This window comes from Chiloscyllium punctatum, chromosome 5, assembly GCF_047496795.1.
Source record: "Chiloscyllium punctatum isolate Juve2018m chromosome 5, sChiPun1.3, whole genome shotgun sequence".
NCBI classification, from domain to species: domain Eukaryota; kingdom Metazoa; phylum Chordata; class Chondrichthyes; order Orectolobiformes; family Hemiscylliidae; genus Chiloscyllium; species Chiloscyllium punctatum.
The window spans coordinates 23,625,491-23,697,579 of NC_092743.1; positions in this window are offsets into that span (position 1 = coordinate 23,625,491).

The window sequence follows — 72,089 nt, forward strand, 5'->3', positions numbered from 1 at the left end:
ACATGTTAGTTATCAATGTGGGATGTTTGTGGCTAGCCCTGAGATATTGGTGCCTAGTGCCCAACATGGAAGTTATTGGAATTTGTAAAAAGCTCAAACTTCAAGGCACCTGTTTGATTGTGTTTTCCCAATATTTAGTTTGATGGGTGATTATTTGGATAAAAATAGTGTGCAAGGGTACAGGGATAAAGCATAGGATTGACCTTGGTTCCACCCTACGTTTCAGTTGTAATCAGTGAAACTTTGTAAAACCAAACTGATCAGTTTCAACTGAATCAAACAGTTTAAATCAGACAATTTAATCAAAATATTGCTGCTTTAATTTTTACGCTCTGTCCCTATCATCAGGGGACTTGCACCTAAAGCTGTTGTGAATATCTACAACAAAACCCAAACATTTTAGAGTATAACTTCTAGTTTTACAAAATAAAATTAATATGGTAGAAAATGGTAATAGTTGATTAAGAAATTGTTAGAAACAAGCCTGAAATAAAAGCAATTCAAATGTGCTTTGAATTTTTTACACTTAAAAAGTGGGAGCCATCTTCACTCAAAAGATTCACAGCTAGAAAGTTAATATCATAAAAAAGTAGGTGAGCTTCCTTATGAAAAGAAATGGCGACATTACTGTTGCAGTTATTCCACTTAAAGATATGTTATTTTTGCAGTTTTCCAAAGGTAAGGCAAGTTTTGGAATTAACAGGTACGTAATTTATGTTTTCACTGGGACCAGGCTATATCTGTTGCATTGTCATTAACGTGGGTGGTACTTAGTGAAGTTAATTGTTTTGAATTCATCCTGTGAATTCAGTTAGTGCACAGCCATCAGGCAAGGCTGATGAATGTTTAGAAACCATTAAATGCCTCAAGTTAGTTTGGGAATCTTAGAATTCCTTGGGATAAGAAATAAAGCCAGACTTTCATCTCGAGTAGGCTAAATGCTAGATCAGTTGTCTATAATGCAGCTTGTGATCGGGAGCTGATATTCCTTTGAAGATAAAATTGGAAAGAGGAAACAATCACTAGAAGATTGTTCAGCTAGAAGCAATGCAAAGACAGTAAATCTTGAAGTATAGGGAGTTGTTGAAGAAGTCAGATTGCATCCAGTTTGAAGCTATTGGAAACCAAAGGTGTTTTTCTGATGTTCTGAGTCACTGAGCGGGAGTTGCACAGAGATCAATGTGGGATGTTTGTGGCTAGCCCTGAGATATTGGTGCCTAGTGCCCAACATTGAAGTTATTGGAATTTGTGAAAAGCTCAAACTTCAAGGCACCTGTTTGATTGTGTTTTCCTAATATTTAGTTTGATGGGTGATTATTTGGATAAAAATAGTGTATAATAAAATAATAATAAAAATAAAAATAATGTAATTGATGGCCACTGCTGCCATCATTTTATATGTCCTGGAATCTAAAGTCTTGAGGTCAGCAAAGAAATTGGTGAGTGACTCATCTAAAGTTTAGTGTAAAGACCCTTATGCAATATTGTGACTTGTTAGAAGCTATATCAGAGACAATTCCATACAGCAGTGTGTTGATGTCAAGAAAAGTTAAGGTTTGTAAGATAATACAGAAGCTTTGGTTGGTAGGATGTAGAAGGTAGAATGTTCATAGCATAAGTCTTTCTACATGATAGCTTTAAATAAATAGTGCTTACTTTAATCCTTTTTTGTTGTGTAATAAAGTATGTTTTTTTTTAAATCGTTAAATTTCATGGCATTGTACCATTGGTTGATTGTTTGGATTACTTCTTTAAATGTTAACAATCCCTGACTATATCACAATAGCCTAAGTCTGCCATTCAGTTTTGAAATTTTATAGGAAAATCTGTATTCTAATCCTTTGAGACTTTTCAGTGTTAAAACAAAAAGTCAATATCTCAGCTCTCAAACCATATTGTCAAGTCTATGTTATTTTAATTGGATATCGTCTTAAAATAGGCTGTAAACATAGATTTCATTTCCTTTGTGATGTGACAGTCCTTTGAAACTTTGAAGAAAATTTCTTTTAACCCTCTTTTGTGTGTAAAAATATTATAGAGTAAACACATTAAGCAATATAGAGGATAGGATTTCACATCTCTTAAGGATACATATATAAAGGCATTACTGAAGAAAAGCACGTGCTAAAGTTGTAAATCAGGATCCTATCCAAATGGGTGGGATGGGCAAAAAGGGAATACTGCAAGGTCACTTTGGTCAGCACACTGACACTCAAAATTTTCATGAGGCCTGGAAATGGGCAAACAACCTGCCTAATTGAATCAGGCAGGAGGTTGTGGAAAAATAGTGAGTGAACTACAACATTTAATTGATACAAACAGGTAGCATGCGTATCAATATACGCTGTTTGTCTTTAACCAGGGACTGTGGGGTCTGACCAATGGTTTCTGAGAGGCAATCAAATGAGGCTGCTCGAAAAATTGGTCCAGAAAGATTCCATTTTGTTTTTGTTGGTTGCCTTAAATGGTACAGTTCCGTCACTGACCCAACTAGATCAGAGGACATGAAATAGAGGATCCATCGACTGTGGAATCAAGGGTTGTGGGGATAAGGCAGGAACAGGATACTGATTGAGGATGATCAGCCATGATCATAATGAATGATGGTGCTGGCTTGAAGGACAGAGTGGCTTAGTCCTGCACCTATTGTCTATTGTCTATTGTCTATTGACTGCACGTAGTTCACTTTGGTTCCAAGACTTCTTAGGACTGATGTCATGATCAGCAAGCAAGCAAGGAGCCAGCCCCTGGTCTTAACAGCTATTTTGGGTTCAACATTAACACTGACCCCATTCTTTAAAAGTACGTTTTTTTGTTTCAAACACAAGGGCTATAACTTTGTAGCAAATCATGATAATAAACAATGTCCATTCTTTTCCCAAATGAAACTTGGTTCCTGTAGCCATTATAATTTTGTCTCACCTGAGCCGTGGTTTAAAAAGATAGACCTCCCTTTTTTATTGTGGTCTCAATAATCTCTTTACACTGTTTTTTTTCTGTCAGAATCTGTTTGTTCAACGTTTTGAATTATCCCATTTTCTCCTTGATCCTGGTTTTGCAATGTTACTGGTGCTGTGAACACAGCTTTACTTATTACAATGTCCCTTGACTTTTTGACTGCAGCTGTGAATAGTGGCATCCAAATGTGATGGCAGCTGTATTCAGGGTTAGCTGTAAATATTCAAGTTTAATTTCTAGCCTTTTCTGTCATTTCTGCCTTATTGATTTAAAGGATTCCTCTTGTACATTAGATATTCCAACTTTACTCATGAACCTCTGATGCTGTTCATTTCTAAGCTAAACCTCTCATTGGGAATGCTCCTGAAATTCTTGCTTTCTAATGGAGTTCTGAAGTGTCCAAATATGACTTACTTCCAGTTCACACTTATTTTGCACTCCTCTCACCATGTCCAAAGTGATTTTGCTGTTTAATGTTGTTTCTCCATTTTTGATCTTCCTTTGTCTGATGGCTGTTTGATTGTTTAGCTGCTGACTATTTGTTGGGGTATTTATTAAAGTTACAAAAGTCTTTAAAGCTGTAAGTTTCCAATATTGTTACTTGTTCCACTGGAATTCTCTGCTCTTGGGTTCATTGGAAACTCGCACCATTGTTGCCTTATGGGATTAATTACTGATGGCACTGCTGCCACCATGTTGTATATCCTGCAATGCCAACCATTAACAGTTTGTGAACATGGTAGCTTTCTGTCAGCATTCACATTCCTTGATACATCTTAGGGTCTGCCTGATTTACAATGGAAGATGAAAACTAGAAAAATCATAATGAAAAGAAACTATTCTCTGAAATAACATTCAATTCGTTGCATGATTGCAATCCTTGTACAAGTTACATGAATAAGTTAGGCATTATTATTAAGACTTTGGGAAATCTGTAGATAAAAGTCTTCTCCCTGCAGGTTCCTTCGAAGTTCTGTGTTTCCCTGCTCAGCTCTTTATAACATTAGCAGATTGGATAGAGCTTAGTACAATCTCCAATACTAACTCTTTCAGACTAATACCATGTAAAACCCAGAGTTGTTAGTAAAGTGGCAGATGCTCGAGATACACAAGCTTCTGGAACTATGCTCATCCTGTCTTAGACTTCAAGGAGTTCCTCCAGGCCATGTGTGCTGGCCATTTCCCCTCTGCCTGTGGGTATTCTCTCCTTCATCATTTGTTTGATGGCCCACAATCCAAATGTTGGCCCAATCTGGTGATGCCTACAAACAATGACTCAATAAGTAACAAGATTCAGCAGGCCAATTGGTAGATATCAGAAATGTGGTCCGATCTGAGAAGCATAATTGAATCTGTAGGCCTGTACATCAATGGCTGGGACCAGCTCTTCATCGTTTTCAAGGTGATACAAGTGCACATTGAAAGAGGAGGAGCAGCTGCCTTCTGCCTCTGAGTCCTTTCTTAGATGCTGAGTTGTGGGCAGCAATACCTCAAGTCACTGTGATAACAGACAGGTTTCCTACAACTGTGAGGGAGACTCTCAGTATGTTGGATTTGTCAGGTGTCCAGGACCCAATAGAAGCTTATCATTTTGAGGTACACTGCTGGGTACTTTATGAAAGGGCTACTGTCTGCCTCTGCTTAATGTGAAATAAGGATGCACTATATTTTGATGATGTTTACTTTCCATTACTTGTTGGCTTCTACAACCTCAGGAATACAGTAGCTCAATCCAGAGACTGATTAGTCGAGGTACAACCACTGAGATCCTCACTTTTCCTTTGTGTTATATGGAAGTACTACTGGGGCAGAAAGAGAATGCTTTACTGGCATAAGCTATCAGTTACCAGGATTCATCTGAAATATTCCCAGAATGGCCTGTCCTCAGTCATCCTTGTCCTTATATCTTTACACCTCCCCTGTTGTTCTTGAGGTGCTATAAGCTGCACTAACAGGATGGCAGCATCCGCCATATACTCATCATCAGAGGAAGCAATATGTTGTCATTATTGTTCAATTCCCTCTCTTAGGGCCAGGTTGTGTACATGTTTTAAAAAAGATGAGTTAATGTTGACTGATCAGGGCATTATACTGAGAAATAAACCAGTGAATGGCTGTCATCTTTTTATTGGAGTGATGTCATTAAATATATCTGCCTCTTCTCCTAATGCTCTTGTCTTAAGATATGATTTGCTACGAAGCATAGAGAATAAAGAAATGTGTTCACTTTGCACTCTCTGGGTTTATTCTGCAATCATCAAGTAATTCTCTATTGCATGACTTATCTCTTTTATAAAGTCAAGTTTAATTTCTTGCCTGAACTCATTCGTACTTTAGATCTGATTGGAGGTGTAACACTGTCTCGAGTGTTAACAGATTTAATTGCTGTTGCTTCTGTTATTTAAATCATGTACTTGAAAGCTATTGCAGGACTTTATTTTGTAGATGTAGCTTGCTTTGCTGTTCATTGTTCTAACGTCCAGAAGAATTTCAGTTGCAGTAAATGTTGAGCTCTTCAGTGATGTTTTACTTATTTAATAAAGGTGAATTGCTAATTTTTGAAGAAGCTTTGTTGATTTAATAAAGATTTTTAACTTCTATGCTCTTATTTTCCTTTTCAAAATTTTGCTTAACTTCTGTGAATTAAAGTTGTAAATGTAATAAATGTTGAAGAATTATAATTTTATTTGTACTGAAAACGTTATCCTCAATTTTTAAAGATAATGAGGAGTAAGGATTTATATCGATTCTTTCATAAATGGAATCAGGTTCTCCACACGTATTTTGTCAAGAACACCTTATAATTTTGAATACCTCAATCACATCTCCTCTAAGCCATCTTTTCTCCAAGAAAAAAAATCATAACCTGTTCAATCAAGCTTTAAAACTAAAGCTTCTCAAGGGAAGGCGAAGGTCTAGGGATATAATCGCTTGACTGTTAACCCAGAAACCTGGAATAGTGTTCTGGGACGTGGGTTTGAATCCCACCACAGCCAGCTGGTGGAATTTGAATTCCATATTTTAAAAAAATCTGAAATTTAAGAGTTGACTGATGACCATGAAACCATTGTCAATTGTCAAAAAAACCATCTGGTTCACTAATGCCCTTTAGGGAAGGAAATCTGCCATCCTTACCTGGTCTGGCCTACATGTGACTCCAGAGCCACAGCAATGTGGTTGACTCTCAACTGCTCTCTGAAATGTATCAATCGCTACATTGACCATGGAACTGGAAAAGATAACAGCAAAAACACAAACAGCCCTTTTGACCATGCAAAGACCTCTCTACCAACATCTGGGGATTATTGCCAAAATTGAGAGAGCTGTCTCACAGACTTGTCAAACAACAGTCTGACAGTCATTCTTACGGAATCATACCTTACAGATAACACCTCAGACAGACCCAGCAGGTGTGGTAGCAGGGTGGTATACAGATGGGAGGGAGTTGCCCTGGGAGTCCTTGACATTGACTCCAGACTTCATGAAGTCTCACGGCTTCAGGTTAAACATGGGCAAAGAAACATCTTACTGGTTACTATGTACCATTCTTCTTCTGCTGATGAGTCATTACTCCTCCATGAACAACACTTGGAGGAACCACTCAAGGTGGCAAGGGTGCAAAATGTCCTCTGGGTGGGGGACTTCAATGTCCAAGAGTGGCTCAGCAGCAGCATTACTGATTAAACTGGTCAGGCTCTAAAGGATATAATTGCTAGACGGGTCTGTGGCAGGTAGTGAAGGAACCAAAAAGAGGAAAAATATACTTGACTTCATCTTTACTAATCTACAGGCTGCAGAAGCATCTGTCCATGACAGTATAGGCATAAGTGACCACTGCACTGTTCTTGTGGAGACAAAGTCCCGCCATCACATTGAAAATAACCTCCATCATGCTGTGTGGCACTATCACCGTGCTAAACAGGACAGACTTCGAACCAATCTAGTGACTCAAGACTGGACATCAATGTGGCACTGTGGGCCATCAACAGTAGCAGAACTGTACTCCAGCACAATCTGCAACCTCATGGCCTGACATATTCCCCACTCAGCCATTACGATCAAGCTAGGGGATTTACCTTGATTCAATGGAGAGTGTAGGATGGCTGCCAGGAGCAGCATCAGGCATACCTAAAAATGAGGCATCAACATGGTGAAGCTCCCAAACAGAACTACTTACATGTCAAGTGGCATAAACAGCAAGTGATAGACAGAGCTAAGTGATTCCATAACCAACAGATCAGTTCTAAGCTCTGCTGTCCTTCCACACCCAGTCGTGTATGGAGGTGGACAATTAAACAACTCACTGGAGGAGGAGGCTCCACAAATATTCCCATCCTCAATGACGGAGGAGCCCAGAACATCAGTGCATAAGATAAGCCTGATGCATAAGCAACAATCTTCAGTCAGAAGTGCCAAGTGGATGATCCATTTCAGGCTCCTCCAGTGGTCCCCAGCATTGCAGATACCAGCCTCCAGCCAATTCGATTCACTCAACATGATATCAAGAAACAGCTGGAGGCACTGGATACTGCAAAAGCATTGGGCCCTGATAACATGTCTGCAATATTACTGAAGACATGTGCTCCAGAAATTGCCACTCTCTAGAGCCTAGCCAAGCTCTTCCAGTACAGTTACAACTCTGGCATCTACCCGACAATGTGGAAAATTGTCCGGGTATGTCCTGTACACAAAAAGCAGGACAAATCCAACCCAGCCAATTACCGTTCAATCAGGCTACTCTCCGTCATTGGTAAAGTGATGGAAGGGATCGTCAACAGTGCTATCAAGCAACAACGTGCTCAGCGATGCCCAGTTTGGGTTTCGCCAGGGTCACTCAGCTCCTTATCTCACTACAACCTTGGTTCAAACATGGACAAAAGAGCTGAATTCCAGAGATGAGGTGAGAGTGACAGCCCTTGACATCAAGGCCACATTTGACCAAGTATGACATCAAGGAGCCCTGGCAAAACTGAACTCAAAGGGTATCGGGAGCAAACACTCTATTGGTTAGTCATTCTTGGCAGAAGGGAAAATGGTTGTGGTTGTGGATGGTCAGTCATCTCAGCTCCAGGGCATCTCTGCAGGAGTCCCTTAGGGTAGTGTCCGAGACCCAACAATCTTCAGCTGCTTCATCAATGACCTTCCCTCTGTCTTAAGATCAGAAGTGGGGATTTTTGCCAATGATTGCACAGTGTTCAGTACCATTCACATCTCCTCAGATACTGAAGCAGTCCATGCTCAAATGCAACAAGATCTGGACAATATCCAGGCTCGGGCTGACAAGTCGCAAGTAACATTTACGCAACACAAATGTCAGACAATAACCATCATTAATAAGAGACATTCGAACCACCGCCCCTTGACATTCAACAGTATTATCATCACTGAATCCCCACTATCAACATCTTTGAGGTTACCTTTGACCAGAAACTCAACTGGATTCACCATATAAACATAGTGGCTACAAGAGCAGGTCAGAGACTCGGCATACTGCGGCAAGTAACTCACCTCCTGGCACCCCAAAGTTTATTCACTATCTACAAGGCACAAGTCAGGGGTGTGATGGAATACTCCCCACTTGCCTGGATGGGTGCAGCTCCAACAACACTCAAGAAGTTTGACATCAGCCAGGACAAAGCAACCTGCTTGATTGGCACCACATCTACAAACATTCAATCCCTCCACCACAGGTGCTCAGCAGTAGCTGTGTGTACTACATACAAGATGCACTGCAGAAATTCACCAAAGATCCTTAGACAGCACCTTCTAAATTCACAATCACTTCCATGTAGAAGGACAAGGGCAGCAGGTACTTGGGAACACCACCACCTGCAAGTTCCCCTCCAAGCTACTCTGACCCTGACTTGAAAATATACCGCCATTCCTTCACAGTCGTTGGGTCACAATCCTGAATTCCCTCCCTATCGACATTGTGGGTCAACCCACAGCAAGTGGACTGCAGCGATTCAAGAAGGCAGCTCACCACCACCTTCTCAAGGGCAAATAGGGATGGGCTATCAATGCTGGCCAGCCAGTGATGCCCAAGTCCCACAGATGAATTTAAAAAAAGAACTATTTTCATGAATCTTTTCTGCACTCTCTCAAATACCTCCACAGTCTTTCTGAAGTGCGGCGCCACTGTTAAAACTGTATTGTTGAAACTGTGCTTTTCCAGGGAAGCCAACTTACCCAAAATAACATCAATCAATCAGCTTGATGGAGGTTTGAGGACTTCATGCTTTTTCATTGGTCTCAAAATGCCTCTTCACAATGCTTTAGAGATCAGTATAAAAAATGTTTTTATTGCTCGAAGTTCAGAAAGCCCTTATCGTGATGAATGTTTGGCATAATGAGTCCAGTGGGGTAACGGTGATAAAATATTTGGGATGTTCAACATACACTTGAATGCTATAATGTACGACTTAAGGTACTGGAGGGATGAAAGTCAATGGGCTAGAAAGATTTTTACAGAGCCTTAGCTTTTTTTCATTGTATACTAAGTCTTTCAATGAGGCTTCAGTCTCGATCCAAAGCAGCATTCTCTTTATCAGAAACTACATGTCTGCACAGTTAAAATTCACCAGCATTTCCAAACAACATTAACTGTTTTATCTCTAAAACACCAAATTTCTGCCTTTTTAACATTTACTCTGTTTAATTGGATGTCTTCATTTTTGAGGGGGAAAGGAAGAACAAATTTTTCAATCTCACTTTATTCACTTTGTTGCATCACAAGTTGAGAGATATTTGCTGGTTGTACAGTGAGAGGTGCGATCACTCTGGATTTAAGGGACCTTGACGGAGGAACTGGTTCTTGTCAGTAATCAAGTAAATGAAAGGGATGGGAGGACCGGGCATAATGTGGGAGAGGGTATATATGGTAGAACGGAAGCCTACAAGTCTGAAGAATCACTCCTGGTCCACCTGGTCACAAAGGGGTCTGAATAAAATGTTAAAATCTCTGGCCTGGATGTTCTTCAATCCTCAATCCACTTTCCTGTCAAGTCCAGCCTGACATCAGCTCTTCTGCTCAAGGCTCGAATTGAAATTGCTGATCATGTCTTGTTGGAGTCAGGGAGACCAAGATTCCCTCAAGTCACATACAGTCCTGACTTAAATGTGTATCACTGTTTGTTCAATCGAAAATTTAAACATAGAATCCCTACCATGCAGAAAGTGGCCATTCAGCCCATCAAGTCCTAATGATGATCCAGAGAGCATCCCACCCAGAGCCAGTTTGACCCCCGCCCTAATCCTGCAACCCTGCAGTTACCATAGTTAACCCAGCTAGTCTGCACATCCCTGGACACTGTTGGGAGGTCTAGCATGGCTAATCCACCTAACAAGCACAAATTTGAACTGTGGGAGGAAACTGGAGTACCAGGCAGAAATCCATGCAGACACAGGGAGAATGGCCGTCACTCAAAGCTGCAATTGAACCTGGGTCCCTGGCACTGTAAGACAGCAGTGCTACCCACCAAGCCACTGTGGCACCCATTTTGCTTCCAGAGAGCACTGTATGACAGGGTACTGTATCACTAATTAAAATTGAAGAATTCCTAAAATTACAGCATTATGGAAGCATCTTCACTCTAGTAGAGATAGTAGCATATTGTCACTGGGCTTGCAATTCAGTTGATGTCCTTGGGACACAGTATGAAATGCCACTGTGACTAAATCTGGATTATATGCCTGAAATGTTGACTCTTCTGCTCCTCAGATGCTGCCTGACCTGCTGTGCATTTCCAGCACCACACTTTTCGACTCTGATAAAATGTGAAAGCTAGTCTTGGTAATGGTGACAACAAAATTATCAGCCATTGTCTTAAAAACTCATCTGGTTTACAAATGTTCTTTAAAGAATGCAATCTGCCATTTTCTCCTGGTCTGGCCGACATTTGACTCCTCAGCATTGCAGTTGACATATTTACCCTGCAAAAATTACATTCACCAGCAATTAGTGATTCGCCTTCCCATCAATATCCGTTTTGTATGAAATGAATAAAGACAAAAATACCCACATAGACACCAAGAGGATCAAAAGGAAACCTGAAAATATTTTCTAAGACGCATAGTGCATGAGAAGGTCTACGGTATCTTAGATTGAGGCGCTATTGAGCAGAAAATCAAATCCTTATGCTTCTGTGCACAAATTGTAAATGAGCCAAATAGCCCTGGAAGGTTTGAACCATGCTCTGTGCTCAGTTGCCTTATCTTGAAACACAGAATGGGGGAGGAAAGAAGCAGCTAGAATAGCTGCCATTGATCCAAACCAGCAAATTCAACCAGAGACTGCGCATTCATTGGCATAGACAAAATTGAATGCACTTATGGTGTTCACATTGGTAAACCAGCTTGGAGGAAGCCTCCTGCTAGTGGGAAGCCTCATCTGTCTCCTGTGTACAGATACAACTTTCTAGCTCTTACAATCAACTTCCAGAAAAATTATGGGCACTTTACTCCAATGCTTGATTTTCTGTTGTTGGCCTCAGAATAAAGGGCAAGCCATTTAGGTTTAAGATGAGGAGGAATTTCTCCACACAGCTGTATTGTGAATCTTTACTGACCTCAGTGTAAGTTTATCTTCTCTCAGTAGCTGTGCTTTCACTTTTAGATTTCTTATTATTCCAACAATCCTGTCTCTCATTAGCTTATCCTTGAACTGCACAAATGCACAGGTTTCTGTAAGCTATCTTAATGAGATTACATAATGCTCGATCGGACTCTTTTTCACTTTGATCCTCAGTAATGAAAGCAGACCACTCATACATAATGTTCTCTTGGACCTCTATGCATGACTCCAAAGATTTTTAAATTTCTGCCATGTGTTTTCCTTTCTGCTGTTAGGAGAGATTGAGGGTGGAATATCCATTTTGAAACAGTTTATTCCTGACTGTGTGAAAATGTAGCAACTTGTGCTTGATCTGGCTTGTTCTGCAAATCTGCAGCTATTGCATAATTTTGCCACTTTTCATGGAAGGATTCTCAGTTTTGCCTCACATTCCCAGTAATTTGAAAAGGAGCTCATCAAGGATAAGGTACAGCCATGTTTTTAAATCAGTATTTTCACTGTGGTTTTCATTTATTTTTATTTTTCTTAGGGGCAGCTCTGTTACTGTACTTTGTTTTTTAACTATTTCACCTCTGGGCAATCATTTTTTCTGACACCATGTCTTGAAAGTGCGAACCAGCAAAATGTTTCACATAAGGGCATTATTGAAGATTAAGATGTCTGCCAACAGGATTTGTACATCATGGGAGAGGCCTACATGACTGTGACAGACTAGGACAGACATTTGTCCATGATTACATTTCAATGTAAACACACGGTAGGAAATTTAGGCAGAGGAGAGTGGTGAATCCTGGTTTCGATAGTTGGAGGCGAGTCCATATTTGCTTGGACTGCTCATCCTGCAGCTACTTAGAGTCATAAAGTCATAGAGATATACAGTATGGAAACAGACCCTTTGGCCCAACCTGTCCTTGCCGACCAGATATCCCAACACAATCTAGTCCCACCTGCCAGCACCCAGCCCATAACCCTCCAAACCCTTCCTATTTATATACCCATCCAAATGCCTCTTAAATGTTGCAATTGTACCAGCCTCCACCAATTCCTCTGGCAGCTCATTCCATACACGTACCACCCTCTGTGTGAAAAAGTTGCCTGATGGGTCTCTTTTATATCTTTTCCCTCTCACCCTAATCCTATGCGCTCTAGTTTTGGACTCCCCGACCCCAGGGAAAAGACTTTGTCTATTTATCCTATCCATGCCCCTCATAATTTTGTAAGCCTCTATGAGGTCACCCTCAGCCTCCGACGCTCCATAGAAAACAGCCCCAGCCTATTCAGCCTCTCCCTGTAACTCAAATCCTCCAACCCTGGCAACATTCCTGTAAATCTTTCCAAAAACAATTTCAAGTTTCACAACATCTTTTCGATAGGAAGGAGACCAGAATTTCACACAATATTCCAACAGTGGCCTAACCAATGTCCTGTATAGCCACAACATGACCTCCCGACTCCTGTACTCAATACTCTGACCAATACCGGAAAGCATACCAAACGCCTTCTTCACCAACCTATCTACCTGCGACTCCACTTTCAAGGAGCTATGAACGTGCCCTCCAAGGTCTCATTGTTCAGCAACACTCCCTAGGACCTTACCATGAAGTGTATAAGTCCTGCTAAGATTTGCTTTCCCAAAATGCAGCACCTCACATTGATCTGAATTAAACTCCATCTGCCACTTCTCAGCCCATTGGCCCATCTGGTCCAGATCCTGTTGTAATCTGCGGTAACCCTCTTCGTCATCCACTACACCTCCAATTTTGGTGTCATCTGCAAACTTACTAACTGTACCTCTTATGCTCGCATCCGAATCATTTATGTAAATGACAAAAAGTAGAGGGCCCAGCACCGATCCTTGTGGCACTCCACTGGTCACAGGTCTCCAGTCTGAAAACAACCCTCCACCACCACCCTCTGTCTTCTCCCTTTGAGCCAGTTCTGTATCCAAATGGCTAGTTCTCTCTGTATTCCATGAGATTCCTTGCTAATCAGTCTCCCATGGGGAACCTTGTCAAACGCCTTACTGAAATCCATATAGATCACAGCTACTGCTCTGCCCTCATCAATCTTCTTTGTTACTTCTTCAAAAAACTCAATCAAGTTTGTGAGACATGATTTCCCACGCATACAGCCATGTTGACTATCCCGAATCAGTCCTTGCTTTTCCAAATACATGTATATCCTGTCCCTCAGGATTCCCTTCAACAACTTGCTCACCACCAGTGTCAGGCTCACCGGACTATTGTTCCCTGGCTTGTCTTTACTGCCCTTCTCTCACAGTAGCACCACGTTTGCCAACCTCCAGTCTTCCAGCACCTCACCTGTGACTATCAATGATACAAATATCTCAGCAAGAGGCCCAGCAATCACTTCTCTAGCTTTCCACAGAGTTCTAGGGTACACCTGATCAGGTCCTGGGGATTTATCCACTTTTACCCATTTCAAGACATCTAGCACTTCCTCCTCTGTAATCTGGACATTTTGCAAGATGTCACCATCTATTTCCTTACAGTCTATATCTTCCATATCCTTTTCCACAGTAAATACTGATGCAAAATATTCATTTAGTATCTCCACCATTTTCTGTGGCTCCACACAAAGGCCACCTTGCTGATCTTTGAGGGGCCCTATTCTCTCCTTAGTTACCCTTTTGTCCTTAACATATTTGCAAAAACCCTTTGGATTCTCCTTAATTCTATTTGCCAAAGCTATCTCATGTCCCCGTTTTGCCCTCCTGATTTCCCTCTTAAGTATACTCCAACTTCCTTTATACTCTTCTAAGGATTCACTCGATCTATCCTGTCTATACCTGACATATGCTTCCTTCTTTTTCTTAACCAAACCCTCTATTTCTTTAGTCATCCAGCATTCCCTATACCTATCAGCCTTCCCTTTCATACTTTATGACCTTCTAGCTGTTAGTTAGTTTGTTAGAGACAGAAAAATACTGCAGATGCTGGACTCCAAAACAGACAAGTTAATCTGTGACAAGCTTTCTGCCCCCAGTGGAGAGGCAGCCCTATCTTTGCAAATTGCAATCGCAACTAGGATTAGAGATAATCCTTTAGAGGAGGGAATGATGATCAATGGGCTTTCAGGGATGTTAGGGGGCTCTCACTGAGGCAAAGTTGGCAGGGGAGTGGGAGATGAAATAAAGCTGAGGAGGAGAAGTATTAGGGCTGGTGATTGATGGACTCAGGGTGTCCAAGTAGCAGGTTACCTCCAACACTCTACCCCATCCCCTCTCAAACCTAACTATGATACCATTAGGCTTCACCTAGTGTCCTTGGCATTTAATGCTGGTTTCCCCCATTGTGGATTATAATAATGTGGAACCTAAGTGACTATTAACAATTTGTCTAAGTGGGTATATGCCCAGACCTGAGTGAGCCCAACACAGACCCGAGTGAACTGAGCGCAGACTCCGAGTGAGTCCAACATGGACCCGATTGATCCCAGCGCGAATATGAGTTAGTCCAGCGCAGGCCCAAGTGAGCTGAGCGCAGATCCAAGTGAGTCCAGCGTGGACCAGAGCAAGTCCAGCATGGACCTGAGTGAGCTGGATGCAGACTGTGTGAGTGCAGCACAGACCCTACTGAGCTGAGCGCAGGCCCGAGTGAGCCCAGCATGGACCCAAGTAGACTTAGCGCAGACCCAAGTGAGCCCAGCGCGGACCCGAGTGAGCCCAGCGCGGACCCGAGTGTGCCCAGCGCAGACCCGAATGAGCCCAGCGCAGACCCGAGTGAGCCCAGCATGGATCTGAGTGAGCCCAGCGTGGACCCAAGTGAGCCCAGCACGGACCCGAGTGAGCCCAGCGTGGACCCGAGTTAGCCCAGTGTGGACCCGAGTTGAGCCCAGTGCAGACTTATCACAGAGGCATTGGGTTCCCGGAGGTTTCTGTATCAACAAGACAGTCGTAGCACCGACTCATCGCTGCTACAACCAGGCCCACGGTGGAGTACTCAACAAATAGGACTATAAAGTTCAACATATTTTCTTGAGTTCTTCATTTTTCTGCCTTTGTGTTCTACGCTTTGGTTTATGTTTCTGTGTTTAAAGATGGTGGCAGAGAGTGGCAACACTATACTACACTTTGCATTGTATATTGTAACAATTTATACAAGACCTGAGTGAGCCCAGCGTGGACTCAGCGTAAATCAAATCAAATCATTGCAAAGGTTTGCGAGATTTGTCAACTATGTGGCAACATTTTATCCCAAATCAGAGTTTGTCAAGTTTTACTAGGCTTGCAGTGGTATTGAGGCACAGAACAAGAAGTAGCTTTCACTGACAGTGATGCCAGTTCTGAAATACAATACTACAATCAATTCTCCTTGTGGTGTGATCTTGGTGAGACGGGAATTGGAGCAACTCTCAGGCAGCAATAGCTACCGGTAGTATTTGCATTCAGAGTGCAAGCACAAACAGAGAGATGTCATGCTCAGATCAAGAAAGAATTCCTACGCATTTTCTTTACTGGTGAACATTTTCATCGAAACCTACTTGAAAAGGACAAAATGACAGTCAAGTCCGGTCATTTCAAAACATTTTCCTTCCGCCAGTACTATCAACTTCAAAGCATCTGAAATGAATATTATTCTTGTAACAGCGATATCATCTATTAGCAAGGGAAGCAGGTGTATCCCACAGATATGCTGTCGAGAGCAACACTCCTGTTGAAGAAACTGGAGGACACTACACAGAAAATGAAATCTTCCAGATTCAATTACAGTAACTCATGGTGCTCTGGAAATCTTCAACCCAACAGAGACTTTGAATGTAACAGACATGAGTCTTACTCAGATCAAACAAACCATCCAACAAGATGGATATCACCAAATATTGCAAGAGTAAAGGTGAAAGGATGCCCAGAAATTGTCAAAGACATACCTATTGCTCTCAGAACATGTTGGGCATGAAGAAATGAGGTGGATCATTGCAAAAAGAAAACTGAGTAATTATCCTGACAGAAGTGACGGTGGTGGTGGGGGGGGGGGGGGGGGGGTGCTAACCATGTGACCCAGCAAAGAATTGAATCAAAGCTAAGGAAAGCAAGAAATGTGCCCTACAGACCAAACCTGAGCAATGAAATCAAGGACCTCATCAGCTCAAACAGCAGGTTTTTTCATTCATGGGATGTGAACATTGCTGGCGAGTCCAGAATTTATTGCCTATCTATAATTGGTGAGAGGGGAGTTAAGACTTAGCACTTTTTACTGTCTGAAGTCATAAGTACGCCAGACCAGGTAAAGATGGCAGATTTCCTTCCCTAAATGACGCTTGTGAATATGATAGGACTTTACTACAACTAACAATAATTACATGGTCACTATTAGACCAGCTTAAACGAGCTTGTAATGAGTAGAAGCTAAGCATGTGAGAGAGCTGCTGATGACACATGGCATGTCAGACAAACCATGGGTGAAGCTGGTATTAGTTATTTCATACTTGTAGGAAATGATTATCTTATCACAATAGACAACTCTTCTGATTACTGGGAAGTGGACCAGGGACTTTACTGACGGCAAATGTGATTATTAAATGCCTAAAAGCAGACTTGAGTTGCTATAGCATTCTAGACATTGTCACACTTGACTCTAGTCCACAGTACATGAGTGAAGAATTCAGGTATTTGGTGAAAGATTGGGCAATTCCCCACTACACGTCATCTCCCATGAATGCCAGTCAAAGTTTGAGGCAATGGTAAAAGATTGCCAAAGGAATCATAACAAAATTGAGCAAACCTCCATAGATGTCTCCAAGGCACTACCCAAGTCGAGAAACACACCTACTGAAAGCATGAAAAGAATCCAGGAGAAAGACCGCAAACAAGTTATCTTTCCAAAAGAAAAAAAACAAAGCCACAGGTAGCATAATATGTAAGGACAAAATCAAGGTGAAATGACAGAAAGTCAAATATCATTTCTGCAAGCATACTAAATTCCCTCATTGTAAATTGGAGAGTGAAACAGGATACAAACAATTCAACAAAAGCACCTGAGTAGCAACTTGGACCTGCATGGAACCGTTATTACCTCGATGATATGCGATTGAAGTGAACCTATTTGTTATATTATTGTAACTGCAGACACTTAGTCCCAAGTGCTGAAGCTACACCAGAAGGGCGAATGTTTGGATTGAAATATAGTCACGTCTAAGTGTTTATCATAGTCATGCTGTAATCATGTGATCTCTACCATGAGGCTCACATCCCATAGGCAGACATCTTAAGCTTCATTTCATAAAGTCCTCATGATAAGCACACTGTTGATTTATGCACCTGAAACATCATGAATGGTAAGAAAAGATCCATTTACACTCTGGGTTTAACCATGAAAATGAGTGGTACATATGGAAAATGAATTGAAAAAATATAAGAAAAGACAAGATGACCACAGCACCGAACAAGCAATGCATAGTGAAAGGGAGATATTATTTGTGACAGTCCAGAGATTGTGCAAAGAAATTCGGTTTATTGAACTGTGTATCAGTTATGAGAAAGAATTAATTATACAGAATAGCATACAAGTGCAAATGCTATGAGAATGTTTCCTTTGATAAAAAAAGCATCAACTAACTTGAAACTAATGGGTTTACAAGTTTCTACACTGAACGACAGGAAATCGTCCCTCACCCTCATATATCTCCTCTCAAACAGCCCTAGTTGAAGAGATGCAGAGTGTAAGAATCAAAGGATGTTAGGATGTAAATATTTGCAAGTAGGACATGAGCAGGAATCAATTAAATGCTCCACCTGGCGCAGTGAAGGGGCAGCTCGATCTATTATTTAAATTGCATTCAATTTAAAGTGAACTGAATAATTTAGTTTGAGACTGTAAACAAATAATGATTCCTGTTATTATCATTCTTCTGTTTATCGATTTGAAATGGTTTATGCATGAACCAGACTGGAATAAAATCATAATACAAAAGGTCAATTCTGCCAGGCACTGCTTTCATAATCTTAAACTGGTTTTGATTCAGTGGGCAATTGGAAAGACTGGGGTGGATTATACTTAACTGGTTTACCCATGGGTGCTTAAATGAAAGATGAAAAGTTCAAGTTGACAAGATGATAAGGGAAGGTGGACAGGATACCTTTGGTCATCCTTTGACATTGAGGGCATTTTCTGAACTGAGTTTATTGATGGTTGATGGGAACAGGTTAAGGACCCACAGATTGGACAATGGATCTCAGAGGAGTCAGGTTTAGGATCTTGTTTTGTGGATGGGGCTGCCTCTGCCTCATCTGCTCCCAGGAGGACCAACTCCACCATCGAACATATCAGCTGGCCTCCTCCTTCAAAGACCACAATTTCCCCTCCCACGTGGTCAACAGTGCCCTCCAGCACATCGCCTCCACTTCCTGCTCCTCCGCCCTTGAACCCTACCCCACCAATCGCAACAAGGACAGAACGCCACCCCCCTTCCCCACCAGTCCTCACCTTCCATCCTACCAATCTCCGTATACATTGCATCATCCTCTGCCATTTCCACCACTTACCAACAGACCCCATAACCAGAGATATATTTCCCTTCCCACCCCTATCTGCATTCCAGAGAGACTACTCCTTCATCAGATCCACCCCACAACCCTGGCATCTTCCCCTGCCACCGCAGGAAGTGCAAAGCCTCCGCCCACACCTCCCCCCCCTCACCTCTGTCCAAGGACCCAAAGGATCTTTCCACATTCAACAGAAATTTACATGCAGTTCAATGTATGTTATCTACTATATCCATTGCACCCGATGTGGTCTCCTCTACATCAGGGAGACAGGACACCAATTGTGGATTGTTTCAGAGACCATCTCTGGGACACCAGCAAAAAACAGCTCCACTGCCCATGGCTGAAGATTTTAACACCCCCTCCCAGTCCACCAAGGATATGCAGGTCATGAGCCTCCTCCATTTGCCAAACCCTTACCACCTGACACCTGGAGGAAGAACATCTCATCTTCCACCTTGGGACCCTGCAACCACACAGGATCAATGTGGATTTCACCAGTTTCCTTATTTCCCTTCCCCCCACCTTATCCCAAGCCTCTAACTTGGCACCGCCCCCTTGACCAGTCCTACCTGTCCAACTTCCTTCCTTCCCACCCATCCGCTCCATCAACCCCTCTGATCTATCACTTCGATCCGTACCTTCATCTACCTATCATATTCTCAGCTACTTTGCCCCCTACTCCACCCCCTCTCCCATTTATCTCTCAGCCCCATTCCTGATGAAAGCCTTATGCCCAGAATGTCAATTCTCTAGCAAAACACTCTCAATAGTAATCCTGTACAGCCCCAGAATTCTCCAATATATCCACATTCATCTCATTCTGGCCTCTTAAGCATCCTCCATTTTAATCTCTTCAACAGTGCCTGGGGGGAGATGATGGGCTAGTGGCATCATCACTGGGCTGTTCATGCAGGCACCCAGATAATGTTCAGAGAATCTTGCCGCAGAAGGTGGTAGAGTTTTAATTCAGTTTTTATTAAATCTGGAATTAAGAGTGTAGTGGTGACCATGAATCCATTGTCAATTGTTCGGAAAACCAATCTGGTTCACTAATGTTCTTTGGGGAAATAAATTGTTGTCCTTACCTGGTCTGGCCTACACATGACCCTAGAACAACAGTAATGTAGTTGACTCTTAACTGCCCTCTGAGCAATGAATGATGGCCTAGCCAATGACATCTTCACCCAGTGATTGAATAATTAAAAAAAAAGTTTGACCACAGCTTCATTTATCTTGGCCCCAGACTCTGAAGTTACTTCCTCACACTTGAGTAGTTCTACACCTCATTTTCCTTTGCAAAAGCATGATTTAAAACAAGATTTTGGACATCTGACTTTATATCCTTTATGATTAGACTCCCTACAGTGTGGAAACAGGCCCTTTGCCCTAACAGGTCCACACCAACCCTCCCATTTCCCTCTGACTAATGCACCTACGACTACAGGCAATTTAGCATGGTCAATCCACCTGACCTGCACATCTTTAGACTGTGGGAGGAAACCCACACAGGCACAGGGAGAATGTGCACACTCCCCACAGACAGTTGCCCGAGACTGGTGCTATGAGGCTGCAGTGCTAACCGCTGAGCCATCGTGCTGCTTGATGTAGCTTGATGTCATATTTTATTTTATATTATTCCTGTGAAGTATTTTGGGATGACTTACTTTGTCAAAGTTGCTATATAAATGTCATTTTTTGCTGCATCATTATATTGCTACCTTATGAATCCCTTTTTAATGTTGTTTCCGTGTTCATTTTCAGAATTCTTTAACTCTCTTCAACATTCCTTCAATCAGTCTACTTCAATTCCTCCCTCTCAGAAGACCTTTCCTTCCCTACCACTTCTGAGAAGTTATTTTTATGTTTTCTTTTGTGAAGATCAAATAAAAGCATTTTTTTTCATTGCTCTGCCATTTCCTTGATCTCCTTTATCAATTCTCCTGCTTAAACTGGAAGAGGTCAACATTTTCCTTCACAAATTGTTTTTCTCTTCTTACACACTTTCACAAACTCTTACAGAGAATGCAAGGAATAGGAGTAGGCCATTCAGAGGATGAACATAAAGAATTCAAGTAGCATCCTCGAAACAACTAAAAATTAGGAAATGGAAGAAATACGGAAATTTGGGAAAATTACAATATCCAGACAACTGCTTTTATGTAAATTATTGGAACTGCAGGCTGAAAAGTGCTTGTGTCCTGATTGACTTTGCCTTAGTGTCTTAAAAGAAGTGGCTACAGATCTGTTTGATGTATTGTTTTTAATTTTCCAAGTCTCCTTACATTTTGGATGACCAAACTAGATCAACTGATGCCAAATACTCAAAAGGAGAGGGAAACAGAAAGCAGAAAATTGCAAGCCAATCATTGCAGCTTTGTCAAATAAGGAAACAATGGCTTAGTGGTACTATTGTTGGACTATTAATCCAGAAAAGCAGATAATGTTCTGGGGGACCTACATTCAAATCCTGTCATGGCATAGGATGGAGAACTTTTCAAAAATAAAATGAAATTAAGAATCTAATGATGTCAGCAAAAACTCATCTGTTCACTAATATCTTCTCGAGTAAGGAACTGTCACCCTTAACTGGTCTGGCATACATGCAGCTGCAGACCTGCAGCAATGCAGTTGACTCTTAACTGCCCTCTGGATAATTCGATAATGAGTGTCGGCCTAGAGACTGATGCCTACATCCTGTGAATGAGTAAAAAATTTGTTGGAAGTTATTATTAAAGAAATTATAATTGGGCACATGAATATGTTCAAGCTAGTCAGAAAAATTCAAAATGAATATATGATAGAGAAATCATGTTTACCCAATTTACTGGAGCATTTTGAGGAAGTGATATGTCTTGTGGATAAAGGAAGTTCAGTGGATGTACTGGAGTTAGATTTTTATCAGGCTGCATTAAAGTTATTGTAGAAATTCAAAGCTAATGGTGGGGATATAGCATATTGGCATAGGTGGAAGATTGGCTGGCTGACAGAAAGTTGAGGAATGACGTAACTGTCATTTGCGAGATGTAATGAGAGATGTGCTGCAGGGATCAGTGCTGGGACTTCAACTGTTTGCAATTTACATAGTAAATATAGATGAAGGGACAGAAGCCACATTTGGGCCCAAATTATGATGGTCTGAATGTAGTCTGATGAAGAACTTCTGCTCGAAATGTCGAGTCTTCTACTCCTTGGATGCTGTCATTGCATTTCCAGCACCATGCTTTTAGACTCTGGTCTCCAGCATCTGCAGTCCTCACTTTAGCCAAAGAAGCTATGGTATGGCACAGTGGCTCGGTGGTTAGAGCTGCTACCTCATAGCACCAGAGACCCAGGTAAAATTCCAACCGTAGGCAACTATTTGTGTGAAATTTGTGCATTCTCCCTGTGTGGGTTTCCCCCCATAGTCCAACAGTGTGCAGGACAGGTGAATTGGCCATGCTAAATTGCCCATAGTGTTAGGTGCATTAGTCAGAAGGATCTGGGTGGGTTACTCTTTGGAGGGTCAGTGCGGACATGTTGGGCCAAAGGGCCTGTTTCCATGCTGGAGGGAATTTAATCTATGTTTGCCAAATTTGCTGATGACACAAAGGTAGGTATGCGAGTGAGTTGTGAAGAGACTGTAAGGAGTCTACAAAAAGACAAGAGGAACCTCAATTATCCGAACGAGATGACTGGGAAGCATTTTGTTTGGATAATTGATTATTCAGTTAACTGATTCAATGCCTCCCCTGTGGGGCTCAGAGTTTTCTGAAGTTTCCTTTTGACTCTGTCTGCCTGCCTTGCTCCCTCTCTCTGTCTCAGGGTTTGTTTCTGAGCAGGTATACACTTGTGTGTAAGGGACCTCCACTGTCCCTCCACCCCAATCAGTTCAATGGAATTGACACAGTGAGCGGTTGGTAAGTCCACTGCCCATTCAGGAGACCAGACAGCAGCACACCACATGTGAGCCACCGCTCCACCTGTCCGCCCCCAACCCCACACTGTCCACCTCCAACCCATTCAACATGACGCCCCGTCTTCCCCCACCCCAAACCAGCCGCCTGTCTGCCCACCTCCCCGGCCCTGCTCCCCATCTGCCCCCAGCTCGCTCCCCATCTGTCCCCACTCCAAACCCGCACCCACATCTGATCCAACCCTTGCCCCAACTCTACCCCCTGTCCCATCCCCACCCCACCCACCCTCCTGACCAATCCAACCCTGCCCCCATCTGCCCCCACTCCGCCTGCCCCCCAACCCCATCTGCCCCCTTCCCCAACTCTTCCCCGAACCCCATCCAATTCAGCTCCCGTCTGCCCACATCCCTGCTCACTACTTAAAAATCAGGGGTCACCCAGTCAAAACAGAGGTGAAGTGATTTACTTTTTCTCTGAGGGATTTGTGTGTCTTTGTCACTTTTTCCTGAAAGTCAGTGGAAGCAAAGTCTTAGAATAGTTTTAATGCAGAAGTGGATAGATAAGTAAGTGGATGAAAGTAAATGAGGGTGAGACAGGAACGCAGATTTGAGGTTAGAATCTGATCAGTCACGATGTTATTGAATGCCAAAGCAGTTTCAAGGAGCCAACTGGCATTTTCTTGCTTTTTTTTTGTCTTTTCCTAGTGCTGAAATGTAGACGCGATCTTAGTCACAAAGTTGATCATTTAACTGAGTGACTTACTTAATTTGCATCCATTAAAACTTTAATCGGGCAACAGGACAGGTTTAGGTTGTGGAATATTCTACATAATCACTAACCATCGAACCTAAAAACATCTGCTTTTTGCCTTTTACTCCTACCAACAGAAGAAATGATGGAGAAACTCAGCAAGTCTGGCAGAACTGTGGAGAGAAAGCAGAGTTTTCGGGTCCTTTGTTCAGAACATATGGCACTTTGGCACAATAATTGTCCGTAACACATACAACCTCCAATTTTGTCATGTCTGCAGCTTATGACATTATACTTCCTCAAGTCTAAAACAGTTTATGAAGAATGTGAACAAAAATGATCCTAGTAATAATCCTAGGAGAACACAACCTCCTAACCTTTGACAATTACCTTTAGTTTTGATTCTTTTGTTTTAGTTTTGTAACCAGCTTGCTATCCATTCAGCCATCTGTTTGCTGATTCCAAATTTTCTGATCTTAGTCATGACTTTACCATGTAGAACTTTTACTGAACCAAATAAATTATACTGCTGTTACTTATTTATATGTTTTTGGTTCTTCTTCACAGGTTTCTTTAGAAATTCTGAGAATCTTCCACCACAGTTGCATGCAAACATGTCAACTTTCAAACGAGAGTAGGTCATTAGGCCCTCAACCCAGCTCTGCTATTCAATAACAATTCAATAACGGTTGATGCAATTACTCCAAATTCCTGCAAACAGCAGAGCTCCTCCACCCCAATAATCAATTTTTCCATCACCATTCGAGGAAGAAAGTTTCAAAGACTCACAACTTTCACTTCATTTCTGTTTTAAATGGGAAATCCCTTAATTTGAAAAAAAAGACCTTTAGTTTTACATTCTCTGACAAGAGGAACATCGTTTTCAAATCCACCCTGTCAAGGCCCCTCGGAACCTTGTATACTTCAGTTCAAGCCTGTCCATGTTTTCCTCACAAGGCAAGAAGCTCATGCCAAGAATTAGACCAACAAACCCTCCCTGAACTGCTTTGAATCCACTTACACTATTTCTATGATAAGGAAATCAATGCTTATACAATACTCTAGGAATAGTTTTACCTATGTCCTCACCATAAGATGTAACATTCTCTTTGATTTCCTACTTGCTTTGCCTGCAAACTAACCTCAGATGCCATGTGCATCTCAGGATTTTCCAACCAATCACCATTTAAATAATGCGTTTCTTTTTCTATTTCTCTTTCCAAATAGGACCATTGCACATGCTTCAGCGTTATACAGTTTTATTCGGTGTTATTTGCCAGTTCATTATCTAGTCACTGAAATATCCAGACTATAGCACAGTGTTTTCATCATCTGATTAACTTTTAACCAGATCAGTTTGAGGTTATTGACAACTTTAAAGGTGACACAGTGTTACTTCTGGAGGATGTGCCCAACTAGCTTTGACCTTCTCTGTAATTGCAGCATTCACATTTAATACAACCTCAAATTGGAATTGGATTCCATGATACAAAATAACGTCGTCCAGAAAGTCCAACATCATATTGATTAGTGCAGCTGCATTATTTTAGTTTTGAAGAAAGACCGCACTTTCTGTGTACATTTCGATCCAAGCTGACTGAACGATGCGCAAAAATGATGTCCACTAGATTCCAGCTGGAAAGAGCTTAATCCAAAGTTCCAAGCGTTTTAACAAACTTCTTGTCAAGGATGGATATTGGTCTATCCAGCTTTCCACAGAACTACGGGAATGGCCAACATTTAGAATATCTTTCAGGAGGCAGTCTTTCTCATTTGGATTATCTATCAGCCAGGATACGTTCCAAGAACAAATGGATCACATGATTTAAGGTTATATTAAGAAAGAGTCTTCTTAATGTAAACCTGTTTCAGTTTCCATGGCTTGACAAAAATATGAAACTGAAGGTAAAAGCATAAAACTGCAAAACATTGACTAGCAGGTCAGATGACTGGCCAGAAAATAAACAGTGGCAGACAATGATCACACTTTTAATCAGAGGAAAGAAGTTAGTATATGGAATGAAGCTAGCTGGAAATGCAGAAACAGATATCAAGACATTTTACAGAGGTACAAAAGTTTACCATACGATAGGGATGCTCTCTTATTAGAGAGAGATGGCTGGTGGTAATCTAACCTCAGATGAGGGGAGAGCCTGAGAAGAACAAGGGTATAGAAAAGATTTGCCTGGATATTACTGAGACTGAAGGGTTTGAGAAATTGAATATGCTGGAGCTTCGGAGGCTGAGGAGGAACTTATCGAGGCTTATAAAAATGTGAGGGGCATAGATAAGGTGGGTAGCCAAGGTCTTTTTTCAAGGGTGGGGGAATCCAAAACCAGGGGGTATAGGTTTAAGGTTTGACAATAGACAATAGACAATAGGCAATAGGTGCAGAAGTAGGCCATTCTGTCCTTCGAGCCTGCACCACCATTCAATATGATCATGGCTGATCATCCTTAATCAGTATCCTGTTCCTGCCTTATCTCCATAACCCTTGATTCCACAATCCTTGAGAGCTCTATCCAACTCTTTCTTAAATGAATCCAGAGACTGGGCCTCCACTGCCCTCTGGGGCAGAGCATTCCACACAGGCACCACTCTCTGGGTGAAGAAGTTTCTCCTCGTCTCTGTCCTAAATGGTCTACCCCGTATTTTTAAGCTGTGTTGTCTGGTTCAGCACTCACCCATCAGCAGAAACATGTTTCCTGCCTCCAGAGTGTCCAATCCTTTAATAATCTTATATCTCTCAATCAGATCCCCTCTCAGTCTTCTAAACTCAAGGGTATACAAGCCCAGTTGCTCCAGTCTTTCAGTGTCAGGTAATCCCTCCATTCCAGGAATTGACCTCGTGAACCTACGCTGCACTCCCTCAACAGCCAAAATGTCTTTCCTCAAATTTGGAGACCAGAACTGCACACAATATTCCAGGTGTGGTCTCACCAGGGCCCTGTACAGCTGCAGAACAACCTCTTTGCTTCTATACTCAATCCCTCTTGTTATGAAGGCCAGCATGCTATTAGCCTTCTTCACTACCTGCTGTACCTGCATGCTTACCTTCATTGACTGGTGTGATGGGAAAGATTTTAAAGGAACCTGAGTGGTAGCTTTTTTACACAGAGGTTTGTAGATGCATGGAACGAGTTGCCAGAGGAAATAGTGGAAGTGGGTAGAACTGCAGCATTTGGGTGGGTATATCAATAGGAAAAGTTTAGTGGGATATGGGCCAAATACTGGCAAATGGGATCAGGTCAGATTGGGATGACTGGTTGTTCTGAATGAGTTGGATAGAAGAATTTGTTTCCATGCTGTATAACTCCATGACGCTATACTGTGTGAAGTTTTGGCTCTCTTATTTAAAGAAGATGTGTTTGAGGTGGTTCAGAGGAATTTGACTAGCTTGATACCTGGAATGATCAGATTCTCTTATGGTGAAAGGTTAGACTGTCTGGACTTGTTTTGATGAGAATTTAGAAGAGTGAGGGGTGACTTAGAGTCATAGAGTCATAGAGATGTACGGCATAGCTCAGTACCAACCAGGTTGCTAAATGATCATCTCTGATGCTGTTAATAACTTCCTAATGAGGCTTACTGATGCTGTTAATGGCTTCTCAACTGTAAGATAGTCTTAACATTGCTCTCATAACTTTGGTCACAGTCAAACAGGGTGGAATCAGCAAGCTATGTCAGATGGCCAGATGCAACAGCTCAAAGACAGCATCATTAGCAGATGGCCTGAACACATCAACACCTCTCTGAGCAAGCATGTTCTTTCTAGTCATTCAGAAATGAACTAAAACACTCCTAGAATTTAATCTTCAAATAAAACACATGCTAATTCTACCAACTCTACATCAAGACATACTCAACAATATGTATATATGTTACATGGGCACCAAGAAACTAAGAGATTGATGCATTTGTCCATATATTGGCCGAATATGAATAAGAATATCAATCAACTAACCAAGTCATGTGTACCATTTCATAAATTTCAAAAATTGACAGAACTTCTGCTCCCTCATGAGATTCTTTCTAAACCACGGTGCATGATTGTTACTGATATTTTCCATGTTCGTAGACACAATTACCTTCTGCTGATTGACTATTTTACCAAGTTCCCTTTTCTGCAATAAATCAAAGATAGTAATTTCTGTTATCACATTGGCTGTCATTGTGTCAAACAATGATCCACAGTAAACTAACACATCCTTCCAAGACTTGTTCACAAAATGGGATGTTCAATATGTTACTTCTTCTCCTCACTTCTCACAGTTCAATGGTCTCATTGAATACACTGTTCATGCCATAAAATCCACTATCAATAAATGTGAACTTGCCAAGCTTTTCGGATAGCAATATTTAAACTCTGTGCTATAACTCTAAACAACGTCTTACCCTCATGGCAGCTTTTAAGTTTTAAAAGGCAGAACCACACAGTTCTTCTCTCTCATGCTCTCACCAACGAACCACACATACTGGTGTTGTTGGAAATAAAGGAGAAATGGGATGAAAGCATAATCACTGAGCATGTAGACAGTTATCTCAACTTGATCCACAGCAAAGCATACAGGTTCAAGACTTTCTTATGAACATGTCATTTGTAGAGCAATACTACATCGTGGGCCGAAGGGCCTATTCTGTGCTGTATTGTTCTATGTTCTATGTTCTATGTTCTATGTCTATGTTCTATTCTATGTTCTACACAATTGCTTTCTGCATAAGCTATATGACAGTATAATGGACAAAGGTTAAGACCTAGAAAGGGCCATAACCAAATTACATATCATTTACCATCTGAGACACAGGTTGATGATTCAGATACTAAAAATATTATACCAGATAACAACCACATATCTATGACAAATTGTGCAGATCCATCCATGAAAGATATTAGACTACAGAGTAAAAATACACCACCAAGTCTTGATGACTGCAAAAGGAACAGATCTGATCGTGCAGTGTGTTCATCAAGCATTATCTGAATTTACAGAGACAATTTCGCTATAGCGATTCTTGTATGTATGAATGACATTAGTTCACATTCTTTAAAGGTAAAAGGAAAATATGACGTGTTGTATTTAGGCATAGTTTCCAGACCATTTATGTCCATACCTTTAAGAGAGTTACACAACATCGTGAAATATGATGTTCAAGCATAAAGGCAACTGCCTCACCTTGAGTCATTTGCATGGGATCAGTACAGTGTAGTGTGTTCAGTCAGTCAGTTATGCATGTGCAGTGTACAGTAATATCTGCAACTATAGAAGTCACAATATCTGTGTGCAAGTCTGTAATATTGTAGTCTTGTAAATAACGAGTAATGTAAATAAACCTCAAGGCATCAACATCACAAAAACCTGACTCTTTGTGGTATCTATCACAAAGGCTAACATATTAAAAAAAATAACAAACTGCATCAATGGATAATTGGAAAAATGTCACTAGAAATTCTACACTCTTGGAAAATGTAGAAAACTCTCAGTCATGTGGGCAGGAACTATAAAATTATAAACAACACTGACGATTTATGTTGATTACATTCCATTAGAACAAAACCAAATCTTCCTTCCCTTTCCTGAAAATAGCTCATCAACCTGAAAGTTTTATTTTGTTCCTTTCTCCACAGGTAGTCACACCTCGGGTAAAAGAAGAAGGTCGATGGGTTACCATCGGGGGCGGAAAGGGAACTGGCAGGCATTACAGAGATCTCCTGTGGCCATTCCCCTCAACAATAAGTATACTGTTTTGGATACTGTTGGGGAAGGCGACTTACCAGGGGTAAGCAGTGGGGCACAGGGCTCTGGCACAAAGTCTGTCCCGTTTGCTCAGAAGGGAAGGGGGAAGAGGAGCAGAGCATTAGTCATTGGGGACAACATAGTTAGGGGGATAGATAGGACGTTCTGTGGGAATGTGAGAGACTAACAGTTGGTGCGTTCCCTCCCAGGTACCAGGGCTTTGATGTCCTCTGATCGTGTTTTCGGGATCCTCGAGGGGGAGGGGGAGCAGCCCCAAGTCATGGTCCACATAGGCACTAATGACATCGGTAGGAAGAGAGAGGGGGTTTAAGGCAGAAATTCAGGGAGCTAGGGTGGAAGCCTAGAGCTAGAACAGAGTTGTTGTTTCTGGTTAGTTGCCCATGTCATGTGCTAGTGAGGTGAGGAACAGGGAGAGAGAGGAGTTGAACGCGTGTCTGCAGGGATGGTGCAGGAGGGAAGGTTTTGGATTCCTGGATCATTGGGGCTCTTTCTGGGTTAGATGAGACTTCTACAAACAGGATGGTCTTCAGATGAGCCAGAGGTGTACAAATATCCTGGGGGTAAATTTGCTAATGCTGTTTGGGTGGGTTTAAACTAATTCAGCAGGGAGATGGGAACCAAAATTGTAGTTTGAGTAAATGGGAAGTTTTGAGTCGTGAAGTCAGAACTAAGATTTCAAAATTGCAAGCAAGAAGTTAGTTTGAAGTGTGCCTACTTGAACGCCAGGAGCATCTGGAATAAGGTGGGTGAACTTGCAGCATGGGTTAGTACCTAGGATTTTGATGTTGTGGCCATTTCAGAGACGTGCGTAGAGCAGGAACAGGAATGATTATTGCAAATTCTGAGATTTCGATGTTTCAGTAAGAACAGAGAAGATGGTAAAGAGGGAGAAGTGTGGCATTGTTAGTAAAGGACTGTATTACGGATGCAGAAAGGACGTTTGATGAGATTAGAAACAGAAAAGGAGAGGTAACCCTGTTGGGTGTTTTCTGTAGGCCTCCAAATAGTTCCAGAGAGGTAGAGGAAAGGATTGCAAAGATGAGTAAGAGTGAACGGGTAGTTGTTATGGGGGCTTTAACTTTCCAAATATTGACTGGGAATTCTATGCTTTAAGTACTTTAGATGGGTCAGTTTTTGTCCAGTGTGTACAGGAGGGTTTCCTGATACAGTATGTAGACAGGCCAACAAGGGGCGAGGCCACTTTGGTACTGGGTAATAAACTTGGATGGTGTTAGATTTGGAGGTAGGTGAGAACTTTGGTGATAGTGATCACAATTCAGTTATGTTTACTTTAGTGATGGAAAGGGATAGGTATACTGAGGAACCTCAATTATCCAATCATCAATTATCCGAATTTCAGATTATTCGAAGGAGATCTCAAGGTCCAAATAGAAACATTACATCAAAGAGGTGTTTCCAACACTGACCGTGTCTTTTGTTAACAATGATTAAAAATGAACTCATCTCACTGAAATGCAACCAAGAACAATCTTGAACTTCGATGGGAGCCCAGGCACCGTCTCCAAATGACCAACCTCCCACCCTTTCTCTCTCTCCCCACACTTGCCCTACACAAGGCTGTACCCTAAAACCCCCTTCCCCAGATAATCTCTCCAACATTGTCCTGTACAGGGGAAAGGTGGAACTTGTCAAAAAGCTGCAATAAAAAGTTGTATCTGTGGCTGTGTGTGTGTGTGTGTGCTATTTGGAGACTCACCCCCCAAAGGCAGCAGCAGTTTTACTGTTGATGTCCAGTCTGGCTGCCCCTGGAGTGGGGGAGGGTGAGCGGCAGCAGGGACACACGGGGGATGGGGGCAGACTGGTCAGACGGGGGCAGGGCGCGGACAAGGGGTGGATAGTGGATGGGGCGGATGGAGAGGTGGGGATAGGGTGGACTGGGGAGCAGGGGCAGAGTAGGGACAGATAGGGGGGCATGCTGGACAGGCTTCGGGGGGGGGGGGGAGGACAGGGGTTTGGGGGCCTGCGTGCAGTGTGCTGCTGCCTAGTCTCCTGAATGGGGAGCGGACATAGCAAGGGATTCAGGAAGCTTCAGCAATGCTGCAGGTCCCTTATAGACAAGTGCGCATCTGCTCAGAAACAAACCCTGAGACAGGGAGACGGGCAAGGCAAGCAGAGCGAAGACAAAGGAAATTTCAGAAAACTCTGAACCCCGGAGAAGAGGCATTGAATCAATTATCCGAACGAAATAGTACCTGCACATCTTGTTCAGATAATCGAGGTTCCTCTGTATACTGCAGGGCGAAAGTTATAGCTGGGGGAAAGGCAATGATGATGCAATTAGCATGATTTAGGATGCATGGATGGGGAAGAAAACTGCAGGGGATGGACACAATTGAAATGTGGAGCTTGTTCAAAGAACAACTACTGCGGGTCCTGGATAAGTATGTACTGGTCAGGTAGGGAGAAAGTTGTCGAGCGAGGGAACCTCGGGAAGTTGACTAAGTTTAAGGCAGGTTACAAAGGAAGTTGAATCTCTTGTCAAGAGGAAGAAGAAGGCTTATGTTAGGATGAGGTGTGATGGCTAAGTTAGGGCACTTGAAAGTTACAAGTTAGCCAGGAAAAGCTTAAAGAGAAAGCTAAGAAGAACCAGGAGGGTCACGAGAAGTCATTGGCGGACAGGATCAAGAAAAACTGTAAGGCTTTCTTTAGGTATATCAGGAATAAAAAAATTACTAGAGTAAGATTTGGGTGAATTAAGCATAGTCGTGGGAAGTTGTGCATGGAGTCAGAGGAAACAGGGGAAGTGCTAAATGAATACTTCTCGTCAGCATTCACATTAGAAAAAGACAATGTGGTTGAGGAGAATACTAAGATACAGGCTACTAAGGGGTGCATAAGGAGGATGTGTTAGCAATTCTGGAAAGTGTAAAAATAGATAAGTCCCCTTTGCCGGATGGGATTTATCCTAGGATTCTCTGGGAAACAAGGGAGGAGATTGTACAGCCTTTGGCTTTGATTTTTATGTCGCCATTGTCTACAGGAATCATGTCAGAAGACTGGAGGATAGCAAATGTTGTTCCCTTGTTCAAGAAGGGGAGGAGAGACAACTCTGGAAATTATAGACCAGGAAGCCTTACTTCGGTAGTGGGTAAAGCGTTGGAAAGGATTGTAAGAGATAGGATTTATAATCATCTAAAAAGGAATAAGTTGATTAGGGATAGTCAATACGGTTTTGTGAAGGGTAGGTCATGCCTCACAAGCCTTATTGAGTTCTTTGAGATGGTGACCAAACAGATGGATGAGGGTAAAGCAGTTGATGTGGTGTATATGGATTTCAGTAAGGCATTTAATAAAGTTCCCCACAGTAGGCTTCTGCACAAAATATGGAGGCATGGGATTGAGGTTGATTTAGAGGTTTGGATCAGACATTGGCTAGCTGAAAGATGATAGAGGGTGGTGGTCGACGGGAAATGTTCATCCTGGAGTTCAATTACGAGTGGTGTACCGCAAGGATCTGTTTTGTGGCCGCTACGTTTTGTCATTTTATAAATGACCTGGATGTGGGCATAGAAGGATGGGTTAGTAAACTTGCGGATGACATTAAGGTTGATAGAATTGTGGATAGTAATGAAGGATGTTGTAGGTTACAGAGAGACATAGATAAGCTGACAAGTGTGCTGAGAGGTGGTAAATGGAGTGTGAGGCGATTCATTTTGGAAGGAGCAACAGGAATGCAGAGTACTGGGCTAATGGTAAGATTCTTGGTAGTGTAGATGAGCAGAGAGATCTTGGTGTCCATGTACGTAGATGCCTGGAAGTTGCCACACAGGGTGATAGGGTTGTTAAGAAGGCATACGGTGTGATAGCTTTTATTGGTAGAGCAATTGAGTTTTGGAACTATGAGATCATGCTGCAGCTGTACAAAACTCTGGTGCTGCCACACTTGGAGTATTATGTACAGTTCTGGTCACCGCACTATAGGAAGGGTGAGGAAGCTTTGGAAAGGGTTCACAGGAGATTTACGAGGATGTTGCCTGGTATGGAGGGAAGGTCTTATGAGGAAAGGCTGAGGGATTTGAGGCTGTTTTCATTCAAGAGAAGAAAGTTGAGAGGTGACTTAATTGAGACATAAGATAATCAGAGGTTTAGATAGGTTGGATAGTGAGAGCCTTTTTCCTCGCATGGCAATGGCTAGCAAGAGGGGACATAACTTTAAATTGAGGGGTGATGGATATAGGACAGATGTCAGAGGTAGTTTCTTTACTCAGAGAGTAGTAGGGGCATGGAACACACTGCTTGCAACAGTAGTAGACTCGCCAACTTTAAGGGCATTTAAATGGTCATTGGATAGGCTTATAGACGAGAATGGAATAGTGTAGGTTAGACGGGCTTCAGATTGGTTCCACAGGTTGGCGCAACATTGCGGGCTGAAGGGCCTGTACTGCGCTGTTGATCATAGAATATAGAACATGGAAAAGTACAGCACAGAACAGGCCCTTTGGCCCACGATGTTGTGCCGAGGTTTAATCCTGATGTAAAATATAATAACTTAACCTATGCACCACTCAACTCACTGCTATCCATGTGCATGTCCAGCAGTCGCTTCAATGTCCCTAATGACTCTGCTTCTACCACTAAAGCTGGCAACACATTCCATGCATTCACTACTCTCTACATAAAGAACATACCTCTGACGTCTCCTTTATACCTTCCTCCTAATTTCTTCAAACAATGACTCCTCGTACCAGTCAATCCTGCCCTGGGGAAAAAGTCTCTGGCTATTGACTCTATGTATTCCACTCATTATCTTGTAAACCTCGATCAGGTTTCATCTCTTCCTCCTTCTCTCCAGAGAGAAAAGTCTGAGCTTATTCAACCTTTCTTCATAAGGCAAGCCCTCCAGTCCAGGCAGCCTCCTGGTAAACCTTCTTTGCACCCTCTCCAAAGCCTCTGTATCTTTCCTATAGTGGGGCAACTAGAACTGGACACAATATTCCAAGCGTGGTCTCACCGGGGACTTGTAGAGCTGTAGCAAAACCTCACAGCACTTAAACTCGATCCCCCGTTAATGAAAGCTAAAACACCATATGCTTTCCTAACAACCCTATCCACTTGGGTGGCAACTTTGAGGGATCTATGTACTTGCACACCCAAATCCCTCTGTTCCTCCCCGCTTCCGAGAATCCTGTCTTTAATCCTATATTCAGTATTTGAATTCAACCTTCCAAAATGCATCACTTCGCTTTTATCCAGGTTGAACTCCATCTGCCATTTCTCAGCCCAGCTCTACATCCTGTCTATGTCATGCTGCAGCCTGCAGTAGCCCTCGATACTATCGACGGCAACTCCAACCTTTGTGTCATCTGTAAATTTACTAACCCACCCCTCAACCTCCTCATCCAAGTCATTTATAAAAACTACAAAGAGCAGAGACCCAAGAACAAATCTGGTCAAGACTATATCCCAGCTCCTCAAAGCTTTTATTTACAACAAAATCCCTTTCCTTGGTGAAAACCGAAGCAAACATCTTATTTCGGGCTTCCCCTATCTGCTCAGACTCCACACACAAGTTCCCTCTGCTGTCCCTGATCGGCCCTACCTTCTTCCTGATCATTGTCTTATTCCTCACGAATGAGTAAAATGCCTTTGGGTTCTCCCTAATCCTTCTTGCCAAGCCTTTCTCGTGCCCCCTCCTGACTCTTCTCAGTCCATTTCTGAGCTCCTTTCTAGCAAGCCTGTAATCCTCTAAAGCTGTGTTAGACCCTTGCTTCCTCCACCTTACATAAGCTGCCTTCTTCCTTTTGACTAGAAGCTCCTCTGTTCTCGCCATCCAATGTTCCCTAATCTTACCCCTTCTTACCTGCCTCAGAGGAACAAATTCGTGCATCACTTACAACAACTGTTCCTTAAATAGGCTCCACATATCTGCTGTTCCCTTTCTGTGTAACAATTGCTCCCAGTTTGTACTTCCCAACTCCTGTCTGTTAGCGTCATAATTTCCTTTTCCCCAATTAAATATCTTCTCTCGGTAACTGCTCCTTTCCCTCTCCAAAGCTATGGTAATTATGAGACAGTTGTGATCACTGCCACCAAAGTGTTCTCCCACAGCAAGATCTGACACCTGTAATGTTCTATATTCTATATTTGGAATGCTGCTTGATCCGTTGAGTACATCTGGAATTTTCCATTTTCAATTCAGATTCCTGGGATCCACAGAATTATATTTATGCTTTTCAAATATTGAGTCACTGACTTTGAAATTGCTTCAAGGGCTCTTATGAAATCAGTTATTTGATCTTCCTGGTTTATGGTTTCTTGATAATTGTCTTGATTGAGGTTTAAATTGTCGAAATATATCAGCCATTTTCAAATACTTATAAATCTCTCACAAATATAGTAAATGTTCAAAAGTGTCAATCAATGCATCATTGAATACAGTTGCCATCTCTTCTAAGATGTAACTTGCAAACCTTATGAACTAAGATATTTCGCTTGTTTTAAGAACATTATTTGTACAAGCTATAAGACATACTGACATTTTAGAATGGTTACATTGCCAGGAATTTCAATTTGACCTTCTGTGTGGTTAAGATAATGTCATGCCACACAGTAAGAACATTCATAAGCTATTCAGATATATCAAAACTAAATTTCCAAACACTGGTGGATATCTATTTGTTTAAGATTATTTGTAAGGTTAAAATGTTTCTTTGCTCAGAATGGTTCAAAATTTTACACCTTGCTGAAGATATTGTGAACTCCACAGGATATTTTATTAATATTTATTCTGTGATTCTTTTGCTAACTTCCTCACGTTGATCCAAGGAGCCCAACATTACGCTACACCATAGCCTCCTCCTGCTGGGAGGGCAGACTCTTTCACGGTCACCTGTCTGAGAAAGATTGCCCACAGTTGGGAATACAGAGACCTTCAAGCTTACTTCCAGTCTTGGCTTTGAGCATGCCTGAGGAGGAGCAGGAAGATTACATCCATAGGGGTGGCAGAAATACAAAAAAAGGTCTAACAGGAGAAGAAAAATAAAACAATGATCCTCAACACTTTTGTACAGATTTTAATGCGGGGTGGAAAATAAATAAAACTCCTGATGCCAGCTGTTTCCAAAGTTCAGCTTCAGCATTCCTCTCCCTTCCCTTGTCAATATTCTGCAGGGACCGTTCTCTCTAGGACACCTTGGCCACCCCTCCTCCACACCCAAACCTCAAAGAACTCCAGTAAAGGAGTCAAGCACATGATTTTATTTACAAAATCTTCCTTTTTGTCCATTATGATTTTCTGTATTTCTTGCCATCCCCTTTTTAATCATGGATTCTAGATCGTAAGCTGAACCATCTTCATGTGCTTCATCAATGACCTTCTATCCTTTTTAAATTCAGAAACAAGATAATTTGCTGATGATTGCACAGAGGTGTGATTCAAGACTCCTCAGAGACTGCAGCAATCCGTGACCATATGCAGAAAAGCCTGGATGATATTCAGGCTTAGGCTGATAAATTGTATGCAACATTTATTCCACACAATCCCCAGGCAAAGACATTTCCAACAAAAAAACCCAACCATCTCCACTTAAAATTCAATCATATTACTGTTACTGAATCTCAGATAGTCAACATCTGGATTGTCATTGACAAAAATCTTAACTGGAACAGTCATGTGGTCACAAGAGCTGGTCAGAAACTAAAAGTTCTGCAGCAAATAGGCCACTTTTCATATTGTCGATGTCTTCGTTGTTCAGTATTTCCCAGGAGGTGAAAAACTACACCATGTTCTTTGTGACCTGCGACACATTATCAATGAGGATGAGCACCTCGCCAAGACCTTCCCCAAACCTCCACTACTTGCCTTTAAACAACTGCCAAACCTCAAACAAATCATTGTTCGTAGCAAACTGCCCAGCTCTCAAGACAACTCCATACAACCCTGTCATGGTAGGCGCTGCAAGAAGTGTCAGAGTGTGGACATAGATACCACCATTACACGTGGGGACACCTCCCACTTTGTACATGGCAGATACTCATGTGACTCAACCAACGTTGTCTATCTTATACGTTGTAGGCAAGGATGCGCTGGGGCATGGTACATTGGGGAAACTGAGCAAAGGCTGCAACAACGGATGAATGGGCACCGCACAACAATCAACAGACAGTTGGGGAACACTTCAATGGTCCAGGACATTCGACCTCGGACCTTCGGGTGACCAACCTCCAAGGCGGACTTCGGGACAGGCAGCAGCAAAAAGTGGCCGAGCAGAGGCTGATAGCTAAGTTCGGTATCAATAGGGAGGGCTTCAACCGGGACCTTGGGTTCATGTCACATTACAGGTGACCATCATTGCACTATACACACACACAGACACTCCTACACACACACACACACACACTCCTACACACACACACACACACACACACACTCCTATATACACATACACACGGACACACATATGCACAGATACCCACACACACCTTTACAGACACACACACTTCCACACTCACACAGGCATCCTCTCAGAGACTTAGGCCACTCTATACTCATACACACACACACATATACTCTCTCTCACAGACATTCACAACCCTCCACCCCAGACACGCACACACACTCCCACACTCACACATGCACCCCCTCACAGACGTATGACACTCTACACTCACTACACACACACACACATACACTTTCTCTCTCACACAACCCCAAACCCAGACAGACATACACACACATAGACAGACAAAGACCCACATACACACATATATTTTGTGGGGTGAATTTGTCCTTGCAGAGTTACATTGTACGTTGCTCAAAAACTGCATGAATTCATGTAAAACTCTGAGCTCAAAAACTGCATGAATTCATGTAGAACTCTATTATCTCACTTTTTAGCTTAGAATCAATCTAAACATCATGGCATAGACAGAGAACACAGGGGCTAACACCTTCAACATATTCTGGATTAGTGATGCTGGAAGAGCACAGCAGTTCAGGCAGCATCCAAGGAGTTTTGAAATCGACGTTTCGGGCAAAAGCCCTTCATCAGGAATAAAGGCAGTGAGCCTGAAGCGTGGAGAGATAAGCTAGAGGAGGGTGGGGGTGGGGAGAAAGTAGCATAGAATACAATGGGTGAGTGGGGGAGGGGATGAAGGTGATAGGTCAGGGAGGAGAGGGTGGAGTGGGTAGGTGGAAAAGGAGATAGACAGGTAGGACAAGTCCGGACAAGTCATGGGGACAGTGCTGAGCTGGAAGTTTAGAACTAGGGTGAGGTGGGGGAAGGGGAAATGAGGAAACTGTTGAAGTCCACATTGATGCCCTGGGGTTGAAGTGTTCCGAGGCGGAAGGTGAGGCGTTCTTCCTCCAGGCGTCTGGTTGTGAGGGAGCGGCGGTGAAGGAGGCCCGGGACCTCCATGTAATTGTCCTACATAATGGTCTCTTCCTGCATGCAACACCATCTATATGAAATACTTACATTAAAATCAAATTTGCCTGCTCTTGTTTGAACCAAAGTCCATAGTATTTCTTTGCCACAAGAACAGCTTTCTAGTTAAGAAGTGCTGTATACACTAAATTATTACTACCTCTTACCACATTTTCCTACTATAAAAAGGAAGCCATTTATGTTGAAGAAGGTTATTAGAATGGGGCAAGGTAGCCGGTGGAACTGCAGCAACAATGGGCAGTTCTATGGTGTTAGGTGGGTTTTTGTCTAGTACCTCGGACTTAACACATTCTTGATTTCATTATACCACTATTGCAAGCAGCGTTGTCTGTGAAGAGAGGGAAGGTAACAAAAACTAAATAAATTTTGTCCTATCCAGGATCTGTTAACTGCATTAGCTGCACCGACTTTTATATTATTATTTGTGATAGCAGTGTTTTATGTTCTGCCCTTCTGTCATCAAGAGAGAAAATAAGAGATGGTAACCATGCTTTAGAGAAAAGAAAACAAGCACAGGCCATCTTTAGCTAAAGCTACTTTATATTTCTATTAACCATTATCTATCTGAGATCATTTGAGATACCTGAACAATGTACCTGTTGGCAGATCGATGCAAGATTTCCTTGCCTTAAGTGGCAGCTGGAGGACATACCGCAATGCATCAGAGCTACTTCTGCGAACAAGTGCTCATAAACAATGGAACAGATCATAAAATGAAGAATTAATTGGCAGCATATTGGAACCGCATTCAATTATTATGTCGTCGGCTAAACCTTAATAGTATTTGTTGGTAGCTCTTATTTTTCTCTGTGTTAGATTAATTAAGATGCATAAATTAGTGTCACCTCCAAGAGCTTGCATGTAATGGACTCCATTATGTTTATTTATGAGGCAAAAAAAAAGAAAATAGGATGGCTTCCTGCCAGTTCTGGAAAGAATTATTGTTGCCTATGGGAATGCCTTATCTATTATCTGTGACACATGTTGGCTTTCATGTACTTGTGTTTCTTCTTCCATTAGAAGTGAAGGAATATTAGATATATTTACGGTCTAAGTTGCAATCATATCAATGGCCTGTCTATGTACATATTTAGGGTCTTTTTGATAGTGCTGGTCAGCTTGTGGCAGCTTTTTATTTTACCAAGGGTTTGGATTAAAGCTCTGGGGACTCATATTGATGTGCAATAAATTTGAACCAGTGTGGTGTACTTCACCTGCTTTGTACAAGCTGAGGACATAATACCAAAATAAGTCATCTGAGACAAGGGAAACTCTAATAATGGGAGTAGGTAAAGGACTGCATTAACATGACAAGTGATCGTAAAGGTCATTCTGGTTTTGAGTTAATGAGGACTCAGGCACAGTTTGGTACTTTCTTGCTCAGGTTTTGAAAATGTATCTATCAGCACAATATATTAAAAAGCACACGATGAGCCAATCTGATTAATCTGAATATATTAGTATAAGAATCAAAAGTAAAAGTCAGATTTCCAACGTGTTTCACCACTTTCTACAGCCACAATTAGTCTTCTAACTCAATTACAGCTTCCTTTGCTATCCTCATTCCTGCTTATTTACTTCTTCTTCAAAAATCTATTGATCGCTCAAAGACTGAATATCAAAGGCCCCATGAGGGAGGGAATTCTGAACAATGCTTTGAATGAAGAATTATTTTCTTCATCTCAGTTCCAGATAGGCAATGTACTATTCAGAGATTGTGACCTCCAGTTCTAAGTTCCCCAGCCGTGAGAAATATCTCCGTTCGCATTTACCCTGACAAGCTCCTTAAGAATTTTCTATGGTTCAATGAGATCATCGATCATTATCTTTCTTTCATTCCTGTATCGAGTACTCAATATTTGATAAAGTTATTGCTCTGAAGAAAATCTATTTTGATGATAAGGTGGAATGGACTCTTAGCACAAAAATGGAATCAATTCTTTTTGAAGAACCTTGTAGCACTTACTGAGAAATATTTCAGTTGCTGAAATGCTCCAGAAGAATGTGATGTGCTGAATTGTACGTTTTCAAGGCTATAAAGAAGTCTGAGAAAAAATAATCTGATTTGGCCAATTTTTAGCAACGTGAAATAGAAATGATGGATTCTAGTGAACATTCAGACTGATGCAGTGATGGGTTAAGGGTTATCTATGTTGATGCAGCCAACACAGTTGTCACATGATAGATGATGGCATAATGTTAATGGTGGATATACCATTAAATACTTGCATCAGACACTCTCCATGGAATACAGTCTTGTAGCATTGTTTTAGCTTCATAGCTGATGAACCACAGCATCACAACATACACAGGGTGTGGTGTGGGAAATAGGAAAAAGGTTAGTGGGTGAATCAAAGTTGCACTGAGGACATCAAATTGATTATATTCTTGCCATTTTAATGATAATGTTGTAATCAGTTGCCCATCAGAAATTGATTAATCCATGTTTATTTAAACAGTAAAACATACTTACAAGCTACAGAGCAGCTATTATAGCAAACCAAATGATTTCTATGTCTGCAGCTCCAAAGCTATAGTGAACCAAAATATTGAGAGGCCATCTCCTTTAGTTTAGTGTGATTTAGAACTGTTACAATAAGTGTTTTACCTGTAGATTAACATGTTTATTCAAACCTGATAGGACTCATCAACATAATGTTTGTGATGGTTTAATAATCACTTGATCATGAGGCAGAAAAGTGAAGTTGAGAACTGTCAGATTCGCTATGAGTTCATTGAATGACAGAGCAGATTCAATGGACAGAATAGCCTACCTCAGCTCATGCGTCTTAAGGTCTTATGGCCTGATGCTGCCTTTGTGTCTACCTGAATGTTCACACCATTTCTGCCTTGCCTTGTCAGTCAGCACAGTCACACAGGCACCTTGGAATGAGCAGACATCATGCTGCATGACGCTGTGTTATGTTAACCTCACAGCTGCACCATTTGCCAGCACCTTGAGTGACAAACACATGCCATGTGCAGCAAGGAGGCTGTTACGTCTCAATAACTCACCAGGGGGCAGCATGGGTCACAATATACAGTGCCAGGGACCCAGTTTTGTTTCCAGCCTTAGGCTACTATCTTAGTGGGTTTCCTCTGGATGCTCCAGTTTCCTCCCACAGACCAAAGATGTGCAGATGAGGTGAATTAGCCATTGTAAATGTGGTTTTATGTGGATAGAGCAAGGGACTAGGTCTGGGTGGGAAGGTCAGTATGGACTCAATGGGGCTGAATGACCTCTTTCTGCACTGTAGGGATTCTTTGTCTTTGAGGAATGCCTCTCACCAAAGAGTATGGTGTCTATTGTCACTCAAGGGGTCCTGAAACAAGTCAGGGTGACTTCAGTCAGGGAGTACAGAAGAAAAGTCCCAGTCAGTGTTGAAAATCAAAAATGCTCAGTAGGGAGGAAGATGGCTGCAATCATACTCAGAGTCGGCTGGCTACATTAACTGTGATGGAGGAGTCTGTGGGACCCACCAATGTGAGGCCCTTAAAAGGACAACAACATTACACATTTATGATACAAGATACAGACATGCGAGCTTCTTTACCTCTAGATACAGTAATATATTGGATCCCTTTCTGCTGGGTACTTCCCTCCCTCAGACATTGCTGACCACCTCATTCACACCAACAATTTTGAACACAAAGCCTAAGGAAAGAATAGGGATTTTATCAGACGAGGGGAGATGGTGTCAGCAGGACCCATTGCCCTATAGACACCTCATTCCTCTATCTTCCACATCCTCCATTAGGTTTCCAGGACAGACATTAATCAATGGTACATCCTATGTGGCTGTAAAGTTATGCATCATTCTGGCACAGTTGCAGTGGAAGTAATACAGAGAGACAAAAAAAAAGCAATATAAGGTCAAAATATCATTTGTAAAAATGTGGCAAATAATATACTGCACATTGTCACCCATGACTCCAAAGACCTTTCAATAAGCTTTCTTCCTCCTTTCTCTCTTTAACAGTGTCTCAGTGTAATTTCTGATTCTGCAGCTGGGGCAGAAAGGTTCCACTGGCAATGGAACCCATTAGCGCTGAAGGCTTAGTTAGGTGGCACAAGGGGTATTTGTGTCTGGATGAGCCAGACATGTCAGACCCCCATCAGCATGAACCTGGAGTCTCTTGAGAGCTGAGTGACTGTTATGTGGCTATTCTTGTGGCCATTAACTCATGGCACTACCCTGTCTACTTGTTAACAAGGAGTGCATGGAGTCACATGTTGGCCAGACCGGGTATGGACAATAGACTTACTTCCCTAAATGACATCAGTGACGGAGTTGGATTTTTGCCAACAATTGACCATAATTTCATGGTCATCATCAGACTCTTAATTACAAATTTTACAGAATTCAAATTTGAATTCCAAAACCTACCATGGAAAGTTTCTCAGCCACGTTAGGGAGATTTAAACAATCCTTAGATAAGCACATGGATGATTTTGGGATTGTGTAAGGGGACGAGCTGAGAATAGTTCACAGATCAGCGCAACATCGAGGGCTGAAGGGCCTGTTCTGCACTGTATTGTTCTATGTTCTATGTTCTAAAACTGAGCTCCCAAAACGCTACAAGGATTTTTGGATTACCTGCCCAGTGAAAATGCCACCTGTTGATTGCTATTCCCCCCTTATTTAATTATACTTGTACACTTCCTAACACTAATGCTCCTACCAAGGTGTCAGAAGCTGAGCTGGTAGAGAGCACAGGAGGTTGTCTTACGGATGCCCGTTGAGGTCTCCTCCCTACTCTTTTCCACAGGGGCCAAGGAGGTCGCTTCTGGGGAACCTGGTTGTTTCACTACAGAGGTGCTGGAAATGCTGGTGATACTTAAAGAAAAAGGAGATGTTACAGCAAATGGTTCTGAGGGAGTGAGGGGACAGTGCAGAGACCAGGCTGTATCCACAGTCTCGGCATTGTGGGGGAATTGAGCTAAAGTGAGGGAAGATGTTACAATGAGTAATAAGAGTGGCTCATAATGAGCTTTGGCGAGAGATGGGTGAATTAGCAGGGATAGAATGACTGTGAGGTAGAGAAAGAACAGTGTGAATCTTACCGTGGAAGAGTTATTCAGCAGTACTCACATAAACAACAGGCATTACTTTTTTTTAGGAGAATTAAAATTCAACCTCAAATTCTCTTAAACCAAAGCACCTGGAGGATTTGGTTTTTGCACTTGTTATTTGTTCCAATATTGATTGATCAGAGTTGCTATGGGAGTGTCATCAAATAGGGTGGAAATAAGACAAAAGATAGAAATCTAATATGTAGCTAATTAGGTGAGCTTTGTAAAATAGTTAAAAATCACACAACGCCAGGTTTATTTGGAAGCACTAGCTTTCAGAGCGCTGCTTTTTCATCAGGTGGTTCTGGAGTACAAGATCGCAGGACACTGAATTTATAGCAAAAGTTTACTATGTGATGTAACTGAAATTATATATTGAAAAAAAACCTAGATTGTTTGCTAAGTCTCTCATCTTTTAGAATCATGATTTGGAGATGCCGGTGTTGGACTGGGGTGTACAAAGTTAAAAATCACACAACACCAGGTTATAGTCCAACAGGTTTGGACTATAACCTGGTGTTGTGTGATTTTTAATCTTTTAGAATCGGCATGTTGGTTTCAGTTCTTTCATATGCAAATTCCAGAACTTTCTTAAAATTACATTCTCAAGTGAACTTTAACAATAGGTGCCATGTTGGCCCAGATAATGCACTGAAGGTGTGAAGTGCCCTGTATGAGGCTGTCTGTGCCCCAATGTTCAGACTGATTCTAATCTAAAAAAGGGATTTACAGGATCTTACATAGATTCATGCGTTTTTGAGCAGTATAAAATGTAATTCTGCAAGTACAAATTCACCCCACAACCTTATATGTGTGTGTGTGTGTTGTTGTTGTGTGCACACGCGTGCGGGGTGGGGGGGGGGGGGGGGGGAAATCAGGTGGTGGTGTATGAATGTCTATGAGTGAGTGTGTGTTTATGTATGTGTGTGAGTGTGAGTCTAAATGGGTATAAGTCTGTGAGAGGATGCATATGTGAATGTGGGAGTGTATTCGTGAATGTATGAGAGAGAGCTTGTGTATGAAAGAAGAGTCTGCATAGGTGTATGGGTCTGTCGGGGTGTGTGTGTATATGTACTGGTTCAGACCATCCCCATGGGTATTGAACTTGGCTATCAGCCTCTGCTCGGTGACTTTGCATTGTGGCACTTGAATGAAACAAACTTGCTGTTCTATGGGGATCAAGTGATGGAGTGGGATAACTGGATTGTTCTTTTGGGAGTTAGCATGGACTTAATGGGTTGAATAACGTCATCTTGTGCTGTAATTCCGTCATGACTCCTTTTCTATTGCAGTGATCCCAACACTCGGCCTGACAGATTGAGAAACCTGGAAAAGGAGTGCTAATTCGTAGCTCAGGTTCATGACCAAGTCTGCTGAAGATTCTAATGGGATTCTGATCTGTTTGTGAACAGGAAAGTAGATGCTAAAATTTCACACAAAGAATCACAATCGTTTCACCTACCAACTCTTCCTACTGTACAGTGAACGTGACGTGCAGCAGGGCTTAAAATCAGTTGAAACCACATTCTCGCCCAGGGCACCTCTGTTTAACCTGTTGGTGCTTCACCTTTGTTGGCACTGAGGATAAACTAGAGCCCCTGCTCAGTGCAGACAAAAAAACTGTACCTTTCCTATTGATGGATTAACACAATCTCTACATTGCACATGTATCACAGTTTGTGCTACAATCAGCCTCATGAAATGTCAAGACTCCGTCACGTAGAGAGTACATTTATAGATCCCTCACACTATGACCACAACAGGCTACATTACTCTTAATCACTTCTTGCAGTTTAGAATCTAGGTGTTACCCTAAGCCATGGGGAAATAACACACAGGCTCCAGGCACTCACAACTATTAAAGGTCACAAATACAATAGGTTTTGGTAGCTTCAAATGAATATCCAGTGGAAAGACATCCTCTGGGAAAGACAATGGTCTTAAATTCAATACATGACCTTAGGCTCTTATGTCTTATGTCCTGTCGCAGTAAGTAAAGTGAAAAATTATTCATCAGTGTGGTTCCTTGCTTCTGTCCAGCAGAGCATTGGTGTCAGTTTCAAGAACATAAAATTTTAAACCAAGAGTCATCGCAGCAAACAAGACTCAAAAACACAGGATAACATTTCAATTCCTTATTGCTTCAAATGTTCAATTTCTTGCAACGAGAAAACAACAATTTCCATCTCTTTGCACCACAATTCCATTACAGCATCTCAAATTATTTTTGAACACTAACAGCTTGTTGATCGCTACTTGACCTACTCAAGAATGTGGTTTCAATTGAGAAAGTGCATTTGACATTTTCTCCATGGATGAGCTTTGATAGCCTCCAACCGATGAGTTACAGAATGTGTTCACCTTATCCGGAAATGAACAGAAGCAGCTCTAAATCGAAAGGCACATTGCCTTGTTCACATCAGCTATGCATAGGGCTAACTTAACTGGTTTTGATGCAGAGAGGGTGTAACATAGTCTGAGTAACATGTCTAATGGATTGCTGAAATATTCACCTTCATGATTCAATGTCAGTTAACCTTATAGTGGGAATGACACTTTCTCATAAATGCAAATGACTGTGAATGCTGGAAATCAGAAAATCAGAAGTAGAGAGGCACTGCAGATCAGCTGGTATCTGTGTAGACAGAGATAATGTTTCACATCTAATATGGTTCTAGTTCTGTTCAGTTTCCTCTTTTATGTTTCTTTTTCCTTTTGGTTCTTTTATTGATTTAATCATCTTTAACTTTCAAGGCAGTCCATTCAAGCTTGACATACCAACATGGAAGAAATCTGAAAGAAACTAATGTTTGGGCTATAGACAGAAGTTGAATAAGCTAGGGCTGTTTTCCCTGGACCGTCGGAGGCTGAGGGGTGACTTTGTAGACTTTATACCCATGAGGGGAATGGATAGGATAAATAGACAAAATCTTTACCCTGGGGTGGGGGAGTCCAGAACTAGAGGGCATAAGTTTAGGGTGAGAGGGGAAAGATATAAAAGAGACCTAAGGGCATCTTTTTCATGCAGAGGGTGGTACGTGTATGGAATGAGCTGCCAGAGGAAGTGGTGGAGGCTGGTACAACTGCAACATTTAAAAGACATCTGGATGGGTAGATGAATAGGAAGGGTTTGGAGGGATATGGGCCAGGTGCTGGCAGGTGGGACTAGATTGGGTTGGGATAGCTGGTCGGCATGGACAAGTTGGACCAAAGGGTCTGTTTCCATGCTGTACATCTCTCTGGCTGTATGACTCTAGTAAAGAGATAGTACATGAAAGGTGCAGTGGATCAAAGGCTGACAAGTTGCTTCCCAGTGTGTTAAAGGAGATAGCTATAATGATATTGGAAACATTGATAATTATCTTTCTAAATTCTATAGATTGCAGTAAGGTTCCTATAGATTGGGAAGTAGCAAAGGTGATCCCACTATTTAAGAAGACATCGAGCAAGAGAATGGAAAACCATAGATGTATTGGTTTGAAGTCAATAATAGGGGTGATGTGAAGCTACTAAAAGTTTATGATACTGGGCAATGAGAAAATAATGCTCAAAATGGATTTATGAAAGGTAAATCATGTTGGGCAAACCTGCTTTGGGAAGTTTTTTAGGGGTGTTATTTGTAGCATAGATAAAGAAAAAAAACGTGGATGTAGGGTATTTGGATTTTTAGGACAGATATGATCTCAATTCATTATGTCTCTGCAAAGTGGCATCTCGGACAGTGCAGCACTCCCTCAGAACTGCTCTTTTCTTTACTCATTCATGGTATGATGGGCATTTACTGCCCATCTTAAATTACCCAGAGGCCAGTGAAGAATCAACCACATTGTTGTGTCTGTGGAGACACACATCGGCCAGACCAGGTAAAGGTGGCAGTTTTCTATGCATTAGTGAACTAGATGGATTTTTCCCAACAATTGAGTCACGGTCCTCATTCGACTTTTAATTCCAATTTTAAAAAAAATGAATTCAAGTTCCACCATCGCTAAAGGATGAAATTGTCCATGAATGGTGAGATTTATGATTCAGGAGAAACTCACAGCTGGGAGCTGTTCATCATAGAATGAAGAGAAAAAGAGACCACACAAATCACAAAGTTAGGAACTGGAGATAATTTAAATTTTGTAGGAGGGTTTGGTAATTCTTTTGGGCAAAAGTGAGGACTGCAGATGCTGGAAACCAGCATTTAGATCAGAGTAGTGCTGGAAAAACACAGCAGGTCAGGCAGCATCTGAGGAGCAGGAAAACCGACGCTTCGGATAAAAGCTGTTCATCAGCATTGACATCTAATCGTGAGAGAAGTTTAGAGAGAATTCTTCATGAAAATTGGAATAGAAAGTAACATGGTATACACCTTCATAAAAAAATTGCAGAATTGTCATTTAATTATTCATTTGTTATACCTATAACCTGCCTGTAAATTTGAAATATACTGGTACTACTTAGATACCAGATAAATTCTTCCCTATAGTCTTCATCACTGTGTTAGAAATAGGCTGCTTCTGTCATTCATTCCGCCTGTCTTAATGAGTTGGTTTTTCTTCTTCCTGAAGATATTTTAAGAACAACAATATTTCAGTTTACTGACAGTACTCATTCATCATGTGGGCACCAAACTATCAGATATACAGAAAACAAAATTTAAAGAACTTCAGTCAGGATTTTTCTACTGCAGAAAGCTTGAGTTTAACATGAGAGACATGGCAAATCCATCCAGATGAACTACTTAGCCATTGCGACATCAGGTCATGCAACCAGAGGTGCAACACATTACACAATGTTATGATATTTAAACATGAAAGGTTGTACTATAAATACAAATACTACTTATTAGACTAGAAAGGCTCCTTGTGAAAAACCAAGTCAATTTTGAATTAGCAGACCACAGTCAGGAAAGTGTTAAGTCAATCATGTTCAATGTTTAGGTTAAATTTGGACAAGTCTGCCAAAGGTTGTTAATCCTAATCACAATCCCAATGGGAAATAGCTTTTTACTTGTGTCAATAGGAATAGACTAGACAATGTACATGATTATATTTTAAATTATCAGGCAGTGAAGACACTAAAGATTTCCAATTCCCCTGACACAAGATTCAGATTAGTTTGTGTTGCATAATTCTTCTTCTTCTTCTTCTTCAACAATTCTTTATGATTAGGATGATGAAGGGCTTTTGCCTGAAATGTCAATTCTCCTGCTCCTTGGATGCTGCCCGACCTGCTGCGTTTTTCCAATACCATACTCTTGACTCTCATCGCCATCATCTGCAGTCCTCACTTTCGCCCTGAATTGGAGATGTGCCAAGAGGCTTCGTAAGAGACTGACACATATTAGATGCTAATGTTCATGGCATCCATATTAAAAGTGAGTTCTCAGGTAATGGTACAATCCAGTCTATGACCTACAATCTCTTTCACAGGTTGGGTAGACAGACGTTAACCTGCTTTTCTGTAGAGGTTTGTTGTTAACTTGATGACTTTGATTTTACTGATTAGTCGCACTGGAAGAGCACAGCAGTTCAGGCAGCATCCGAGGAGCAGTAAAACCGACATTTCGGGCAAAAGCCCTTCGTCAGGAATAAAGGCAGAGAGCCTGAAGCATGGAGAGATAAGCTAGAGGAGGATGGGGGTGGAGAGAAAGTAGCATAGAGTACAATAGGTGAGTAGGGGAGGGGATGAAGGTGATAGGTCAGGGAGGAGGGTGGAGTGGACAGGTGGAAAAGAAGATAGGCAGGTAGGACAAGTCATGGGGACAGTGCTGAGCTGGAAGTTTGGAACTAGGGTGAGGTGGGGGAAGGGGAAATGAGGAAACTGTTGAAGTCCACATTGATGCCCTGGGGTTGAAGTGTTCCGAGGCGGAAGATGAGGCGTTCTACCTCCAGGTGTCTGGTTGTGAGGGAGCGGCGGTGAAGGAGGTCCAAGACCTCCATGTCCTCGGCAGAGTGGGAGGGGGAGTTAAAGTGTTCAGCCACAGGGTGGTTGGGTTGGTTGGTGCGGGTGTCCCAGAGGTATTCCCTGGAACATTCCGCAAGTAGGCGGCCTGTCTCCCCAATGTAGAGGAGACCACATCGGGTGCAGCGGATACAGTAAATGATGTGTGTGGAGGTGCAGGTGAATTTGCAATGGATATGGAAGGATCCATTGGGGCCTTGGAGGGAGGTGAGGGGGGAGGTGTGGGCGCAAGTTTTGTACTTCTTGCGGTTGCAGGGGAAAGTGCTGGGAGTGGAGGTTGGGTTGGTGGGGGGTGTGGACCTGATGAAGGAGTCGCATAGGGGTGGAGAGGGAAATATATCCCTGGTGGTGGGGTCTGTTTGGATGTGGTGGAAATGACGGAGGATGATACGATGTATCCGGAGGTTGGTGGGGTGGAAGGTGAGGACCAGTGGGATTCTATCCTGGTGGCGATTGGAGGAGTGCAGTTCAGGACGGAGATGTGGGAAGTGGAGGAGATGCGGTGGAGAGCATCATCGACCATGTCGGAGGGGAAATTGCGGTCTTTGAAGGAGGAGGCCATTTGGCTGTTCGGTAGTGGAATTGGTCCTCCTGGGAGCATTAATTAATGAACTAATTAACCCAAGACTATAAACATCTAGAATGACAAAGGCAGGATATACATTGTAATATTATCACCTCCATATTCCCCTCCAACCACTCACCTGATTTGGAAATATATTGCTTGTTATTAACTGTTCCTGGGTCAAAAACCTGGTTCTTTCTCCCAAGAGCATTGTGGCTCTAATGATACTAAATGGACGGCAGTGATTCAAGAAGGTTGCTCACCACCACTTTCTGAGGCCAATTAGGGACGGGCAATAAATGTTGGCCCAGCCAGTGATATGCACATCCCACGAATGAATAAAAGTAACAATGTAATAAAACTCGCTTGGCCTTACGGAGAGAAACACCCCAAGATAATTGACAAGACTGACACTTAGACAAAAGATGCATTTTTCAGCCTCTTAAAGCTTTCGTTGATTGCTGCAAAATTCCATCTGGTTCACTCATTTCATTTAGGGAAGGAAATCTACCATCTTACCTGATTGAGGCAACATATGACTCCAAACTCACAATAATGTTGTTGACACTTAACTTTCCTCCAAAGTCACATCAGTTTAAGGGCAACAAATGCTGCCAACATTCCATGAACAATAAAAAAAAACAGTCAGGTTAACGCATTTCCAGACTTGATAATACGTCACAAAAAAAAATGCTGCATTTCAACTCCTTATTTCTCTTTAATTTCTTTCCTTTGATCGAAAATTTCACAAAAAAGACATCAAAATTGCTTTCTCTTTGCTGCCTTCAAGTTCATAATGAAAATTAATTTGGGTGCCTTTGGCTCTGTTACTTGGCGCTTGTCCAAAGCTGCTCATAATTTGTTACTAATTCTATCGCCTCAGTTGGGGCGGATCACTAGACTGCCTAGTGTTAGAAATAGAAATCTGACACAGATACAATCAGGATTCAAAGGCAAGTAAAGAGAAAACATTGGATATCAAAATTAAAGATGCAACATGTCAGAAGAAAAATTGCAGTGCTTCCAGTACCTGAAAGAGCGAATGTTGTTGGATGAAGGCAAATTTAATGCTGGTGAAGTTTTGTTTTGAAATGAAGGAACAATGATAGAGTTCCAACCTGGATGGTGCTTTTATTGGAGGGAATCTTACGAGTTGTGGTGTTTCTGTCCTCCTTGGTGATAGGGGTCACAGGTTTGGAAGCTTTGTGTTCTAAGGAGCCTTATTGAGTTATTGTAATGCATTTTTATATGGGATGCACTGCTGCCAATGCGCATCAATGGTAGAGGGAGTGAAATTTTGAAGGTGGTGGATTTTGTGACAATTCTGTTGGCATCTTATCTTGAGTGTTGTTGGTGCTGTAATCATCCAGACAAACAGAGACTATTGGATCACACTCCTTACTTATGCCTTGTGTGATGATACTATAGCTTATGAAGGAAAGTTGAGAGAGAAGTGATGAGCAGTCTACTCAGAGCCACTAAACAGGTTGTGAGGCCTTGTCTTTTTAAAGTTGGAACAATAGATGCAGCCTGAATGGGTGGGGTCAAGCTCCCCAAGAACCAGTTTTTTTTTGTTTTAGTTTCTCAGTAGCAGTTGTTGCTGGGTTTAAAGCTGGGTTTGGAAACTGGAATACATCTGTCCCCGCTACACACTTTCTCTCAGAGTTTTCTCTTGATGTTATTCCTTCTGGACTGGAGAATTGCCCGTGAGATAGTCTATTTTACTGAATTTTGCCTTTTGCTATGGGTGAATTTATGGGATGTTACTGTATTGGAACAGTACACTAATTTACCACTAATTTATTAGTGGTAGTTTATGTATCTATTATTTTGTTAAGCATTTCGATAGAGTTACAGTTAAATTATTTTTCTCCTTTTGTTTTTATTTTGTCAGCATTTTAGCTAGATTGTAGGAATAAAGTGCATTTTGCTTCAAATCTTGTAGCTTGACCAATCAAATTGCAGGGAGAAAGCGAGGACTGCAGATGCTGGAGATCAGAGTCAAAAAATATGGAACTGGAAAAACACAGCAGGTCAGGCAGCATCCAAGGAGCAGGAGAGTCTCACATTTCAAGCATAAGTTCTGCTTGAAACATCGACTCTCCTGCTCCTCGGTTGCTGCCTGACCGGCTAAACTTTTCCAACACCACACCTTTTGACATTGACAATTGAACTGCATCCAAATGCAACACCTGACACTTGACTTCAAAGTAAAAATAAGTTAGATTCTAGACTATCTTAATATATTTTGAGTGGGTTCAGTCTGGTCCATAACCCTTGTGGAGGGCAGAGAGGTTTTGTGGTCAGTTACTCAGTACAGACCTGTTAGTCTCTGACCTGTTCTTATCGCCGCTGTATTTACATAGCTGGTTCAGTTCACTTTGTGGTCATTGGATGTTGATACTGGAGGACTCAGTCATGGTAGTGCCATTGAAAGTCAAGGGGAGCTGGTTTGATTCTCTTTTATTGTTGGTCATTGTCTGGCACTTGTTTGCTGCTCTTCAGGCTAAACTTGGAAATTGTCCAAGTCCTGTTACATAACATGAGCTGCTTCAGTATCTGAGATGTCATGAATGTTGCTGAACATTGTGCAGTCGCCAGTGACCATCCCCACTTCTGGCCTTATGATGAAGAGAAGGTCATTGATGCAGCAGCTCAATTTGACTGGGCAAAGACATCATCCTGAGGAGCCCCTGCAACCCAGATACACATTAGCTGAGATGACGAGGAAACATTTCAAGAAACTGTTTCTTCCTTTCTTAAATAGCGAATCCTCCATGGAAGCATTCATCTCTCTTTTTATCTTTCTCTCTCACTTCCTTTCTCTCCATCATTTGTAAGTTTGAACTGTGTCTGCTAATTAACTATCCATGTAAGAGAGATAGAGATTTTAAAAATACTCAACTTAGTAGCTGCTGTTTCAAAGGGCAATACATTGTCCATTAACAATTTGACTGCCTCAATGTCAAAACCAAAAGGACAAACAAGATCAACCTGGATGCACTCATATCGTCAACCAATGAGAATTACGTGATATTGCTGTGAAATGATTCTTCAAATATCAGTTAGTCTATCCCTTGACTCTACATTATTAGTGCATGTGTATCTGATCTTTGAGTGTGTGGCCTTGTGAATGCCTTTACTAGTCTTATGTTCATTGAGTTAAGTACAGCAAATATTATTATAGTAATTGCTTGATGGTTACAACTTGAGTATTACTAAATAAAAAAGGAAGATCTGTCAATGTTGCATCTAACTGGATGGAGATGTTAGCATACAAAAATTTCTAAGGGAATAACTATTTATAGTGCATGAGAAAATGATGCTGATTGGTTGCCAAATGGATTTGGATTGGTTGAACTATTGTTGAGGGAACAGCTAGCTGCCATGTTTTTCAATTAAAGTTGACTTTAATTGGTCAAGTTATTGCCATGGGGAATGTATTAGTGAATAATGGTCTCCCAAACATTTGTTTCGTTATAAAGGTGCAAAGTGTGGACATGCTACTTCTGTTTGCAAACAGCAAGCCCCAGGTTCTTGTTAATCAGTATATGTGCTTTCTAGCAAGGGCAAATGAGCTCTAATGAAAGCCAAATGATAATTTAAAATTAGTGTAGTTCTTCACACAATTGAGATTTTTCCGTAAGTGTTGTCCAATTTCAGAATCACATGAAATAGTGCATACTGCATTCTCAGTTTAATGCCTTATGGGCTTATAGAGTATGATCAATGCTCTGCCTGTTGCAACAGCTAATAGGATGTGATATGGTCCACCAGTCATTGAAACATACTGCCTACATATCTGACATCAAACATGCACTGAAATTCATAAACCACAGTATCATTTGTGTGGTAGAGACAATGCTATTTTTTGGCTTGATGGCAATAGTGTTTCAGTAGAGAATACCACTTCTGTTGCTATTATATGGTAGCAATGAGCAATCATTATATTCATCTTTTGCTCAAATACTTGAGACACCTTATCCTCCTCAGAGGTTTTCAGATAAACTAGGCATTTTTCAGGACCAAGAATTGCAGTCTTTGGTCTACTTATGGAATCATAGAATCCCAACAGTGTGGAAGCAGAATATTTGGCCCATCGAGCCTGCACCAGTCCTCTGAAGAGTAGCCCCTCAACCCCTCTCCATCCCCCTATCCTATCCCTCTCATTTGCCATGGCTAATCCACCAAGCCTACACATCTTTGGACACTATGGGTAATTTTGAATGGCCACTCCACCTAACCTGCGCATCATTGGACTGTGGGAGGAATACTGAGCACCCAGAAGAAACCCACACAGACAGTCATCCAAGGGTGGAATTGAACCTGAATCTCTGATGCTGTTAGATAGCAGTGCTAACCACTGTGCCACTCCAGGATCAAGTCACCATAGTCTAACCAGCTCATAGGGCTGCTCTCTCTAATGAAAGAAACAGCTGATGGCGATTTAACCTGCAGGCCACTTCAAGCAAGGGGAGAGGTTGAGAAGGAGAGTTCTTCAAAGTAACTTGAGCCAGTGCAGAAATTGAACCCATACTGTTGGCGTCACACTGTTTTACAAGCCAGCCATCCAGCCAACTGAGCTAAACCAGCCCCAACCAGTTTTGACTCTGCATGATGTACAGTTGTTAGATGGTGGGATTAGGGATCACAGCTACCTAAAAGAAGAAGTTGACCATTTGTAGGTAATTTTCAGATAGTTTATTAGATTTGTTAAGAAATAGCAGTTCAAATATGATATATTAGATAAATAGACAGGAAGAGAATACAACCTGTGACAAATGTGAATAGTTCACAAGTATCACAGGATGAACAAGCTGGCACAGACAGTGTTGATCTCAGTAACATTGCAAAGGCAGCATTCTGGCCTCTCACCCAACGTGAGGAGACCCTTTCTAGAATCTTCTTCTTTCTCTTTTGGCCTATCTTCCACCTGACAGCTGCCTGGTGAGGACTGCCACCTGACAAGGAGTATTCCCCATCTCCCAGGACTTGTTGATTTTCCCCATTTTAAGGTGCTGGTACTTTATGCTATGTAAAAAACAATGACTGCAGATGCTGGAAACCAGATTCTGGATTAGTGGTGCTGGAAAAGCACAGCAGTTCAGGCAGCATCCGAGGAGCAGGACAATCGACGTTTCGGGCAAAAGCCCCTCAATCAGGAATACAGGCAGAGTGCCTGAAGGGTGGAGAGATAAATCATGTCAATTACCTATTTCAATCCTAAATCATGAAAACGCAACAAGTATCTAAATGATAGGATAGTCACCTCCTACTGTAACTACCTCCCAATTCAAGATCAATCTTTGTTATGTGACCAATAAAGGGCACATGCATTGATAATAAAGGCAAAATACTGTGAATGCTGGAGATCTGAAACAAACACAGAGTATGCTGGAGAAACTCAGCAGGTCTGGCAGCATCTGTGGAGAAAGAAATACAATTAACATTTTGAGTCTGGTATGACTTCTTCAGAACTGAAAGGTGTTGTAGAATAGATTCTTTTTTATACTTTTGACAGAGTCAGAGGAGGAGCAAGAGGACATATGATATTGTGGCCCCTTTGTTTTTTGCATTTGAAATTTGCAAAGGATGGGTCATTTCACATAGAAACCAATAAAAACTTTTGTGAGAATTAGATCTGGAGAGGATACCAAGGAAATTCCAGCTATTTGGGGCATACATGGTGTCCTTTAAGCTGAAAGCATCTGTATGAGCTGTTAAATTCATAAATATAAGACATATAAAAAGTTTCAGACAATGATGGACAGTGACATTTAGATAGATGGTGGAAGTGTCTCTGGCTTTCTTGAGTGGCAAATTACTAAATAGGTTAGTGATGTTGATCAACATATGGACATGGCATTGATACCAGTATACAAGTCTTCCACAGACATCATAAAGGTGAAAGGATCATTTACAATATATGTGATATCATGAAATACTGTGGAAATTCAGGTTAGCTAATGATGGAGAGCATTTCCTTTTATCAAAAAGGAAACGAGCATGGTTTGAAAACAAAATCAAACACTGGTCAGAATTACAATCAAATGAGAAAACCAGATATACACAGCATGCGAATTAACATGAAAAGGGAGAGAGAGCTAATGTTTCATTTGCTTTATATTATCTTCGTCAAACGAAATCATAAATGTTTACTTTTCATTCTGACCATCAATTTCTTTTTAATATTAATTTGTATTTCTGGATTCTGATGTCTGCATCCAGGCACTGGAGTTGTGTAAATGATTCATATGCTTTTATAGTTATTGAGAGCTAATTTCTGTGAGTTTTTGTTCCATACAGAACTTCCTATAAGGATACATTTATTGGCAGTTTAGGCATGAAAACATCTGTCCTCAAGTTGCAGATCAAATCAGTTTTCACTTGTTAAAATAAATAACCATCTAAGCCATGAATCAGGCCAATAACCTTTATACCTGCATTCTCAATATATCTCTAAAGCTAAAGCTTTAGTGTAAGTTATAAATTGTCCTCATTCATGTTTATCAGGTTCCCATTTTATTCAAATAAAAGCAAAATACCACAGAAGCTGGAATTCTGAAATAAAAGCAGAAGATGCTGGAGTCTTTCAGCATGCCTGGCAATATCTATGGAGAAAAATAGCAGGATTAATGTTTCAACTACATGATGAATCCTCAGAACCAACAATGAGTCAAATTGGATTCAAAACAGTAATTCTGTTTTTTTTTTCCTTTTTACAGATGCTGTCAGACCTACCGAGTTTCTCCAGCCCTTTCTTTTATAATGTCCATTTTATTCATCTGTTCATGTTACCGTGATTTATAACTCTGAAAAAATGTTAATTGGTATCTGAACAACTACTCAGCCATTCCTCTCCATAAAGAGTGGTGCCCAGTATACCACATACAAATACCAGGACAATTTTGATCTAAATTGACACCCAGTGTGTGTATCATCATTTAGCATACTGCAGGGAGGTGTCTAGAGTTCCTGACTGTGTGACAATACAAGTCCATTTGTGTTAAAACTAATTCATGGAATTGCTCAGTGAGACTTTACCCACAGGACAGTAATAGTTTTTAAAATATATTTAGAATCATGAATTTGGATTGCAGCAAGTAAAGAGCACCCTGACACTTTATGAATTATGAATGATTTAGTAATAACAACACATCTAGTCTGGCTTTACTGAATCAGTTCTTTTTATTAGTTAGGTATATTTCAAATGTCATGACTTGTACTCAAATTTATTTCAACAAATTTGCTCAGTCAATTTAATCTTCAATATGGAGAGGCTACATGTACATAGAGAATGAAATTTTAGAGCTAGGTCACACAAACTTGTTCATGATAAGATCATTTTGATTCCTCTCAAAGACCTTTCTGAACATGCAAAGAATATTGGGTTATCTTGAGGCTGAAACATTCGATCAGAGGCACCTGTCATTGACTAACAGTCGACCAGAAAAAAGGGTATTTTACATGTAAGAGCTCTGTGTTAACTTCATTAAAAATGTATCAAAGATATAACTCTATAAGGTTGAGGTAATATTTATGACACACTTCTTCATTAATGTAAATGGAGTTAAAACATAAATGTTAAGAAAAAAAAATGTGTTTTGAGCAGTTAGCTGACCATTGCTGCAAAGGAATATACTAAACCCATGTCATCCTCAGTCAGCCATCAGTTAGAAAAGAAACGCAATGTCTATGGGGAGCCAGATGTGCAGAGAACGCACAATCACCGACTCATGACTTATTAATGTAATTTGCTGAGATCAACAGTTGCAGATACTCACCGAGGGACGTGAGGTAAATGCAAAAATAGAATCTGACCTACCATAAATTCTGGTATATAAGCGGGTGACCATAAATCCTCAGCTAACGATCCTGGTCGTTTTGTTGTACACAGGACTGACCGTGTCCTACAAAGCTGATTCCGCAGGAGTTTTCAACTTCAGAAGAAGGGCATTAGAGTTGTATGGACCAGCTGGACATAAGTGCCCCTACTTGTGCAGCTCTAGCTGTTACCTGTTCAATTGCATTGCCTTGTGGTCCAGCTCTCTCTTTTGTAATCTGTTGGTTTTAGGAACCATGTGCAGTCTTTTCATAAAGAAACACAGCTGGTTATTATGAATCATGCTGGTGACAAACATATCCCATGAAATAATTTTTGTTTTAAATGTACACTGAATGGTGTGCCTGACATGTATATGAGAGGCCTTATCATTTCTCTGGTGGAAGTTCCTTAAAAAGGGCAAAGCCTCAAAGAAATTACAATGTCTATTCAATTGAACGATCCACGTTCAGGTTCAGTGCATACCATTTAGCATGCAGCTTAGATTACATTCTTTAGGGTTGTGAAGATACTTTCAGAGTAAGCTTGACCTACTATTTCAAACCTGATGAATATATAAGTGCTTTCAAGCAGAGCACTGGGGTTATTTATTCAAGGAGTGCATTGGCAGTTTATCACAACTTGTGAGTAGGACAATCTATTGTTCATCACAACTCAGAAGCTGTTGGTAAATTGTCTTCTTGAACAATTGCAGTCCATTTAAGTCAGGAACTAAGAATCAATCAGATATAGATTGTCAGAAAAAGACAGCTGACTTCCCCCCTGAAGGACATCAGTGCTTTTTGTTTTGAATTGTTCATATGATGAGGGTGTCACTGGTTTTTGCCAAGATTTATTGCTCAAGCTGAATTGCCCAGATCGTATTGACAATTACCAACCACATTGCTGTGAGTCACATGTAGGCCAGGCCAGGTGAGGAAGACAGACTTTCTTCTCTAAAGAGCATGAGTGAACCAAAAGGGTTTTTAATATTGATAAAAAAAAGTTGTTATATGGTCACTGTTAGGCCAGCTTTTTAAACTCATGATTTCTTTGAATGATTTTAAATTTCCATCAGTTGCTATACTGAGATTTGGACCTCTGCCCACGAAGCATTTGTCAAAGTTTCTGAATCACTAGGCCAACATCATTTCCACTGTGCCACCACCTCCTCTCTTACCTAAATGGTTTTATTTCCTGACAACCCTTGAGTTGCGTTCTCACTATCAATGACACTACTCTTTTAAAATCCTAAATGTATTGAATTAATTCAGTTTGAATTCTCTAACTGCTGTGGTAAGGTATGAGCCCCCATGTTCTAGATATTAATTACAGCCTGTGGTATAACTTGTCTACTAGTAGAAGCACAACCTAAAAGAACAATTAATATTTATATAGCATTGAAGAGGGGCTTAAATGGTTGCGAATCATCATCTTCTCCACTTTCTTTTCCATTATCCAAACACTTCCTTGCTGAACAAAAATCTTTTACTTCCCCTTTGGAAAGTCTTTCCACAATTTCTATTAGGATTGTTTAGACCCCTGATGATCTGGAGAATTGAAATGACATGTACCATGCATATTCCTTTTTGAAATGTACAATGGTGCTCCGAAACAATTGGACCTCCAATTCATATAACTGAAGAACATTTCCCCTCTGGTGGGCAAAAGTACTGAATGCCAATTAAAATGTCTGTTTGAAAGTTGACTTTAGAAGGCAAATGGACACATCTGATCCCACCAGTCTATCAGTTGCTGACTGAATATTCTTTGGCTTAGAAATGGCTGGCCAGCTATTTGAAAATGTGTGCTCAAGCTTTAGGTCAGGTTTATAATTATTGAGATGAGCTATTTATGGCAAAGCCATTAAACATACATCTTTTGGAAAACAATACACATTCCCAGATTAGGTATAGCTAAGAGCTGAAAATGTGTTTCTGGAAAAGCGCAGCAGGTCAGGCAGCATCCAAGGAGCAGGAGAATCAACATTTCGGGCATGAGCCCTACTTCAGGAATGAGGCAAGTGTGCCAAGCAGGCACACCCACTCTGGCCTATCACCCTCACCTTAACCTCCTTCCACCTATCGCATTTCCAACGCCCCTCCACCAAGTCCCTCCTCCCTACCTTTTATCTTAGCCTGCTTGGCACACTTTCCTCATTCCTGAAGAAGGGATCATGCCCGAAACGTCGATTCTCCTGCTCCTTGGATGCTGCCTGACCTGCTGCGCTTTTCCAGCAACACATTTTCAGCTCTGATCTTCAGCATCTGCAGTCCTCACTTTCTCCTAGGTATAGCTAAGCCAAAGAACATGGAAGAACTGACAATATGTTTCATCAAAGCCTCAGAACGTTAGGACTTACAAGACCTATTTGACATTTCACCATTTCCTGGATCAGCTGTTGACTTTTTTGATCGAAATTGTCAACTTAGTGCCAGTTATAATGAATTAGGGACTGTTCGCTGACCTGAATTCACCAATGTCAGGGTGAAGACTGTTCAAACTTCTTTTCTTAAAGGTCTGATAGATAATGACTCTAAAACTAAAGGTAAAAGATTTTTCTGAAGCGCAGTATTTGGATATTTACTTCTACTTCATCATTTCACTCAATCATGTTTTAATTCAGTGAATTGATTATATTAAAGTTAATGTTGTAGTACTAATTCACTTTAATGAACAAAAATGATGTTAATTAAAAATTAAATATCCTTTCAAAAAATTAGGAATCCATAATGAGTGTTATAAGCATTAAGAGAACATTGTACCTTAAGGGCTATTTTTGCTAAATTGGAAGGTTTCTCTGTCTTTATAATCAGTGCACATATTGTTCAAAGGTGGATCAATGAAGCAGCAGAGCAAAAATCAGGATGCTCAGCACACAGGTCAAGTAAGTCTGTTTGCAATTTGTAACCTTCAGTTTAACTGAACCTCTTTTAACAACCAACCAACTGAGTTGTATCAGTCTGAATTTATCAAAAGTAATTATCCAGATCATGTTGCAAAATTTTCCACTGCAACAGACAACATTTTGCTTCGCCTTCTTTTGAGAAACTCAGGAAACATCTCATTCACTTTTCTCTCACTTTTATATGATCATTCTCAGAATCACATATTCTTCATTTGCTGAAGTGTCCCAACTGTCCAAGCTTTCACCTGCATGTTTCATGCAGTAAATCTTTAAATGTGAAAATAAAACAAAGGGCTAAAGATTTCGTCTGTTCCTTCATAGGACATGTGCATCACTGGCCAGGCAATATATATTGCGCATTCCTAACTGGCCTAGAGAAGGTGGTGGGATACTTCCTTGAACCACTTTTGTCCATTAACCGCAGGTACACCCAGAATGCTATAAGACGCTGAGTTCCAAGATTTTGACCCAGTGACGCTGAAGGAATAGTCACAGAATTCCAGGTCAGGATGGATAACTGCAGGTGGTGGTGTTTCCTTAGGTCTGCTGCTTTTTGCTTTTTTTTCTTTTCTTTTCTCTTTTTTTGCAGGTGTGAGACACAGTGAGAGACACAAGGTGCACGAATCTTTATTCAATTTCCACTACCAGGAAGATAGGAAAACACCCGAGTGGCCAGTGACAAGCACTGCCCTTCACATCAAAGGGCAATGCTGTGTGATCAAAACAGTGAAGGGGAGGGTAGGGACTAAATCAAAATAGAGTTGGAAAGGGAAATAATGCACTCCACTCCCTGTGGCGCCCACCTCTCCCTGAACAACTCCAGGGTATTGGTGGACACCGCGTGCTCCTTCTCCAAGGACACCCGGGCCCTAACGTAACCGTGGAAGAGGGGCAGGCAGTCAGCCCTAACGACCCCTTCCACAGCCCACCGCCTGGACCAGTTGATGGCCAGTTTGGCCAGGCCCAGGAGCAGACCCACGAGGAGGTCTTCAGACCTGTCCTCCCTCCTCCGTACCGGGTGCCCGAAGATCAGGAGTGTGGGACTGAAGTGCAACCAAAAGCAGAGGAGGAGGTTTTTGAGAAAATCAAAAAGGCAGTGCAAACGCCCACACCCAATATACTCATGGTCCACGGACTCCACAGCACCACAGAACACTGCTGCTTTTTGTTCTGTAAGGATCGTTATGAGTTAATGATGAAGAGTGATTTAATTACTATCAACAATGATGTTGTCACGTGGATTTGGTGGGTGGATAGCTTAAAGTTTCAAAAGAGTTAGAGCCATCATCTGAGTCTTCCTCAAAATCTCTGTAACATTATTGATCACGAGTGTAATTTGTACCCAGTTGCTATCATTCAACAAATGACAAATAAAACAAAAGGTTCTTCTTGTTATCACGTTGCCTTTTTGATTCACATCAGACCAAGTAGGTCAACTGGATTCCCTACCCTGAAAGGGAATGGTGGCAAAAAACCTATCTTCTCGTGAGCAGTAGTATAGAGAGCTCATACAACACCTGAGCAGCATGATAGATTGCTCATGCTACACTTTTAACTGATGAGGTGGTTGAAGTTGTGGATTTGGAAAGTGTCAAAGAAGTCTTGGTGAATAGCTTAGATTAGATTACTTACAGTGTGGAAACAGGCCCTTCGGCCCAACAAGTCCACACCGCCCCGCCGAAGCGCAACCCACCCATACCCCTACATCCACCCCTTACCAAACGCTACGGACAATTTAGCATGGCCAATTCACCTGCCCTGCACATCTTTGGACTGTGGGAGGAAATCGGAGCACCCGGAGGAAACCCACGCAGACACGGGGAGAATGTGCAAACTCCACACAGTCAGTCGCCTGAGGCGGGAATTGAACCCGGGTCTCTGGCGCTGTGAGGCAGCAGTGCTAACCACTGTGCCACCGTGCCGCCCACAGCTGTAGTGGATCTTCACAATGCTCTCTCACTGTACTGATGGCGAAGGTGGTAAACATGTAAGTAGGCAAATGTGGTGCCAATCAAGCAATCTGCTTTGTTCCAAATATTATCGAGCTTCTTCACTGGAGTTGAATTTTTTTCCATCCAGGGAAAAAGACAGTATGCATCACTATCCTGATCTATACCTAGAAATGGTGGACAGTCATTGGGAAGAGAGGAGATGAGAAACTTGCTTTTCTCTGACATGTTCTCATAGTTATAATAATTATACAGCTGATCCAATTTAGATTCTGGTCAATGATAGGCCATGACTATGACCACAGGATATAGGAGTAGAATACGCAGCAGGTCAGGCAGCATCCAAGGAGCAGGAGAATTGACGTTTCGGGCATGAACCCTTTTTCAGGAATGAGGAGAGTGTGCCAAGCAGGCTAAGATAAAAGGTAGGGAGGAGGGACTTGGGGGAGGGGGGTTGGATATGCGATAGGTGGAAGGAGGTTAAGGTGAGGGTGATAGACCGGAGTGGGGGTGGGGGAGGAGAGAGCTGAAAATGTGTTGCTGGAAAAGCGCAGCAGGTCAGGCAGCATCCAAGGAGCAGGAGAATCGACGTTTCGGTTCTGGAAATGTGTTGCTGGAAAAGCGCAGCAGAGCTGAAAATGTGTTGCTGGAAAAGCGTCTCCAGCATCTGCAGTCCTCACTTTCTCGTAGGAGTAGAGTAGGCCATTCAGCTCATTGAGTCTGCTCTGTCTTTCAACGAGATCACGGCTGATCTGGTAAGTATCAATTCTATTTTGCTGGCTCTTCTCTTGTAACCTTTGATTCCCTTAAACAAGCTGTCAATCTCAGTCTTGAATATACTTAATGACCGAGCCCACTGTGGTAGAGAATACACAGATTTACTGGGCTTTGAGAAAAGAAATTCCTATTCAACTCTGTCTTAAATGGACAATACTTATTCAGAGATGACACCCTCCGATCATAAATAGCCGCAAATCAGGAATTGAAAAGGAGGAACAAAATGAATAACATTACAGTTACCAGGAAAATAATACTGAGTAAATTGTTGCAACTAAGAATTGACAAGTCCAGGTCCTGAGGGATTTTATCTGGAGTGATTGAAATAAGAGCTGGGTGATCTCATTGAGTTTGTGATCCCTGATTGGGGCTGTCAACCTGAGCCAAACAAGGAGCTCTGGCTGACAGATACAAACAGGAGTCTCAGAGTTTCCCCCTACCCTTGGAAGTGGCTCTGAGCTAGCTGGTCAGATTCCATCATATTGTACCTATGTAAATAAAGAGTAATTTGGTGATGAGATACTGTCCTCTATGGAGCTGTTTCACATCCTAGGGTCTTGAAAGAAGTAGTGAGATTGTTGCACATATGAACATAAGAACAAAGAGTGGGAGTAAATAATTCATCCCTTCAAACTTGCCCTACCATTTGATACAGTCATGGCTGATCTCATCTCAGCCTCAACTTCACAATAATACATTGGCTTTAATTTTCCAAAACTCATCACAATTGGGGAATAAGATTGGAACATAGCTCATATAATTCCTTTATTCAAAAATGGAGGGAAGTAGTGTAAAGGAAACTAACAAGTAAGTTGGCTTAACATCTACCATAGAAAAAAATTAGAAGCTATTATTACAAACACTATAATAGGGCACTTGGATATGTGCAAGTTAATCAGGTGAGCCAACATGGTTTTGTCAAAGGGAGATTATCTTTAACTAATTTATTGGACTTCTTTGAAGAAATAGACAGTGTGTTATGGATAAGAGGGAACCAGTGGATGTGTTGCACTTAGATTTCCAGAAGGCATTTAATAAGGAGTCATATCAAAGGCTATTATGGAACAAAATGGTGTTGGAGTAAGATATTAGCATGGATCGAAGATTAACTGGCTTTCAGGAGCACAGAATAGGAGTTCATCAGTCATTTTTAGGCTGGCAGGATTTACTGGGAGGTGTGTCAAGGTCAGTGCTGGGGTTTTAATTCTTTACAAGTTTTAGAAATTATTTTGCCAAAGGGACTGAAAGTATGGCAGCTAAATTTTACTGTTGACACAAAGATAGGTAGGAGTGTGAGTTGTGAAGAGGACATAAGGAGTCTACAAAGGGATACAGACAGGTTAAGAGAGTGGGCAAAGATCTGGAAAATGAAGTACAATATAGAAAAGTATGAAATTGTCCACTGTATCAGAAAGAAGAAAAAAAAGCATGTTATCTAAATGGTGAGAGTTACAGATCTCTGAGATGCAGAAAGTTCTCACTACCCAAGTGCATGAATCACCGAATGTCCAGATGCAAGTACATCAAGTAATCAGGAAAGCTAATAGGATGTTATGTTTTATTGCATGAAGGATGCAAAGATAGGAAGACTATTAGTGTGTTTTGAGAAGATTTGTAGCTCAGGTTGAGGTTCTAGGTATTAGTGTGTGGTGGCTCGTTGTCTAAGATCCACAAACGAAGCTGCATTAGATCATTATTTCAACAAGCCATCATACACTGTAACACAAAGGAACTACAAAGAGCAGAGGAAGATCACCTATACAATGTATTCAAAAAGAACAGGTACCCAATGAACACAGTCCACCGATTTCTCAGCAACAAACCCAAACAAGCAGACCAAACATGTCCAGGAACCCTAGCCCTCCCCTACATCAAAGACATCTCTGAAATGACTGTCAGACTACTCAGATGCCTTGGCATCATGGTAGCCCACAAATCCACCAACATACTAAGAACAGCAGTGAATGAACTTGAAATACCCTATACAGACAAAACTAATATCACTTACAAAAAACCATGCAAGAACTGTAACAAACACTACATTGGACAAACAGGCAGAAAACTAGCCACCAGGATACATGAACATCAACTAGCCACAAAAAGACATGACCCGCTCTCACTAGTATCCTTACATATGGATGAGGAAGGATACCACTTCGACTGGGACAAACCATCCATCCTTAGACAAGCCAAACAGAGACACGCATGTGAATTCCTAGAAACATGGCATTCCAACTGGAATTCTATCAACAAACACATTGAATTGGATCACAGCTACCACCCCCTGAGAAAAAGAACAGGAAATGACATCACCATATGAAATGACATCATCATAGGAAATGACAGCACCAACCCAAGGAAACCCAAACACATAAATAGAAAGCGGGTTACACCACTACTGCTTCATCCGCAGGTTCACTGAAGATGTTACCTAGTATAGTGGCGAAACATCTGAAAATGAACCTTCCAGCTCAGCAAGCAAACCTACATCCAGAATAGGGAGATTATTCTTTAGGTGTACAGGGCATTGTTAAGAGAGTAACTGGAGTGTTGTATACAGTAGTGGTCACCGTTCGTAGAAAGGATGTTAATGGATTGGAGCAGTTGAGAGAAGGTTTAGTCGACTAATACTCGGAATGAACAGAGCGACTTATAAGGAAAGACAGGTTGGGACATTTTTTTCTGGAGTTTAAAAAATTGGGTTGACTTAATTGAAACTTATGAGATCTTGAAGGGACTTGATTGGATGGATATCTCCTGTTGTGGGAGAAGTTTGAACAAGAGGTCATAGTTTCAAAATAAGTAGTCACCCATTTTCGACAGAGATAAGAATTTTTTTTCACTCAGAAGGTTGTGAGTGTTTAGAATTCCCTTCCTCAAAAGACAGTCCATGCAGAATTCTAAATTATTTTTAAAAGGCAGCTGCAGAGGACTGTTGTTTGCCAAAGGTTGAATGCTTATCAGTGGTATGCAAGCATATAGAATTGAGATTAAAATCAGATCAACCATAATCTTATTGAGTCATGGAACAGGCTCAAAGATCCAACTGGCTGTCTCTTGACCTGTTCATGTGATTGTATGGTCTTCTGCTTTCCCAGAAAGGGAGTCAATCTTTCTACATCTACTCTATTACATCCCCTAAACGTCTTACAAATTCTAATAAGGTCACATTTCAATTTTCCTCAGTTCTAATGCATACAGGCTCAACCCACCCAATTTACTCCTCATAAGACAGTCAATGTATACTTGGTGTAAGCCTGGTGAACCTTCTCTGGACTGTATCCAACACCAGGATATTGCTCCTCAGATTAAGGATACAAAGCAGTTCACAGCATCCTATTTGATGTCTGACTGGTATAGCCTTGTACCAATTTAGCAAGATCACCCTCTTTTTATATTCTATTCCTTTTGAAATGAAGGCCAATATTCCATTTGCCTTTCCTATTAACTGCTGAAATTGTATACTAGCTTCTTGTAATTTATGCATGAGGGCTAACAAATCTCTCTATGTTGTAGCTTCTTGAAGTATTTTTCTATTTAAATAATATTTGATACCTCTATTCCTCCTGCCAAAGTGCATAACTTAATGTCTTCCCACATTATATTTCATCTACCAAACATTTGCCCACTTGCTTAACCTGTCTATATCCCAGTGCAGATTATTTATATCATCCTCACTACTTGCTTTCCCGTCAATTTTTATGTCATCTTCAAATGTAGTTAGTGTATGTTCACTTTCCTCATCCAAGTCATCAATATGTATTATAAACAATTATGGTCCCAATGCTGATCCCTGTTGTACTCCACTGATTACACTTGCCATTCTCAAAATGCATCCATCCCAAATCTCTGTCTTCTACTCACCAATTCTCAATCCATGCAAATGTATTATCTCCAAAATCATAGGTTATTATATTATTAAGTAGTGAGACCTTACCAAACTTCTCATAATCCAAATATATTATATCCACTACTTTGCTTGTTAATTTTTGCCTCCACCCCCCTCCCCCACCTCCCCGCAATGAATTCTTACACATGTGTCTCCCATGATTTTCCCTTTGGAAACATTCTGACTTGTTGGTGGAACATTTATCAGCTTGATCTTTAATGATTTTGGTCTTTAAACTTTTAGAATTCACTGCATATAGACTGCTTTAGCATCTGAAGAATTGTAAATCATTCTAAACATTGTAAAATCATTACACCAAATTTATGATGGAGGAAAGGTCACAGGAAGCAGCTAATTTTTTTTTCCGTCTGTGCACTCCCCTGAGGAACATCTGCAGTAATGCCCTGAGACTAAGGGGATTGGCCTCCAACAAGCACAACCAATTTGTTTGTATGACACTAACCAGTAAAGAGCTTCATCTTCAATTCCAATTGACTTCAATTTTGCTTGATCAACTTGATGAGATACTCAGGGAAATACTGACTTGCTTTCAAAAGCGTATGTTATTGGTAGAACAGGGATCACCTTTCATGTAGAGTTTAGCACTTTTGTTCATGTTTGGACTAAGACTTTAATGGGGGTCAGGAGCTGAGTGATCCTGGCAGAACAGAAACTGATGAATAAGAATAAGGAGTGACAATTGGTCAGATTGGATGTGTCTTGTTTCCTGTAAACAAGAAATACCTGAGCAATTTTCCACAATGCCATTTAGATGTCTGTGTAGTAGCTGCATGAGAAGAGCTTGGGTAGTGATGAAGTTAGATCTGGCACACAAGTCTTCAGCACAATCAACAGCATGTTGCCAGGGTCGATAGCTTTTGCATTATTCAGTGCCTTCAGCTATTTCTAGATCATTTGGAGTGAATTGAATTAGTTGAAGGCTGTCTGTCATTGGTGGTGATGAGGCTTCAGCAGGAGGCTGAGATGGATTATCCATTTGTCACTTTTGGCTGAAAATTGTTGCACATACTTCAGCCTTTTATTTGTACTTATGAATTGAGCTTGTCGACAAGTGAAGTTGAGGATATTTGTGGAGCCTCCTCTTCCAATGAGTTGTTTATTTGTACGAGGAGAAAGTGAGGACTGCAGATGCTGGAGATCAGAGCTGAAAATGTGTTGCTGGAGAAGCACAGCAGGTCAGGCAGCATCCAAGGAGCAGGAGAATCGACGTTTCGGGCATGACCCCTTCTTCAGGAATGAGGAAAGTGTGTCCAGCAGGCTAAGATAAAAGGTAGGGAGGAGGGACTTGGGGGAGGGGCATTGGAAATGCGATAGGTGGAAGGAGGTTAAGGTGAGGGTGATAGGCCAAAGTGGGGGTGGGGGTGGAGAGGACAGGAAGAAGATTGCAGGTTAGGAAGGCGGTGCTGAGTTCGAGGGATTTGACTGAGACAAGGTAGGGGGAGGGGAAATGAGGAAACTGGAGAAATCTGAGTTTCTCCCTTGTGGTTGGAGGGTTCCTAGGTGGAAGATGAGGCGTTCTTCCTCCAACTGTCGTGTTGCTATGGTCTGGCGATGAAGGAGTCCAAGGACCTGCATGTCCTTGGTGGAGTGGGAGGGGGAGGTGAAGTATTGAGTCACGTGGTGGTTGGGTTGGTTGGTCTGGGTGTCCCAGAGGTGTTCTCTGAAATGTTCCGCAAGGAGGCGGCCTGTCTCCCCAATATAGAGGAGGCCACATCGGGTGCAGCCGATGCAATAGATGATGTGTGTGGAGGTACAGGTGAATTTGTGGCGGATATGGAAGGATCCGAAGCTACTTGGATGCTGCCTGAACTGCTGTGCTCTTCCAGCACCACTAATCCAGAATCTGGTTTCCAGCATCTGCAGTCATTGTTTTTACCACCTTGGAGGAAAGTAAGGGGGGAGGTGTGGGCGCAAGTTTTGCATTTCTTGTGGTTGCAGGGGAAGGTACCGGGAGTGGAGGATGGGTTGGTGGGGGGTGTGGACCTGACGAGGGACTCACGGAAGGAGTGGTCTTTTCGAAATGCTGATAGGGGAGAGGAGGGAAATATATCCCTGGTAGTGGGGTCTGTTTGGAGGTGGCAGAAATGACGGCGGATGATACACTACATATGGAGGTTGGTGGGGTGGAAGATGAGGGCCAGTGGGGCTCTGTCCTGGTGGTGGTTGGAGGGGCGCGGCTCAAGGGCGGAGGAGTGGGAAGTGGAGGAGATGCGTTTGGGGTGAAATTGCGGTCTTTGAAGAAGGAGGCCATCTGGGTTTTATGGTATTGGAACTGGTCCTCCTGGGAGCAGATGCGGCGGAGACAAAGGAATTGGGAATATGGGATGGCGTTTTTACAGGGGGCAGGGTGGGAGGAGGTGTAGTCTAGGTAGCTGTGGGAGTCAGTCGGTTTATAGTAAATGTCCGTGTTCATTCAGTTGCCCGAGAGAGAAATGGAGAGGTCTAGGAAGGGGAGGGAGGAGTCTGAGATGGTCCAGGTGAATTTGAGGTCGGGATGGAAGGCGTTGGTAAAGTGGATGAACTGTCCAACCTCCTCGTGGGAGCACGAGGCAGCGCCGATACAGTCATCGATGTAGCGGAGTAAAAGGTTGGGGGTGGTGCCAGTGTAGCTGCGGAAGATGGACTGTTCCACATGTCCTACGAAGAGGCAGGCATAGCTGGGGCCCATGCGGGTGCCCATGGCTACTGCTTTGGTTTGGAGGAAGTGGGAGGATTGGAAAAAGAAGTTGTTCAGGGTGAGGACCAGTGCAGTCAGTCGAAGGAGGGTGTCAGTGGAAGGGTACTGGTTGGTACGGCGGGAAAGGAAGAAGCGGAGGGCTTGGAGGCCTTCGTGATGGGGGATGGAGGTGTACAGGGACTGGAGGTCCGTGGAGGCCTCCAACACACCCCATCCACCTGGACACCCCATGCTGGCCTCTTACCTGCCCTCGATCTCTTCACAGCCAACTGCTGCAGCGACATTAACCGCCTCAACTTCTCAACCCCTCTCACCCACTCCAACCTCTCACCCTCACAACGTGCAGCCCTCCACTCACTCTGTTCCAACCCCAACCTCACTATTAAACCAACAGACAAGGGAGGCGCGGTAGTAGTTTGGCGCACCGACCTTACCGCTGAGGCTAAACGCCAGCTCACGGACACCTCCTCCTACTGCCCCCTTGACCATGACCCCACCTCCCACCACCAAACCATCATCTCCCAGACCATCCATAACCTCATCACCTCAGGGGATCTCCCATCCACCGCCTCCAACCTCATAGTCCCACAACCCCGCACTACCCGTTTCTACCTCCTGCCCAAAATCCACAAACCTGACTGCCCCGGCCGACCCATTGGCTCAGCCTGCTCCTGCCCCACCGAACTCATCTCTGCATACCTCGACACGGTCCTGCCCCCCTTAGTCCAAGAACTCCCCACCTACGTTCGGGACACCACCCACGCCCTCCACTTCCTCCATGATTTTCGCTTCCCCGGCCCACAACGCCTTATCTTCACCATGGACCTCCAGTCCCTGTACACCTCCATCCCCCATCACGAAGGACTCAAAGCCCTCCGCTTCTTCCTTTCCTGCCGAACCAACCAGTACGCTTCCACTGACACCCTCCTTCGACTGACTGAACTGGTCCTCACCCTGAACAACTTCTCTTTCCGATCCTCCCACTTCCTCCAAACCAAAGCAGTAGCCATGGGCCCCAGCTATGCCTGCCTCTTCGTAGGATATGTGGAACAGTCCATCTTCCGCAGCTACACTGGCACCACCCCCAACCTTTTCCTCCGCTACATCGATGACTGTATCGGCGCTACCTCGTGCTCCCACGAGGAGGTTGGACAGTTCATCCACTTTACCAACACCCTCCACCCCGACTTCAAATTCACCTGGACCATCTCAGACTCCTCCCTCCCCTTCCTAGACCTCTCCATTTCTATCTCAGGCGACCAGATCAACACGGACATTTACTATAAACCGACCGACTCCCACAGCTACCTAGACTACATCTCCTCCCACCCTGCCCCCTGTAAAAACGCCATCCCATATTCCCAATTCCTTTGTCTCCGCCGCATCTGCTCCCAGGAGGACCAGTTCCAATACCATAAAACCCACATGGCCTCCTTCTTCAAAGACCACAATTTCCCCCCAAATGTTATCGAAGATGCCCTCCACCGCATCTCCTCCACTACCTGCTCCTCCGCCCTTGAGCCCCGCCCCTCCAACCGTCACCAGGACAGAGCCCCACTGGTCCTCACCTTCCACCCAGCCAACCACCATATATAGCGTATCATCTGCCGTCATT